The following is a 71,751-nucleotide window of genomic DNA, read 5'->3' as shown; positions in this document are numbered from 1 at the left end:
TACTGTCAGCCATAGGCTGTGAAAGGATTAATGTCCTGAAAAATAATGTTGTGTTGTTCGTTTGACCTTGTCAGTACTTGATTCCATCCCAATTCTTTCAGATTGCGGCAAATCAGCTTGACATACCACATGTTAGCTTCCAGATCCATAGGCTGGCAGATCAGCCAGGTGCTACCATGGGAACTTTAGTACTTTGTCTTCCCTTTGCACCAAGTATTCCCTTCCGGACGTCTACTATTCTCAAGCTGACCTTTAGTAGCTTTTCTCTTTTTCTAAATTGATTGTGCTAAGAACTGGAGGATGAGATATTGAACCTCCGGCCACTCTAAAATCCGAAGCACGGAGAGAACACACCCGCTCAGGATATGCCTTTTTTTTTCTTTTCTTGTATTGCATCTGCAGACAATTTGTACATGAGCGGAAGGTGTTGAGTGACTCGTGAAGGATGGAAAGAATGCACTTCCCTCTATAAGATGGTGATGCTATATAAATTTTTTGGTCTTGCAGGGCGTAGTTGTTGAAACATTAACCTCAAATCAATTTCACATGATATTTTTGTACGTAGAGGTCTTCACAATTGACGACAACCTTCAATGTGTATGATTTACACACAACTCTTGCGAGATGAGTAGGTCGCACATCTTCTAAGAAAAAAATAAAACATTTTATGAGCAAACAGGCCCACTGGGTGTCCCGCAACTAGGCCTTTTTTTAAAAGGACCCTACCAATATTTCTAGAGGTGTTGTTCGAGAACCGTTGCATCTGGATAACCTTGTGGTCACTCTCTCCCCCACTGCCCACCCGTGTTGCCGAGGTGCCTCCATGGATGGGGCCGCCATGATCCAAGCATCAGTCCATACGCTTTATTATGTTTCGATTGGAATATAGTCTCAATGCTGAAGAAGGTGAGGCACATGCATGCACTCTCATCGGATTAGAAACAATGCACCATTTTAACAGGGGGCAGGTTATTACGGAGTCTGACTGTGCTGACGTTGTTGAGGCTCTAAATATCACGGACATCAGCAGGTTAAAGCGGCGACCATCTATGAAGAAGCAAAACGAGCGAGAATGAAGTTTGATTCCTGTAGCATGAATGGCAGCATCTGTACCTCCGAATATCCGCCATGTAATTGAAAACCATTGTAAAACTGTCCTTGATGATATATAAAAGCTCCTTTTTTCCCCTCAATTTTTTTAGAAAAAACGATGACGCTTAATCTTGTATTTTTATCATTTTCTTTCGTTTTACTCTATCTTTTCTTAATTAAGGAAGCAAATTCTGAATTTAAAAAAAAAAGAATTGATGCCCCGCAGAAAAAAACTGCTTAGTTGATATAGTACTTGTGTGCATCAAATAATCAACATAAATAACCTTGAAAAAATCAATATAAATTTGTAAGAAATTTGATAAACTGTACGGCGCGTCCGGGCCTGACCAAATTTCTCCAAATTCAAGGCTACCAAGAGCCTAAATTCCCCAAAACGTCCAAACCCTACCTGTCCTGGCCAACCCTGCTCTCCATCCCGGCGTCTCCCCACCCCACCGTCCAGCCGCGTCGAGCGAGCGTGCCGGTGACGAAGCGAAGCTGCGACTGGTAACGGGCCGCGAGGAGCATCCGGCGAAGTATTGCCGCCGAATCTTCCGTCGCTAGTCGCCGGCCATGAAGAAGAAGAAGGAGGCTGCGGGGGCACGGAGTGAATCCAGTGGAATCACGCGGAAGCGGACACGGAGGAGCCACCAGGACGAGACCGCCGCCGATCTCATCAGCCGCCAACCGGACGCCATCCTCTGCACCATCATCTCTTTACTCCCCACCAAGGACGGCGGCCGCACGCCGGCTCTCAACCTCGAGGTCATCACCTCCCTCCCGGTCTTCCTTCGCCACGCCGTCCCGCCCTCCGCCGTCTCCAAGATAATATCCCAACACCCTGGCCCCGCCCACCGATTCTCCTTCCTCTTCCTCCGGGCCAGCGATCGGAGAGCTGGTTCGACTCCCGAGCCCTCTGCAACCTCGAGGAGCTCGATATCGGCTACGAGTACCTCTCTGGACGTAAGACGAGCTACCCGCTGCCGCAATCCGCGCTCCGCGCCTCCTCATCCACCCTCCTTGTTTGCAAGATCAGCTATTGTGATTTCCCTAAGATGATCACACCGTCCATGAATTTTCCCCTCCTCAAGGAGCTCTCCTTGAGGTACGTTTCCATCAGGGGGGATGTGTTCCATGGCTTGCTCTTAGGCTGCCATGCCTTGGAGAGCTTACACATGCTCCAAGTTCATGCTGTTGGTTGCCTCCGTGTTAGCTCACCAACTATTAGGAGCATTGGCTTCCGTGATAACTCTGGTGAAAAAGCAGAGCTGGTCATTGAGGATGCTCCTCGCCTTGAAAGGTTATTGTTACCGTATTGGCATCGGGATGATTGTGTGATTATCCAGGTTATTAGCGCACCTAAACTAGAGATATTGGGGCCTTTCTCACCGGTCTTCTACAAATTCTGGGTCTTCCAGGTAGAAGTAACAGCCATCATTCAGCATTCTTACATATAGATAATTATTTTTGATATTGGTTGCCTTATTCAGGGAATGGACCCAGTCAGCTCGGCAAACTCGATACGCACTGTGAAGGTTTTGGCCCTCGGGTGTTCTAATCATCAATTGAATGCAGTTCTTGACGTCCTCAGGTGGTTCCCCTGTTTGGAAAAGCTCTATGTCACTGTGAGTATTTTTCTTTGCTCGCTTTAACTATATTCTTTGATTGACATATTACCTATATAGTCTAGTTAGCAATGCTTTAACGTATGTATATTGTTTCCTGTTGTGCAGTCACGCGCACACGATAGTATGCTTGAGCAAAATGAGGATCAGCATGACCCACCATATCCAGTGGAGTGCCTTGAGACCCACCTAAAGGAAGTTGTGTTGAAGTTATTCATAGGCTATGAGCATCAAGTTAACTTTGCAAGGTTCTTTGTTTTGAATGCAAAAGTGCTAAACAAAATTGAATTTCAAGGATGTGAGGACTACAGCAATGAATTGGTGGCTCGTCAACACAGGCTGCTCCAATTCGAAAACAGAGCTTCTCGAGATGCTCGATTTGAATTCAGGAATATTTATTTTTGTATTGATGAACATGTCGAGAAGCATGTCCATGATTTGTCACTGGCCGACCCCTTCTCAGACAGCCATAGATAGGGTTGATGCCCGAAGATTACACCGCCTTCTGCATAAGCCTGTTCAATTTCTAGTCGAAAATACTAGATAGACGACACCACGCACGATGCATGCACGATTCACAATCAGATGGATGTGAAGCACTTTATTCTCTGATTCAATGGCTGGATGTGAAGCATCGTTCATGCATCGTCCAAAAACGTCGTGTGTATAGCAGCTCTCATTTCTAGTCTGAAGTTCCTCTTTAGTTCCGGTACTTAAGAAGTTACCCTGTTAAAACTGCAAAAGATTCTTTTGGATTCAAATAACAACAGTACACTGTAGAGAAATTCCAAAGGGGAGGGATGCAACATAATTATTGCCGATAACTGGTTCAGTTGTATACAGAAACGTCTGAAGTTATTTGCTTATCTGATTTGAGTTATTTTTTCATGTGTTTTCTGCTCAGCTTTGCTGTAACTCGCTCCCCCTCCCTTCTTAATAAAGTTCGGCCTCCGGCCCTTTGAAAGAAACTTTGGGAAGCTAGTAAGTAGGACAAGGGAAACTTTGTAGTTGGATTCGATGGGCTTTTGCAATGGTATAAACATATCAAATTCATATCCATTAGGTGTGGCTCTGTCACTCTATCCTCTTCTCCTCCGCTCTCTTGCGTCCGATCTGCTGCTCCTCGTGGAAACAGGCCAAAGGTAAACGACGACGCATGTTGATTGTTTTCTTTTTAGCCTGGATCCCCTGTGTTTTCTCTCCTTGGTTGGCCATGAAGATATGACTAGACGGCTTCCCTCATCTTTTGTTAAACACCCCCCCCCCCCCCCCCCCCCCCGTGTACTTGTGTTATTTCTCAAGTGTATCTTGTCACATATGGCCAAACTGGCGCCGCGAATTGCGTCTCTGCAAGCCAAGGTTGATGTTAGTTTCTTTTTTCTTCGTTCATCTTTTGTTAGGAGTAATTTGTTTCACCTAATCAGCAGGAAGAAAACTGCCCTGCCAATGACAACCCCCGCATCTCAACCGTCAAAGGGCCAGGATTTAACTCTGCTTCTGTTACAAGCTAGTCTCGTTAAAGCTTGCAGGATCATAAACTTGCTTCAGATGATTTGTGTTTTTTTAGGAAATGTCATCATGGCTGACTTTATTAATTGCAAAACTGGACACATCATCTACGAGCTTATTCACCAGTCAATCTAGAGGCTCGTCTATCCAGCTACTAGAAAATTTATTACAATAACAAAAGTTAGTTAGCACATGCGGCCCTTGATTAGCTGAACAGCAGTAGTGCTTAGAATTGACCTTCCCAATGAACACATTGATATCAACACATTCTGCAAAGATCACTGCTGCTGAATCACACCATCTATTTTGCCGGGTACAAAAATTGATCACGTTTAAGGAATCAGATTCCGCCTCCACACGTTGGAACCCCAAGTTGTTTGCCAGATTTAAACCATCTCTCATTGCCATTGCCTCTGTTGTCACCACATCTGCAGCATGGGTAACAAGTTTGCATTGTGCTGCTAAGAAAGTACCTCTTTCATCTCTGATTACCGCAGCCGTAGCACCCATGCCTTCATCCTCAGAATATGCTGCATCAACATTGAGCTTTACAAACTTGGGGTCTGTCATAGACCACCTTGGTTCAGTCAATTCATTTTTCCTCAAGAATGCTCTATGTTAATTGCTCGTAATGGCTAAAGCAGACGAGGGCCACCTTACCGGAGGCAGACAAGTTTCATTATGTCTGATCCGACGTCGTGCCCACCATAAGTACTACTTACTTCGCATCTAACAATGGCGTCAGTTGTAAAGGATTGTTTGGGAGCATAGGATGTGTTCCATTACCACCGATCCAGATGGGTCAATCAGAGCTGCAGTACTTCCGAATTCCGCTAAATTGTGTTGGCTAGTTGTACTTTGCTTCTGTCGTAATTGTCTATATTGTATATTCTGAGTTAATTGCATAAAACCACCATATTTGGGGCATCGTTTGCAGAAAACCACGAGGTCACTAATTTTTTGCAAAAATCACCGCGCTTCTAGTAATTCTTTTGCAAAAAACACTGATCGGAGTATTTGGATCGTTTGATTACTTTCTGACAAGTAGGCCCGATTGTAGGACGCTGATTTGGCAACAAATTGAGATACAACCCCCTAGATCTTAAAAAAGAAAGCAATCAACCCCCTCCCCCAGGCATCAGCTCATTGTGCTGCTCCTTCTTTCTCTCATTTTGCCGGTGGATGCCCGGGCATGCTCTCTGGCCTCGAGGGCATCGGACGCCACGAAGAACTCCTCGCCGAGTAGCAGCAGCTCCACCGCGCATCTTCTGTGCCGGCCGAACCACGAGCAGCACCAGCTCCACCTACTACTGCTGACGCCAAGCTTGACCAGCCCAAGCCTGACGACGACACCGCCCAACCGTTGTGCGCACCGGTCGCCGCCTCGCAGAGAGGGCTCGCCCTCGCGTGCGCCGACCTGCCGCACTGCACCTCGCCGGGAGGGCTCGTTCTCGCGTCCGCTCCTCCTACCGGTCACGGGAACCGCTAGACCGGCCGCGGCGGCGTCCGGCGCTCGTCCTACGGCGAGTCCCCCTGCCCTCCTCCTACCGGCCGTAGGGCTGCCAGACCGCCGATTGCGGCGTCGTCCTGCCCCCCCCCCCCCCCCCCCTCCTCGCGATGCTGATGGCCTATGGCGGCGGCTGCAGCTAGCCAAGGGGCAGCCATGGCGGGCAACAGGCGACCGGATCTGGTCCATCCATCGGCAGGGACGCCAGCTAGGGTCGAGGGGCATGCGGGCGGCGCCGGAACAGAGCCATGGCAGCGGCGCAAGAGATAAGAGAGAAGGGAAGGAGGGAGTCGGAGGGGAGAAGAGGCGCATAGAGGAGGGACTAGGTGGCGGGGGGAAGGGGGAGGGGGTTGATTGCTTTTATTTTTAAGATCTAAGGGTGTATATATAAATGTTTTGCCAGGTCGACAATTCGGCCCCACTTGTCAAAAAAGATTAAACGGCCTAGATCACTTGATTAGTGCTTTCTGCAAAAAGTTTACTGAACGTGCAGTGTTTTTTGCAAAAAATTAGTGACCTCGTAGTTTTCTGCAAACGATGCCCCAAATGTGATGGTTCTGTGCAGTTAACTCGTATATTCTTGAATGTTCGTTTTGTGGTGAAACTTTACGAATTTCTGGATGTACTCACTCATGTACTACAAACGCACCATCTTCAAGGTTTTTAGAGATTATGAAGAATATAAACCTACTGATCGAGAACATCCAATTGAATTTGAAGGATATAACAACTACAACAGTGTATCGGTGCCTTATCAACACAAGCTGCTATAAGTGCAGAACAGAGCTTCTCGAGATGCGCAGTTTAAATTCCTGAGATATATTTGTACTGGGCAGCATCTCGAAGAGCACATCCATGATTTGTCAGTGGCTGACCCCTTCATACAGCCGTAGACAGAGTTGATGCCTAAATATTGCACTGTCTTGTGCTCATTTTGCAGATGTTGTTCATGCCTGAAGATTATTGCATCCTTCTAGTCTAAAGTTAACTTATGAAGTCAAGTTACCCCTGGTGAAACTGCGAAAGATATTCTTTTTATTCAAATAATAGTGTACTATGGAGATATTCAAATGGGGAGGGATGCAAAAAAGTTACTACCAAAACTTGTAACCAGGAGGGAGCTGGTAACCCCATCTACCGAAACACCTCTTACCTTGTGAATTTATGGCTTTGTTCTGCCTAAGCTGGTCTAGAAACACATGCTTGTGTTGGAAACTTAGTTGTCCTTTCAGCTGTATACAGAAATATTGGAAGTTTAGATGCCGATTTTTTCCCCGCGTACTTATGCTTAGCAAAGGTCAACCTGTATGTTAGTAATTTTTGGGGTGCAGATTGAACTAATGATCCTGAACAGCCTGGGGGAGTGAACGCTACATGTGTGTGTATGTGGGGGGGGGAGGGTACGCTATATGTTCATCTCGGATGAGTTGCCGCCCCCAGGATCAGCCGGATGTTGATGACATGCAGCTGAGGTGTGCCATGCGGGCGGCCAAGCTTCGTGACATGGAGGTCACTACTGGTATGTCGGTCAACACTTCCAATTCCATTTTGCATTTTTTTAATGATGAAATTATCCATAATGCAAATCAGTTAGGAGTTTCACTAGGCAGTAATGATAGTGAAATCTCTAAATCCGTTAATGATATCCTGGATCTTGAAGCGGAACGCGCTTTAGAACTGATTCGAAACTTAGCAGCGGTCAAACCTATGAACGATTCCGACATAGATGCGTTGGGAGTCAGGGTTCTCGATAGTTTTTGTGCGGATCTTGCCCCATCCCTTCTTGAGACAGAGGAGGATGATAGTTCTATCTCCCTAATGGATTCTGCCCCTATTGATTCTCAAGCAGTTAGGTCCATGGAGCCCGGTTGTGTGGACCGGGTGGAGGATCAAAACAAGCCTAAACGCAAGTGGAAGTGAAAGATTTATCCAGTTTCGGTGGTGCGTAGAAGTGCTAGGAACCGTACTACTAAAAAATTCCATGATGAAATATGAGAGGAATCTTTTGGAATAGTAGAGGTCTGATAGACTTGGCTAAAAGAAGGTTTCTAGCGGATGCTTCTATCGAACATAAGTTGGATTTTTTCGCCCTCTCTGAAACTGGAAGGGACAATTTCACCCCACAGTTTCTAAGTACTTTATCGGGAGGTGTTGCTTTTGATTGGCATTGCCTACCTCCGAGAGGAAGATCCGGTGGGATCTTACTTGGGGTTAAATGTGAGTCATTGGAAGCCCGAAGTGTGGTTATGGGAGATTTCACTGTTAACTTTCGGGTTAGATCGAAGGCCGATGGGTTTAATTGGGCACTGGTGGCAGTATATGGCGCCACGCAGCCAGAACTCAAACCATAGTTTTTGGCGGATCTTGTCCGTATTTGTGGTTCTGAGCAGCTTCCAATTTTGATTGGGGGCGACTTTAACATTATTAGAAGGAGAGAGGAAAGGAACAATGATAACTTTGACGAAAGATGGTCGTTTATGTTTAATACCATTATTGAAAGCTTGGATCTGAGAGAGATAGAGCTTTCGGGTAGAAAATCCACTTGGACTAATACATTGCCAAACCGATGTTTGAGAGGCTGGATCGTGTCCTCGCGAGCGTCGAATGGGAGCAGAAATTTCCCCTGGTAACAGCCCAAGCGTTATCGCGCGTGATCTCCGACCACACCCGTTTGCTGGTTGACTTTGGTGAGGCAACACATGTGGGGAATAAAAACACCTTTTCTTTCGAATTGGCGTGGTTTGAAAGAGAAGGTTTCTTGGATTTGATAGCCAGGGAATGGGCTAAAGATGCAGGAGGGAGGACTTCTATTGAAAGATGGCAGAATAAGATAAGGCACTTAAGAAGTTTCTTACGTGGGTGGGCTAAGCATCTAAGTGGGATCTATAAGATTGAAAAGGAAAGGCTCCTTACACTTATTCAGTCCCTAGATTTAAATGCCGAGTCCACAATTCTAGAGACCACGGAGCTGGAAACTAAAGTGGATGCGGAGATGAGATTGAAAGAACTCCTGCGGGAGGAGGAATTGAAGTGGGCATTGCGAGCTAAGGTTCGCAAAGTTGTCCAAGGGGACGATAACACTCAATTCTTTCATATGATCGCCCATGGCAAGCACAGAAAGAAAAGAATTTTTCAGCTTGAGCAAGACGAGGGGACGATTTTAGGGCAAGAAAACCTTAAGTTATACATAACCAATTACTACAAGCAGCTGTTTGGGCCTCCGGAGGATAATTTCGTATCCTTGGATGAGTCGAGGGTTGAGGATGTTCCTCAACTTGCTGCGGATGAAAATGATATTTTGACCGCCCCATTTTCGGAGAAAGAGGTGTTTGAGGCTATTTCACAGATGAAGAATAATAAAGCTCCAGGGCCGGATGGTTTTCCGGCGGAGTTTTATACAAAGTGTTGGCATATTGTTAAAGGGGATTTGATACCGATGTTCCATGATTTATTCTCTGGGCAACTTCAATTCTTTCATTTGAATTTTGGAACGATAACTTTGCTTCCTAAGAAAACAGAGGCCATGAGAACTGAGCAGTTCAGGCCGATCTGTCTTCTTAATGTAAGTTTCAAAATTTTCACCAAGGTTGGGACCAATAGACTTATGCAGATTGTGCACTCTGTGGTGCAGCCGTCCCAAACTGCTTTCATGCCGGACAGAAACATCCTAGAAGGGGTTATGGTCCTACATGAAACGCTCCATGAAATTCACACGAAAAAACTAGACGGAGTTGTTTTCAAAGTGGATTTCGAGAAAGCGTGCGATAAAGTCAAATGGCCATTTCTTCAACAGGCCTTGCGTATGAAAGGTTTCAGTCAGGCCTGGAGACACCAGGTAGAATTTTTCACGCAAAAAAGGTGTGTTGTAATTAAAGTGAATGACGACATAGGTCACTACTTCCAAACATATAAGGGTCTGAGACAAGGAGATCCGATGTCACCTATTCTGATCAACATAGTAGTCGACATGTTAACAATTCTAATAGGAAGGGCTAAGGATACTGGTCAGATAGGTGGCCTGGTTCCTCATCTAGTTGATGGAGGTGTGTCTATCCTATAGTACGCCGATGATATTATCATCTTTATGGAGCATGACTTGGCAAAAGCACAAAACATGAAGCTGGTGCTATGCTTATTCGAACAATTGACCGGGTTAAAGATTAAATTCTATAAAAGTGAATTGTCCTGTTTTGGAAGAGCCAATGAGGAACAAGATGCTTACAAACAATTGTTCGGGTGCGAATTGGGGACTTTACCTTTCACGTGTTTGGGTATACCAATCCACCATCGTAAGCTCACAAACAGAGAATGGAAGTGCATTGAGGATCGATTTGAGAAGAAACTAAGCTGCTGGAAGGGCAAGCTGATGTCACACGGAGGCCGATTAATTCTCATTAATTCGGTTCTCACGAGTATGCCCATGTTTCTCTTGTCCTTTTTTGAGGTACCAGTTGGAGTTTGGAAAAGGCTTGACTTCTATCGATCATGTTTCTTCTAGCAGAGTGATGAACTAAAGCGAAAATACAGACTCGCTAAATGGGATATTATTTGTCGACTGAAAGACCAAGGGGGTCTAGGTATTGAAAATCTTGAGGTGAAGAACAGATGTCTTCTCAGCAAGTGGTTGTATAAGCTATCTGTAGAGATGGAGGCCACATGGTCGCAGATTCTGCGTAATAAGTACCTTCATTCCAAAACGTTGTCTCAGGTGACAGTGAGGCCGACGGACTCGCCTTTTTGGAAAGGACCGATGAGAGTTAAATTAGTTTTTTTCAATAGGGCAAAGTTTATAGTTGGAAACGGTACCACTACGAGATTCTGGGAGGATACATGGCTAGGGGAAACACCCCTCGCGCTTCAGTATCTTTCGCTTTATAGCATTGTTCAACGAAAAGACGCTTACGTTGCAACAGTACTTCAGTCCACTCCACTCAATATTCACTTCAGTAGGACCCTAGCCGGAAACCGTTGGGAAGTCTGGCTCCATCTCGTGAGAAGACTGATGGATGTTCAGCTTTCTCAACAGTCCGATCAGTTGTGCTGGAAGCTAACTAGGAATGGAGAGTTTACGGTTAAATCCATGTATCCGGATGTTATCAACTCTAGCTCTATTCCTAGTTTGAAACATGTTTGGAAAGTCAAAGTACTTTTGAAAATTAAAGTGTTTATGTGGTTTGTACATAAACAAGTCATTTTAACAAAGGACAACTTGGCAAAACGCAACTGGACATGATCTACAAGATGTAGTTTTTGTGATCGGGATGAATCCATCAAACACCTCTTTCTTGACTGCCCTTTGGCAAAACAATTGTGGCGGACGGTTCACCTAGCCTTTAATATTACTCCTCTGAATACTATCAACACGTTATTTGGGACGTGGCTTGACAGGATAGATTCCGAAACAGCGAGACACATTCGTATAGGAGTATGTGCTTTATTATGGGCAGTCTTGAACTGCAGAAATGATTTGGTCTTTAACAGAACAACAAACATTCATTTTTTGCAGGTTATCTTCTGAGCCACTGCGTTGATCCGTATGTGGTCGCTACTCACTCCGACGGAGGCTAGGAAGTGTATGGTTACCGGATCTATCCGATGGGAGATGGTAGCTCGGACTATTTTCAACCGGTTTGGATGTCGGTTATGTAATAGGATAGGCAATTAGTTTTCCTATCTTTTTTATGCCAGCCGGTTGTGGATTTACTTTTCTTTTTGTGCTCTTTGTGAGCATTTTTCGTTCTTTTGTTTGAGACATGATGACTTGTGTTGAACCTATTTGCTTATTAATAAGTATGTCCGTCTGCATCGTTCTGATGTAGAGGCCGGGGAGCTCCCCCTTTTTGAAAAAAAATCATGTGTCTCTCGACTGCCACTGGAACATGCTGCGGTTGCGTACTAGTTGGTCGTGTTAGTAATGTTTGAATTTACTGAAATGAAATTGGTCACAACCTTATACAAATTTACAAGTAATTGTAGTAACGTTCTTTTGGGCTAAGTGCCTCAGGTCTACTGCTTAACCTGTTTTCAACATTACTACAAGATAACTAGTAATTCTGAAACATCGTCTTTGTTGCTTGCAACATTACTACTGGTAGATAAGTGGTAATTCTAAAACATTACTATTCTTCATGTCTATTTTGTAGACCTACCATTCCGCACGTATCTTTTGTGGTGGTCAGCCGAGTCTATTTGGATCTTCGTGCATGCGGGGTATGTTCTGTATGGTCTGTATGGTAATGTGAGCAAAAGAAACAAAATGGATAGAGGGTATGCTTGGCTGGCAGCCAATATTTGGCAAGTAACAAGTGTTTCTCCTTGGACGGGCAGTACAATTTTGTTTCTGTAATCTCAAAGTAAGCAGGGTAATCGATGCGCAGAGGCAAATCCAGATTGATATTTTACTTTTACATTTTTTCTTTTTGGCTGTCATTTACCTATTCCTGTCTGGATCACAGTGCCTCCTAAAATAATTCAAGCATTAGAAAACTCATCCAATTTGCCGCATCTCAAAGAAAGCAAAATAATTTAGCATTCAGTTGTGAGATAAAAATTCAACACATAGAAAATGGGACATCATGGGACTACTTGATATATTCTTGCCGGTTGACTAACTGTTACAGAGAAGTCACGAGTTAACAAAATGTTCAAATTAATCCCTACAAGTCCATTTCACCACGGACTGGTGCATGGCGCAAGTCATTTCTGCATCTCAGCCACCAAAACGTAACTCCAGATACCCGCAAAGCAACCAATGCCATCAGCCAATCGCCCAAACCAATCTGTAACATTCATTCATGGAAAAACCATTAAATTTGTCTCACAGTTAGGTGTGACTCAGGCAGTAAGCATTAGCTTTATCATTGCGGAAATAATGTCGAAAGATCAAAGTTGAATCATCTCAACATTATTGGACAAAACCAATAATATAAATAGCGAACATCAATAAGAAGATAGTCGATCCGTAAATAACTGAATAAGAGCTTTTAGCTTCTATTGTCACCATATTCTCGAGTTTGAAGACAGTCTTTAACTTCTCTGGTTAACATATTCTCAAGTTTCTTGCTCCGGCTATGTAGAAGCAACTAGATGAGTTGTGTATAAATATCACCCTTGCACAATTATGATGGGCATACGAGGGTCCATGGAGTAGAAAACAGAAACGTCTGGTTTCTAGCTCATGGGCATATAATATTTGATACTTCCTTGGCCCAAAACAAAAGTCAGTTTTTTATAACTATGTACACCAAAACTAACAATTACCTTTGATGATAATATGATATAAAATATGATAAAAGGACATACCCAGTGCTAGAAGCTCTCCAAGACCATGGGCAAAGTCGTGGCCTTTGGTGGCTTCGGGGTGGTCTCACGGTGGGGGGGCGGCCCTGGCGGTGGGAGTCACGTTGATCGTGGGCGGATTGCGCGGCTCGGATGCGGGTAGGAAACCATGGCCGCTCGGGCGGCATGGCTGCGGGTGTTGGCGGACCAGGGTGGCGGCGGAGGAGTTGAAGCACCGGGGTACATCACCTACCCAGTCTGTGCACTAGTCGACGGTGACGGCGTCCGTGGATGTCGTGTTCCTCCTGCAGGCTCCGTCGTGGTGCTTCTGCTCCTTCCACCTTACTCCGGGTGAAAACTTGATCTACGGATCGGACGGTGGCGACGTTCGTGGTCGTGCCCTTCCTGGAGGCACCATCTTGGAGTCCTCGGTTCGGCGTGTCCGTCGCACATCCTCCCGGAGGATCGGCTCCTCGTGGTGCTGGTCTCTGTCGGCTCTAAGCGGATCCGCTTTGCTCATCTTTTAGGTGCTTTATAGTAGTTGAGATTCTGTGTCAGTGTCTGGCATTCGTGTATCTTGCCTTGGATGTGTGTGGCGTGTGTTTGTATCGGATGCTTCGATGATGTGTTGGTGCTTTATAACATAAAGCAGGGAGAAACCCTTTTTCATAGAAGCTCCAAGACCAAGTGGGGTCTGGGGAAGGATTATATGAAGAGAAAGTAAAATTTGTGTTGAATTCCAATTTTTAGTGATGAATCTAGTCATCTAATTTTCTTTATCATGTGTTTGGTAAAAAAAATAAGCATCCATGGTAACTAAAATAGAAGAAATCAGACTACACACACCATTCCATATGCGGGAGTTAGATTGAAAAACTGATCTATGTTGAGAAAATATTCAAGCACACCGTCCGTTCGACCGGTTTGTACCCCAAACCCAGTACGTGGCTTGGTTGGGGTCTCCGGCTTAAGATGTTAGGCTTGGTGCGATGTCTGTTTGGTATTAGGCTCGGACTATCGGCACCCCTTCATCAAGTGAATAGGAGTAGCGACAATTCTTGCTAAGATGGTGGCTTCAGACTACCTGATGTACTATTTTGTAAGGTCTTTGTGAATAATTAATAAATGACTGCATATATCGCTCAGATGCAGAGGCCGGGGGTAATCCTCCTTTTTTTTTTAAAAGACCCGGCGAAGAGTTGCATAATTGTCCATTGAAATATAATGACTGGCAGCAAATCAATAAATAGTAGTATACGAGGACATGTTCATCAAGTATTGTGACAGTATAAAAATAAGCACGTATACTATAGAAGGAAATAGAGGACTATTAAGGACGAAGTAAACTAGCAACAAGACAGTACGAGAGAAGGGAGAGCAAGCGAAAGATCACATATCCAGTTGAGGGGGGAGAGAACATAATTAAATAGCAGCGAAGGTAGCTGGGTGAAGGCATCACGAAGGAAATGGAATGCTGAGGAAGGGATGAAAAGCAAGGCATCTACTATATCACTAAGCTCCACTAGGTGTAAAACCCTCACAATCAATTGAGGTGTCCAATTAAAATTGAGTCATCCAATTCGGACCAACTCAACAATTTATCAAAGGTCTCATTCAATTCTTTTATACTATATACACTATACACTATGCTTCCTAATTTTGAAGTCCTCACAACTCATTGAGATCTTCCATTTAGAACTTGGTCGCCTGATTTTGATCGGGTCAATAATTTCTCAAGGATCTCTCTGATTTAATTATTTTAATTCATCATATTCCCTAATTTTGAAACTCTTTTATTCGATTAAGATATTCAATTTTGAATTTGGTTTACAATTTTGTTTGGGCCGACGATTTTTGAAATCAATCAACACCAACCACCTAGAAAAACATATTAATCCCGTGCACCCTCTTACCACCTAGAAAAAAAAAGCATCATCATGTGATGGTATTATAGAACCAATATGGTACATGTAGCCACCGACGCAGAAATTTAGCCACAAAAATATGAGTTCATTAACGCATAACATAGAATCACACCATAAAAGACCCACCAAATAAACGCATTATAAATAAACAGAAAACACATTCCATCGTCTCCCCCATCCGCCAAACTAAAATATTCCATCAGTTTCAAAATACAAGGGGTATTAGTTCTTTGGAAAGTCAATTTTTTTTAACTTTGACCAAGTTTAGAGCCAAAAATATCGACACCCACAATATTAAGCCAAAAAATTATGAAAATTCATTTCATTATGAATCTAATAACACCAATTTGATATTACGAATTTTGATATATTTCTTCGTAAATTTGATCAAACTTAAAGAGGTTAGACTTTTCAAAAAAGTAATACACCTTATATTTTAAAACGAAATAAGTAATTTTTTGTTCAGAATCCCAGCAACGGCAACGGCGCAGCAAAGCATGTCCAACCCTTCTAGTAGTTACAAAGCTCCCATGAAATCAAGCGCTGTGAGCGAGTGCGTATTCGACTTGATCTCCCATCGGCCTGTTCTCTCGTTTTTGCCTGCTTTCATACGATCGATCCGGTTTGACTCGAGCATGCATGCACGCTGGTCTATCTAGGTCGGTGCGTTCCCAGGATCCGTGCACAGGCCCAGCAAGCCCTAAGCTACAACACAGAGGTCAAGAAAAAAACACAACCCGCAGTCAACCACACACGCCTCCCCCCTGCTGTTGCGGCTCGCCTCCAACCGCCGCCCCCGTCCAAGCGCATGGCTATGGCCATAGCCGTGTAGGTGGCTTCATCGCCCAAGGCCATGAGGATGGCGATGGATGGATTTGGAGCCCGTAGTGGGACCTCCCTCCTTGCATCTTCATCTCAATTCCGTCTTTGTCTTTGCATACGCGGTGGTCCACGATGCCTCCAGTCCTCATGATTCACGGTGAGAGCCACAACCTCTACCGCATCGCCCCCATGGAAAGGTTGTTTATCCGGCAAGTCACCGTGACATTATAGTGTGTGTTGTCTCTTGCGTACGCCACCACTTCTAGGCCCTGCACATGTTTTTCTCTAGACTAAATAGGGATGCTTGCTTTTCTTGACTTCTAGGTCATGTTCATTTTTTCTCATATATTTGTTGTCTAGAATTTTATATTTCCTCTGTCCGGAAATACTTGTTATCAAAATGGATGAAAATAGATGTATCTACAACTAAAATACATCTAGATACATCCATTTCAATAACAAGTATTTCCAGACGGAGGAAGTATATATCAAAACCCCGTCTTGATTCCCTCTATTCCCGAAAGTGCTCTTGTGAGCTAGAGCTCACATGCATCCTTTGCTACAGTAAAACTGAAAAACATTTAAAAACTTCAAAAAAAATCTGATTTTTTTACAACAACATTGATGTCTTTTTCACATGCGTACAAAAATTCATGACAGAATGACATTCTTGCAGGTCTCGATAAAAAGCAAAAACCGATGCTCCAAATGCATCCAAAAACAGTTTTTTTCAGCATGATTTTGTCTTTTTTGCTGAGGCATCCACAAATGTCATTTCATCACGAAAATTGGCACACATGTGAAACACACATCAATGTTTGTTGCCAAAAAAATTCAGTTTTTTTTTACTTTCAAATATTTTTTTGATTTTTTTTGGAACATAAATATTTTTTTTCGATTTTACTGTAGCAAAGGGTGCATGTGAGCTCGAGCTCGCATACTCCATGTCCCAATAGCTGTGGGGTTTAGCGACTATTTTTTTTTCCATTTCCTTTTGCATTGCCTACATGTAAGGTAATGTAGTTCACATAGTTATCTGCACAAATGATTGGTTACCTATTCTAAAGAATTTCTAATCTGATGTATGCATTTCCTAACTATAGCATTTTTTCCCTCAGATTGGCACTAATCTTATCCCTTATATCTTATGTTTGTTCTCTGATAAACATGCAGGGAACCTTCTAAACAACAACCTATTGGTAGTTCTTCTATGTATCGTGGACTATATTACACTTTTATTTGTATATACAAGGCACACAATAGTGTTGGACTTCATAATGAGGAGAATTGTATCATTTTTATTTTGTCATTCCGATTCACTTAGATTTGCATACTCATTCTGTGCAGGGATGACCCATGAATCCTGACACACAAACCTGAAGGATTAATCTTCGTTATTTTTTGTCTATAATTTAATGTCCAGTCTAGATCTTTATATTGTAATAAGAAACAATATTTCTTATAGAAATACTGGATGCTTTACTACATCTCAGTACAAAATGAAACATTCCCTCCAGTGCTCGGAATGTTGCTTTTTGACGTAGGCATGGACTCCAAGTACAACTTTGACTTACAATATATGTATACAACCTAACACAACTATATCATAGAAGTACCCATCAAGAAAAAAATACGCATATGACTTTGAAGTATCTATTGTACCTGAAAATTCTTCATCTGATTGTGTTTTGTGATATTTTTACTTGAGTTTCTTTGTTTTCCATGATTCCAGGTTATTGCAAACGCAAGACAAGTTGGGTCCTTTAATGCTGAAAGATGATAAAATGTTCATTCTAAATGATACAATTAACTTCCTCTCTGATTGCCTAGAAAAAAAAATTCTACAGAAAAGACAATTGCTGTGTGTGTGTGTGTGTGTGTGTGTGTTTCTATATGTGAACTTTAATAATGCAAATTCACTCTGCTGAGTATATTTATATTCAACAAAAAAATGCATAAGTAGATGCCTATTTTTTTTGGAGAAGGGGACTACCCCAGCCTCTGCATCATGTGATACACACATCCATAACTAGATGCATGTGTAATATCAATCTCTATACCTCTGCCTGACAATTACATTATCCCACGATTTAGAGTTCTTTAGGGTGCTGGCTTACCCGAGGTATGGTGTCTTTTCTTAATTGCATCATGCCGCCTAGCAATAATGGTATTGTGTACTATTGTTAAGATCGCCGTCATAGAATGGTAGCAAGTTCTTTGGCTCACTTTCAATCAACCTCTTCATAGACTATTATACTCGGATTCCTATTCCACTTTTGTCTTATGCCATATGTATGTAGTTTTTGCTGATAATTGGCCATAATATTAACTAGTTTTATTGCCTATTGGACTAACATAATTAACTACTTAAGTTGAATCTTGAAAAGTCAGCCTTCTAAAATCCCCATATATAATTGCAAGTAATTTTTCTTACCTCATACACTACTACATGTTCTCAATTTGTTCAGACAACTTCTGTAAGTCACACTGCAACTATTGCTTGACTTCTGTTGTTCTACAGCTCAGTGCACAAGTAAATATGCAAATTTGTAAATTGGTCTACTTTGTTAATCCATAATGAACCATTTATATACTTGTCAGGCTACTTTCATTTTGTAGTCCTGGTTTAAAGTATTTTTTTGGTCTTCCTGTTATACTGTCAGTGATACACACATTTTTAACATATTGTATGATCCTTGCCTCTGGTGTATTTGTATTGCTTCTATGGTACATTTATTCCTACACAATTTACTTTGGAAATTATAGGTTCATGCTTAAATTTTTGGGAATTAACCATGTAGTAATAAGTTGTATACTTTGACACGACACTCATATACTATGTTCAACAGGTCGGTCCCATCAATTTAGCATCACCCTCATACAAAAGTAGAGCAATCACAAATGAAGTTACAAAATTGAATCACGTCTTGATCCCCCAGCGCAGCAAAGCGCGCGTCAGCTTCTAGTAAAGATACTAAGCTCCCTAGATTTGGAGCCTCCTGGTACATCGGGGGGCTCTGGGGACACTATGGTTGTACTAAGCTTCCTAGATTTGGAGCCTCCTGATATGTCGGGGGTGAAGGAAATATGCCCTAGAGGCAATAATAAAGTTGTTATTTATATTTCCTTATATCATGATAAATATTTATTATTCATGCTAGAATTGTATTAACCGGAAACTTAGTACATGTGTGAATACATAGACAAACAGAGTGTCCCTAGTATGGCTCTACTTGACTAGCTCGTTAATCAAAGATGGTTAAGTTTCCTGACCATAGACATGTGTTGCCATTTGGTGAACGGGATCACATCATTAGAGAATGATGTGATGGACAAGACCCATCCGTTAGCTTAGCATAATGATCGTTTAGTTTTATTGCTATGACTTTCTTCATGACTTATACATGTTCCTCTGACTATGAGATTATGCAACTCCCGAATACCGGAGGAACACCTTGCGTGCTATCAATCGTCACAACGTAACTAGGTGATTATAAAGATGCTCTACATGTGTCTCCCATGGTGTTCATTGAGTTGGCATAGATCGAGATTAGGGTTTGTCACTCCGTGTTTCGGAGAGGTATCTTTGGGCCCTCTCGGTAATACTCATCACTATAAGCCTTGCAAGCAATGTGACTAATGAGTTAGTTGCGGGATGATGCATTACGGAACGAGGAAAGAGACTTGCCGGTAACGAGATTTAACTAGGTATGATGATACCGACAATCAAATCTCGGGCAAGTAGCATACCGATGACAAAGGGAACAACGTATGTTGTTATGCGGTTTGACCTATAAAGATCTTCGTAGAATATGTAGGAGCCAATATGAGCATCCATGTTCCGCTATTCGTTGTTGACCGAAGATGTGTCTCAGTCATGTCTACATAGTTCTCGAACCCATAGGGTCCGCACGCTTTACGTTCAATGACGATTTGTATTATGAGTTATGTGATTTGATGAACCGAAGTTTGTTCGGAGTCCCGGATGAGATCACGGACATGACGAGGAGTCTCGAAATGGTCGAGACATAAAGATTGATATATTGGAAGGTTATGTTCGGACACCGGAATGGTTTCGGAAAAGTTTGGACATTTTCCGGAGTACCGGGGGGTTACCGGAACACCCCTCCTCGAGGAGTTAATGGGCCTTCATGGGCCCTAGTGGAGAGAGGAGGCGGTGGCCAGGTGGAGGCGGCCCCCCAAGCCCAAACCAAATTGTACTAGGGTTGGGGGGCCCTTTCCTTCTTCTCTTCCACCTCTTTCCCCTTCCCCCCTTCTCCGGAAAGGAAAGGAGGGGCCCGAATCCTACTTGGACCGAAGGTCCGAGTAGGACTCCCCCCTTGGTGCACCCCGTTGGGCCGACCACCTCTCCTCCCACCCTTTATATACGTGGGAGGGGGGGCACCCCAAAGGCACACCAAGTCTTCTCTTAGCCGTGTGCGGTGCCCCCTTGCACAGTTATCGTTGTAGTGCTTAGGCGAAGCCCTGCGCCGGTAACTTCATCATCACCGTCGCCACGCCGTCGTGCTGACGGAACTCTCCCTTGTCCTCAACTGGATCAAGAGCTCGAGGGACGTCATCGTGCTGAACGTGTGCTGGACACAAAGGTGCCGTACGTTTGGTGCTAGGATCGGTTGAATCGCGAAGATGTTCGACTACATCAACCGCGTTACTAAACGCTTCCGCTTTCGGTCTACGAGGGTATGTGGACACACTCTTCCCGCTCGTTGCTATGCATCTCCTAGATAGATCTTGCGTGATCGTAGGTAAATTTTTTGAAATACTGCGTTCCCGAACAGGGGGCTCTAGGGATGCTATGGTGGTACTAAGCTCTCTGGATTTGGAGCCTCATGGTGTGTCGTGGGCTCTGAGATGGTATGCCCCGCCTGTAAGGTTGTGTCTTTGGGTTCTCTAGGTTGGTCGGTTTTGAGAAGGTATTGGTTGGTTTTTTTGTCTTTCTTTCTTTTCCGTGTAACATGATACACAAATGAAAAATATACTAAGCTCCCTATATTTGGAGCTTCCTGGTATGTCGGGGAGCTCTAGGGACAATATGGTGGTACTAAGCTTCCTACATTTGGAGCCTCCTGATATGTCGGGGGTTTTGGGGACGCTATGGTGGTACTAAGCTCTCTTGATTTGGAGCCTCATGGTGTGTCATGGGCTCTGAGATGGTATGCCCCGCCTGTAAGGTTGTGTGTCTTTGGGTTCTCTAGGTTGGTCGGTTTTGAGAAGGTATTGGTTGGTTTTTTGTCTTTCTTTCTTTTCTGTGTAACATGATACACAAATAGAAAAAAACTGACATAACATAATTAAAACTCAAGCCAATGTAGATAAAACCAAAACTAAGCAACCAGCCACCATAACATGCTAGAGAAAAAATGTCCATTCAACGAGTAAAGAACGGCGGGGCGAAGCATGGGCTAGCCTCTGCTACCTTCTAAATAGTTGATCCCACTAATTCTACTACATTAACATGCACACACACTAGTAGAAAACAGGGCTTTGGTCACAGGGCAGTTTTCACATTAGTCCCGGTTCAGTCACGAACCGGGACTAATGTGAGCATTTATCCCGGTTCGTGCGGCTAAGGCATTAGTCCCGGTTCACCTGGGCCCTTTAGTCCCGGTTGGTGCCACGAACCGGGACTAAAGGGTGCGATGCCCATTAGTCCCGGTTGGTGGCACCAACCGGGACTAAAGGTTAAGGTTAGACCTTTAGTCCCGGTTGGTGCCACCAACCGGTACTAATGGGCTTTGAGGCATTAGTACCGGTTCATGGCACGAACCGGTACTAAAGGTCCCATTTTCAAACTCTACCCCCCCCCCCCCGTGGACCGCCTTTTCAGTTTTATAAAAAACAAAAGAAAATGATGGAAGTGTCAAAAAAATAAAATAAAATAAGTTTCCCATGTGATATGTAGTCTAGTTGTTGGGAAAATTAACAAATATGAATTTCGACTTTATTTGCAAAATCTCTCTGGAATTTCTTAAAATGGGCATAACTTTTGCATACGAACTCGGATGAAAACGTTTTATATATGAAAAATCATCTACTCGAAAAGTTACATCCGAATTTAACCGGGGAAACCCCGTTAAACATTTTCAAAATCCTCAAAAACCTAACAGAAAAAAAGATACGGGGCTTTTAAGATCTGGAGAGGCAAAAAAATTCAAAAAATTACAAATTGTGGTCAAACTGTGGTCAAACAATGGTCAAACTAATTATTCTAGAATATTAGTGTTACTAAATAATTATTTCAGTTGTTTTGAATTTTGGTCAAATCTGGTCAAACTATGGTCAAACTGTGGTCAAACAATGGTCAAACTAATTATTCCAGAAATATTAGTGTTACTAAATAATTATTGTTTTTTAAAACAATAGTTTCAAACTCAAACAGTGAAATGTGTCACTTCATGCTCAAGCTAAATTCCTGAGGGTTAATAGGATTGACATCTTACTATTGTCAGGAAAACAACATGTGCATACTTGGAAACGAGGGAGAATAGAACCCGGAAATTAAGCGTGCTCAGGCTGGAGTAGTGAGAGGATGGGTGACCGTCCGGGAAGTTAGATGATTTGAAATGATGAGGGGTGATTAGAGATTAGAGGATAAATTGAGCAGTGATGAAGGGTGGTGATTAGAGATTAGAGGTTAAAATAATTCAGAAATTTGAAAATAAAAAAAAATTAAAAAAAATTCGCAAAAAAAAATTTCAACAAAAAAATCATAAAATTTCCTTTAGTCCCGGTTGGTAACACCAACCGGGACTAAAGGTGGAGCTCCAGTCTGCGTCCACGTGGACGGCCTTTAGTCCCGATTCGTGTAAGAACCGGGACTAAAGGGGGGAGGCATTAGTAACGACCCTTTAGTCCCGGTTCAAAAACCGGGACTAAAGGCCCTTACCAACCGGGACAAAAGCCCCCTTTTCTACTAGTGTATGCACTTATGATTGGAACTCTAGCAAGCATCCGCAACTACTAAAGATCATTAAGGTAAAACCCAACCATAGCATTAAAGCATCAAGTCCTCTTTATTCCCATACGCAACAACCCCCTTACCCGGGTTTGTGTTTCAGTCACTCACGCAACCACTATAAGCGAATCATAAACGTATTGCAGCACCCTACAGCAGGGATCCCTCACGCTTGTGCGACCCGGAGGGCGCCATAGGACAGCACCAAAGTAAAACGTACAACTCATACCAATCTAGATCATCAATCAACCCAAAGACAAAAGATATCTACTCAAAACATCATAGGATGGCAACACATCATTGGATCATAATATGTGGCATAAAGCACTATGTTCAAGTAGGGATTACAGCGGGGTGCAGGAGAGTGGACCGCGTAAAAGAGATGAGGATGGTGATGATGATGGTGATGTTGATGAAGACGATCACCGCGGCGATGATTGCCCTCTCGGTGGCACTCCAGTGCCACCAAGAGAGAGGAGGAGAGGTTCTCCCCCTTGTGCTTCCTCCTCCATGGCCTCCCCCCTCTAGTCCTTGGCCTTCATGGTGATGATGGCCCCTCCGGGATCCTCCTCCATGGCCTCCGGTGATGATGGCCCCCTCCGGCAGGGTGCCGGAGAGGGCCTAGATTGATTTCTCGTGGCTACAGAAGCTTCTGGCGGAGGAACTCCCGATCTAGGTTAATTTTCCGAGGTTTCTGTATTTATAGGGATTTTTGGCGTCGGTCTCACGTCAAGGAGGTGCCCGAGCTGTCCACGAGGTAGGCCCACACGCCCAGGGGGGTGGGCGCGCCCCCCACCCTCGTGGGCAGCTCGGGACTCTTCTGGCCCAACTCCGATGCTCCGTAGTCTTCTTTTGGTCCATAAAAAATCATCAAAAAATTGGCACGTCAATTGGACTCCATTTGGAATTCCTTTTCTGCAAAACTCAAAAACAAGGAGAAAGCAGAAACTGGCACTGGGCTCTAGGTTAATAGGTTAGTCCCAAAAATCATATAAAATAGCATATAAATGCATATAAAACATCTAAGATGGATAATATAATAGCATGAATACTTCATAAATTATAGATACGTTGGAGACGTATCAGCTCCTGAGGCAATAGAGATGCCTGTTGTCCTTTGGCACGTGGCGAGATGCACAGGTGCTGAGCATTTTGTCCGAGGAGTTGAGGACTTTGGCGGAGCTGGAGCAGCTTGAGAAATTGGCCGTGAGGGCTTTGAAGAATCTGGTCGCGAGGGCATTGCTGAGGAACTTGGTCGTGAGGGCATTTGGAGTGAAGCACTTGGCTTATGAGCAGGCTTCTTTGTCATGGCCTTCTTTGGCTTGCTTGCAAAGGCTTCAGCAGTGGTAGCAGCAGCAGCAGAATCTTCATTAAATTTCCTCACTGCTTCCTTAGCTATTTTGGCTAGCTTGGCCTGGCGCTTGGCCCATTCATCAAGATAATCCTCACCACGCTTGAGCCAAGTGGGATCAGCTTCTTTTCCAGGTGCCAATGGAGGTCTTGGGCATGGAGGATTTAGAGCGAATTTCTTCATATACTTGGGAGTAACATATCTATACTCCCTCCATTCACGTGCCCATCTCCTCTCTATCCTTTGTATGCGCACCTTGCGCTGATTTTTGTCCTTCTTGCCAAACTTGGCCTCATCAGGCATGCAATAATCCTTGTATATGTCATCAGGAATCTCAAAAGCAGTATTGACCTCAGGCCTCTTTCCTCCCTTCTGTGGCTTCTTACCGTCAGCCATTTTCTTCAGCTGAGGAATTTGAGCAATGGAATTTTCTGAAGAGGTGTGCAACTTTTCTTCAAGGAACGCTGCAAATGAGATAAGTTGATGAGAACCTAGTGATTCAGCAGCGGACATGTGTACCTGTGAACAGAGTATAGTTGCGAGGAATTTGGAGAGGTCATATGCGTTCTCTGAAGGTTTTGCAATAAGAACAAGTTTGAGGAATTTGACCGAAGAGTCTTGAAGAATTTCACTAAGCGTTCTTTGACTTAGGTTCCAGAGTTGTACAGATTGAAAAATCCACACAATTGAGGAATCTTGAAGAAAAACGTTGCTTAGGGAAACAGATCAAGAACAGATGTTATGAGAGGTGTTCAGTGTGTGAAGATTTGAAGAATAAACACCTTTGAAGATTTTGTAGAAAACATTTGAATCAAAGAGGGCAGTAAAATTAACTTTTAATTACCCTTGACGAAGAACACGATGAACTGGGAAGTGTAGAAGTGAAGCTCGTCAGTTCAGATCTTCCACGCCCTAACTTGGCTGAGGAAGACAGCTATGGCGGCGGCGGAGTGAGGAAATCCGCAGCCGGCGCGAATACGACGACGAGGAGGTCGAGGCAGTGAAGCTCTTCCTCACCGGAGATGATGGAAGTAGCGGCGACGCTAGGGTTTGAGAAGCTCGAGCGGGAGTGAGGTCGAGTGGAGTAAAAAACGAAGTGAGGAAGGGAAGGGGTATTTATAGCCGAGGTGAAAAACTGTTCGCCCGAAGAAATTGGACGAACGTGCCCCTGACCCTTCTCATTCACTTGACATGTGTCACCCACGTACTGAGAGGTGGCGATCGTGTGAGATCGTGGGTGAATAGATAAGTATTATTGTGGAATGTGGAACGGTTTAGGCGGCAACAGCCGAAAATTCAGATAAGAAAAGTTTTAAATTTCCGTTCGCAAATTCTGCAGCTGAAAAGGACACAGTGAAGATTTTGAACGAGTTTCAAATAGAACGCACATGAAGAATTTGTGAATAGATTGGGTTGAGTTTAGCATAGAGGGAGAAGGGTCCGATCACATTCACTTAGTAGAAAAGGCAACATGAAGAAATAACAATAAGTGAATGTTGTAGAGGACATAAACTCACATATATATATATATAGTCAATGAAGAAAAACGGCGGAAATGGTGAAGACATTGCAAAGTTGAAGAAATTGAACAATTGAGGAATTTCAAAACAGAGGAAAAAACTCAAATTGAAGATTTTCAACTTTTGGTGGTGGCGTGACCCACCGTATAAGAATGATGATTTCAGACACCGCGTACAATTGTCGTAGGGCTCTGAGAATCAAATTCTTCGTTAATTTCTTCACACTTAGAGTGTTAGTCTTCATTGATTGAAGAAAAACGTTTCTTCATGTGTTGCACATCTAAGTCATCAATTTTGCATAAGTGTTAGGATGAGTGTCCTTTTCAAAGAACATTCGAAGATTCCAAGATACTTAGCTCACACCGCAACTTGCTAAATCTCTTCTCATCCAAGGGCTTTGTGAAGATATCGGCTAGCTGTTCTTCAGTCTTCACATGCTCAATAGAAATGTCGCCCTTCAACACATGATCACGAAGAAAATGATGACGAATCTGAATGTGCTTTGTCTTCGAGTGCTGAACTGGATTATGAGCAATCTTGATGGCACTCTCATTGTCACAGTAGAGTGGCACATTCTTCATGTTGACGCCGTAGTCCTTGAGAGTTTGCTTCATCCATAACAGTTGAGCACAACAAGAACCAGCTGCAATGTACTCAGCTTCGGCAGTAGACAGTGATACGCAGTTCTGTTTCTTCGAGGACCAACAGACCAAGGACCGTCCGAGGAAATGGCATATGCCTGATGTTGACTTGCGGTCCACACGATCACCGGCATAGTCAGAGTCTGAATATCCAATGAGATCAAAAGCCGAGCCCTTGGGGTACCATAATGCAAGTGTTGGTGTGTGAGCTAGATATCGAAGAATATGTTTCACAGCCTTATGGTGTGATTCCTTCGGTGTAGCTTGAAATCGGGCACACATGCAAACACTAAGCATAATGTCTGGCCTAGATGCACATAAGTACAATAAAGAACCAATCACGGAGCGGTATACCTTTTGATCGAAGTCAATACCATTTTCATCAGTGCATAGATGACCATTGGTGGGCATAGGAATTTTGACCCCTTTGCAATCTTGCATGCCGAATTTCCTCAGTACATCCTTGAGGTATTTCTCCTGAGATATGAATATGCCATTGCACTGTTGACGAATTTGAAGACCTAAGAAGAATTTCAATTCTCCCATCATAGACATTTGGTATTCTTCACTCATCATATAGGCAAATTCATCACTATAACATTGGTCAGTACAGCCAAAGATGATATCTGTTGGGGAGCGTAGCAGAATTTAAAAAATTTCTACGCATCACCAAGATCCATCTATGGAGTATACTAGCAATGAGGGGAAAGGAGTGCATCTACATACCCTTGTAGATCGCGAGCGGAAGCGTTCCAATGAACGGGGTTGATGGAGTCGTACTCGCCGTGATCCAAATCACCGATGACCGAGTGCCGAACGGACGGCACCTCCGTGTTCAACACACGTATGGAGCAGCGACGTCTCCTCCTTCTTGATCCAGCAAGGGGGAAGGAGAGGTTGATGGAGATCCAGCAGCACGACGGCGTGGTGGTGGAAGTAGCGGGGTCTCGGCAGGGCTTCGCCAAGCTTCTGCGAGAGGGAGAGGTGTTGCAGGGGGAGAGGGAGGCGCCAGGGGCTGTCATACTGCTGCCCCCCTCCCCCCACTATATATAGGCCCCCTGGGAGGGGGGGCGCTGGCCTGGATCCCATCTGCAGGGGGGGCGGCGGCCAGGGGGAAACTTACCCCCCAAGGCAAGTGGGGCGCCCCCACCCCTAGGGTTTCCAACCCTAGGCGCAGGGGGAAGCCCATGGGGGCGCCCCAGCCCACTAGGGGCTGGTTCCCTACCCACTTCAGCCCATGGGGCCCTCCGGGATAGGTGGCCCCACCCGGTGGACCCCCGGGACCCTTCCGGTGGTCCCAGTACAATACCGGTGACCCCCGAAAATTTCCCGGTGGCCGAAACTTGACTTCATATATATAATTCTTCACCTCCGGACCATTCCGGAACTCCTCGTGACGTCCGGGATCTCATCCGGGACTCCGAACAACTTTCGGGTTTCCGCATACTAATATCTCTACAACCCTAGCGTCACCGAACCTTAAGTGTGTAGACCCTACGGGTTCGGGAGACATGCAGACATGACCGAGACGCCTCTCCGGTCAATAGCCAACATCGGGATCTGGATACCCATGTTGGCTCCCACATGTTCCACGATGATCTCATCGGATGAACCACGATGTCGAGGATTCAATCAATCCCGTATACAATTCCCTTTGTCAATCGGTACGTTACTTGCCCGAGATTCGATCGTCGGTATCCCAATACCTTGTTCAATCTCGTTACCGGCAAGTCACTTTACTCGTACCGTAATGCATGATCCCGTGGCTAACTCCTTAGTCACATTGAGCTCATTATGATGATGCATTACCGAGTGGGCCCAGAGATACCTCTCCGTCATACGGAGTGACAAATCCCAGTCTCGATCCGTGCCAACCCAACAGACACTTTCGGAGATACCCGTAATGCACCTTTATAGTCACCCAGTTACGTTGTGACGTTTGGTACACCCAAAGCACTCCTACGGTATCCGGGAGTTGCACGATCTCATGGTCTAAGGAAATGATACTTGACATTGGAAAAGCTCTAGCAAACGAACTACACGATCTTTTATGCTATGCTTAGGATTGGGTCTTGTCCATCACATCATTCTCCTAATGATGTGATCCCGTTATCAACGACATCCAATGTCCATGGTCAGGAAACCGTAACCATCTATTGATCAACGAGCTAGTCAACTAGAGGCTTACTAGGGACATGGTGTTGTCTATGTATCCACACATGTATCTGAGTTTCCTATCAATACAATTCTAGCATGGATAATAAACGATTATCATGAACAAGGAAATATAATAATAACCAATTTATTATTGCCTCTAGGGCATATTTCCAACAGTCTCCCACTTGCACTAGAGTCAATAATCTAGTTCACATCACCATGTGATTAACACTCACAGGTCACATCACCATGTGACCAACATCCAAAGAGTTTACTAGAGTCAACAATCTAGTTCACATCACTATGTGATTAACACTCAATGAGTTCTGGTTTGATCATGTTATGCTTGTGAGAGAGGTTATTAGTCAACGGGTCTGAACCTTTCAGATCCGTGTGTGCTTTACGAATATCTATGTCATCTTGTGGATGCTACCACGCGCTACTTGGAGCCATTTCAAATAACTGCTCTACTATACGAATCCGGTTTACTACTCAGAGTCATCCGGATTAGTGTCAAAGTTCGCATCGACGTAACCCTTTACGACGAACTCCTTTTCACCTCCATAATCGAGAAAATTCCTTAGTCCACTAGATACTAAGGACAAGTTCGACCGCTGTCATGTGATCCGTTCCCGGATCACTATTGTACCCCTTGACCAACTCATGGCAAGGCACACTTCATGTGCGGTACACAGCATAGCATACTGTAGAGCCTACGTCTAAAGCATAGGGGACGACCTTCGTCCTTTCTCTCTCTTCTGCTGTGGTCAGGTCTTGAGTCTTACTCAATACTCACACCTTGCAACACAGCCAAGAACTCCTTCTTTGCTGATCTATTTTGAACTCTTTCAAAATCATGTCAAGGTGTGCGTTCTTTGAAAGTATCATCAGACGTCTTGATCTATCTCTATAGATCTTGATGCCCAATATGTAAGCAGCTTTATCCAGGTCTTCCTTTGAAAAACTCTTTTCAAACAACCCTTTATGCTTTCCAGAAATTTTACATCATTTCGGATCAACAATATGTCATTCACATATACTTATCAGAAATGTTGTAGTGCTCCCACTCACTTTATTGTAGATACAAGTTTCTAACAAACTTTGTACAAACCCAAAAACTTTGATCACTCCATCAAAGCGTATATTCTGACTCCGAGATGCTTGCTCTAGTCCATGGAAGGATCGCTGGAGCTAGCATACCTTTTAGCATCCTTAGGATCGACAAAACCTTTCTGATTGTATCACATACAACCTTTCCTTACGAAAACTGGTAAGGAAACTTGTTTTTGACATCCATCTGCTAGATTTCATAAATGCAGCTAATGCTAACATGATTCCGACGGACTTAAGCATCGCTACGGATGAGAAAATCTCATCGTAGTCAACTCCTTGAACTTGTGAAAATACTCTTTGCCACAAGTCGAGCTTCATAGACGGTAACATTACCGTCCATGTCCGTCTTCTTCTTAAAGATCCATTTATCTCAATGGCTTGCCGATCATCGGGCAAGTTCACCAAAGTCCATGCTTTGTTCTGATACATGGATTCTATCTCGGATTTCATGGTTTCTAACCATTTGTCAAAATATGGGCCCACCATCGCTTCTCCATAGCTCGTAGGTTCATTGTTGTCTAACAACATGATATCTAAGACAGGATTACCGTACCACTCAGGAGTAGTACATATCCTTGTCGACCTACGAGGTTTGGTAGTGACTTGATCCGAAGTTTCATGATCACTATCATAAGCTTCCACTTCAATTGGTGTAGGTGCCACAGGAACAACTTCCTGTGCCCTGCTACACACTAGTTGAAGTTATGGTTCAATAACCTCATCAAGTCTCCACCATCCTCCCACTCAATTCTTTCGAGAGAAACTTTTCCTCGAGAAAGGACTCGTTTCTAGAAGCAATTACTTTTGCTTCCAGATCTGAAATAGGAGGTATACCCAACTGTTTTGGGTTTTCTATGAAGATGCATTTATCCGCTTTGGGTTCGAGCTTATCAGCTTGAAACTCTTTCACATAAGCATCGCAGCCCCAATCTTTTAAGAAACGACAACTTAGGTTTCTCTAAACGGTGTCGTCTCAACGGAATTGCGTGGTGCCCCTTTTAAAGTGAATGCGGTTATCTCTAATGCCTAACCCATAAACGATAGTTGTAATTTGATAAGAGACATCATGGTATGCACCATATCCAATAGGGTGCAGTTATGATGTTCGGACACACCATCACACTGTGGTGTTCCAGGCGGTATTAATTGTGAAACACTTTCCACAATGTCTTAATTGTGTGCCAAACTCGTAACTCAGATATCTCTATGATCATATCATAGAGATTTTATCCTCTTGTCACGACGATCTTCAACTTCACTCTGAAATTACTTGAACCTTTCAATAATTTAGACTTGTGTTTCATCAAGTAAATATTCTCAGCATCTACTCAAATCATCTGTGAAGTAAGAACATAACGATATCCACTGCATGCCTCAGCACTCATTGGACTGCATACATCAAAATGTATTACTTCCAATAAGTTGCTCTCTTGTTCCATCTTACTGAAAACGAGGCCTTTCAGTCATCTTGCCCATGTGGTATGATTTGCATGTCTCAAGTGATTCAAAATCAAGTGAGTACAAACGATCCATTTGCATGGAGTTTCTTCATGCATATATACCAATAGACATGGTTCGCATGTCTCAATCTTTTCAAAAATGAGTGAGTCCAAAGATCCATCTACATGGAGCTTCTTCATGCGTTCTATACCAATATGACTCAATGGCAGTGCCACAAGTATGTGGAACTATCATTACTATTTTATATCTTTTGGCACGAACATGTGTATCACTACGATCGAGATTCATTTTAGGTGCAAGACCATTGAAGGTATTATTCAAATAAACAGAGTAACCATTATTCTCCTTAAATGAATAACCGTATTGCGATAAACATAATCCAATCATGCTCAACGCAAACACCAAATCTCGATGGTAGAGGGAGCATGCGATGCTTGATCACATCAACCTTGGAAACACTTCCAACACATATCGTCATCTCACCTTTAGCTAGTCTCCGTTTATTCCGCAGCTTTTATTTCGAGTTACTAACACTTAGCAACCGAACCGGTATCTAATACCCTGGTGCTGCTAGGAGTACTAGTAAAGTACACATTCATTTAATGTATATCCAATATACTTCTGTCGACCTTGCCTGCCTTCTCATCTACCAAGTATCTAGGGTAGTTCTGCTTCAGTGACCGTTCCCCTCATTACAGGAGCACTTAGTCTCGGGTTTGGGTTTAACTTTGGGATTCTTCGCTAGAGCAGCAAATGATTTGCTGTTTCATGAAGTATCCCTTCTTGCGCTTGCCCTTCTAGAAACTAGTGGTTTTACTAACCATCAACAATTGATGCTCCTTCTTGATTTCTACTTTCGCGGTGTCAAACATCGCGAGTTGCTCAAGGATCATCATATCTATCCCTGATATGTTATAGTTCATCACGAAGCTCTAATAGCTTGGTGGCAGTGACTATGGAGAACCATCACTATCTCATCTGGAAGATTAACTCCCACTCTATTCAAGCGATTGTGGTACTCAGACAATCTGAGCACATGCTCAACGATTGAGCTTTTCTCCCTCAGTTTGCAGGCTTAAGAAACTTGTCAGAGGTCTCATACCTCTTGACGTGGGCACTAGTCCGAAATCCCAATTTCAGTCTTCGGAACATCTCATATGTTCTGCGATGTTTCAAAAACCGTCTTTGGTGCCACAATTCTAAACCGTTAGCATTACGCACTGAACTATCATGTAGTCATCAAAACGTGTATGTCAGATGTTTCGCAACATCTACAGACGACGCTGAGGTTCAGCACACCGAGCGGTGCATTAAGGACATAAGCCTTCTGTGCAGCAATGAGGACAATCCTCAGTTTACGGACCCAGTCCGCATAATTGCTACTACCAACTTTCAACTAAATTTTCTCTAGGAACATATCTTAACCAGTAGAACTAAAGCGCAAGCTATGACATAATTTGCAAAGACCTTCTGACTATGATCATGATAATTAAGTTCATCTGATTAATGAACTCCCACTCAGATAGACATCCCTCTAGTCATCTAAGTGATACATGATCTGAGTCAAACTAGGCCGTGTCCGATCATCACGTGAGACAGACTAGTCATCATCGGTGAACATCTCCATGTTGATCGTATCTACTATACGACTCATGTTCGACCTTTCGATCTCTTGTGTTCCGAGGCCTGTACATGCTAGGCTCGTCAAGTCAACCTAAGTGTTTCGCATGTGTTCCGAGGCCATGTCTGTACATGCTAGGCTCGTCAACACCCGTTGTATTCGAACGTTAGAATCTATCACACCCGATCATCACGTGGTGCTTCGAAACAACGAACCTTCGCAACGGTGCACAGTTAGGGGGAACACGTCTCTTGAAATTTTAGTGAGGGATCATCTTATTTATGCTACCGTCGTTCTAAGCAAATAAGATGTAAACATGATATGGGGATATATTGGTAGGAAAAGACCATCGCTCGTCCCTGACCGTCACTCATAAGGAAGACAATCAATAAATAAATCATGCTCCGACTTCATCACATAACGGTTCACCATACGTGCATGCTACGGGAATCACAAACTTTAACACAAGTATTTCTCAAATTCACAACTACTCAACTAGCATGACTCTAACATCACCATCTTCATATCTCAAAACAATTATCAAGCACCAAACTTCTCATAGTATTCAACACACTCATAAGAAAAATAATTACTAATCTTGGATGCCTATCATAATTAAAGCAAATTAGCATGCTGTTTTGTAGGACTCTCAAAATAATATAAGTGAAGCATGAGAGAACAATAGTTTCTATAAAACAAATCCACCACCGTGCTCTAAAAGATATAAGTGAAGCACTAGAGCAAAAACTATATAGATCAAAAGATATAAGTGAAGCACATAGAGTATTCTAATAAATTCCGAATCATGTGTGTCTCTCTCAAAAGGTGTGTACAGCAAGGATGACTGTGGTAAACTAAAAAATCAAAGACTCAAATCATACAAGACGCTCCAAGCAAAACACATATCATGTGGTGAATAAAAATATAGCTCCAAGTAAAGTTACCGATGAACGAAGACGAAAGAGGGGATGCCTTCCGGGGCATCCCCAAGCTTTGGCTTTTTGGTGTCCTTAGATTATCTTGGGGTGCCTTGGGCATCCCCAAGCTTAGGCTCTTGCCACTCCTTATAACATAATCCATCAAATCTTTTACCCAAAACTTGAAAACTTCACAACACAAAACTCAACAGAAAATCTCATGAGCTCCGTTAGCGAAAGAAGACAAAACACCACTTCAAGGTACTGTATTGAAATCATTGTTTATTTATATTGGTGTTAAACCTACTGTATTCCAACTTTTCTATGGTTTATAAACTCTTTTACTAGCCATAGATTCATCAAAATAAGCAAATAACACACGAAAAACATAATCTGTCAAAAACAGAACAGTCTGTAGTAATCTGTAACTAACGCAAACTTCTGGAACTCAAAAACTTCTACCAAAATAGTACGACCTAGACAATTTGTTTATTGATCTACTGCAATTGGAATCAGTATTTTACCACGTTCTGGTGATTTTAAACAATTGTTTTCGTGAACAGAAAGCTTCTGGAATTTTCAGCAAGATCAAATAACTATCATCCAAGAAGATCCTATATGTTTAACTTGGCACAAACACTAATTAAAACATAAAAAAAAATCTAACCAGAGGCTAGATCACATATTTATTCCTAAACAGAAGCAAAAAGCAAAAAAATACAATAAAATTGGGTTGCTCCCAACAAGCGCTATCGTTTAACGCCCCTAGCTAGGCATAAAAGCAAGGATAGATGTAGGTATTGCCATCATTGTAGGCAATCCATAAGTAGCTCTCATAATAGATTCATAAGGTAATTTTATTTTCTTTCTAGGGAAGTGTTCCATTCCTTTCCCTAACGGAAATTGGAACCTAATATTCCCTTCCTTCATATCAATAATTGCACCAATCGTTCTAAGGAAAGGTCTACCAAGAATAATAGGACATGAAGGATTGCAATCTATATCAAGAACAATAAAATCTACGGGCACATAGTTCCTATTTGCAACAATAAGAACATCATTAATTCTTCCCATAGGTTTCTTAATAGTGGAATCCGCAAGGTGCAAGTTTAAAGAGCAATCATCAAATTCACGGAAACCTAACAAATCACACAAAGTTTTTGGAATCGTGGAAACACTAGCACCCAAATCACACAAAGCATAGCATTCATGATCTTTTATTTTAATTTTAGTAGTAGTTTCCCACTCATCATAAAGTTTTCTAGGGATAGAAACTTCCAACTCAAGTTTTTCTTCATAAGATTGCATTAAAGCATCAACGATATGTTTGGTAAAAGCTTTATTTTGGCTATAAGCATGAGGAGAATTTAGCACGGATTGCAACAAGGAAATACAATCTATCAAAGAGCAATCATCATAATTAAATTCCTTGAAATCCACAATAGTGGGTTCACTAATATCTAAAGTTTTAATCTCTTCAATCCCACTTTGACCAATTTTTTGCATCAAGATCTAAAAACTCCGAAATTTTGGGACGCCTTCTAGGTAAAGGTGACTCATCTCCAGTCCCATAATTATCAAGATTCATATTGCAAAACAAAGATTTAATAGGAGACACATCAAAACTTTTAGATCTTCATCTTTATTCTCACAAAAAAAATCCGGCTTAGCGGCCGTCTTATTAACTAAGGTGGCCTGCTTATCCGAAACTTCAGCTATAAATTTTTCGAGATGAGCAATCTGAGATTTCAAACCATAAAATTCTTTAGACATATCATCGAGCTCTTTATTCACATAACCCATAAAGATTTTTTGTTCCTTAAGCTCGTTCCTAAAGAAATTATTATGCTCAAATTGTAAAGTCATAAAACTCCCGACGTTGCTTTCGATCTCTTCTAACCTTTTAAGGTGAAGATCACCAAATCTAGGTAGAGCCATCGTGACAAGCAAGCAATCCAACACACAAGCAAACAAGAAGCAAGCGAAAAAGAGGCGAACGGAAAAGAGAGGGCGAATAAAACGGCAAGGGTGAAGTGGGGGAGAGGAAAACGAGAGGCAAATGGCAAATAATGTAATGCGAGGGATAAGAGTTTGTGATGGGTACTTGGTATGTCTTGACTTGACTTGGCGCGAATCTCCCCGGCAACGGCGCCAGAAATCCTTCTTGCTACCTCTTGAGCACTGCGTTGGTTTTCCCTTGAAGAGGAAAGGGTGATGCAGTAAAGTAGCGTAAGTATTTCCCTCAGTTTTTGAGAACCAAGGTATCAATCCAGTAGGAGATCACGCACAAGTCCCACACACCTACACAAACAAATAAGAACCTCGCAACCAACGCGATAAAGGGGTTGTCAATCCCTTCACGGTCACTTACGAGAGTGAGATCTGATAGATATGATAAGATAATATTTTTGGTATTTTTATGATAAAGATGCAAAGTAAAATAAACGGTAATAAAAATAGTTAAGTGTTGGAAGATTAATATGATGGAAAATAGACCCGGGGGCCATAGGTTTCACTAGTGGCTTCTCTCAAGAGCATAAGTATTATGGTGGGTAAACGAATTACTGTCGAGCAATTGATAGAATTGAGCATAGTTATGAGAATATCTAGGTATGATCATGTATATAGGCATCACGTCCGCGACAAGTAGATCGAAACGATTCTGCATCTACTACTATTACTCCACACATCGACCGCTATCCAGCATGCATCTAGAGTATTAAGTTCATAAGAATAGAGTAATGCTTTAAGTAAGATGACATGATGTAGAGGGATAAACTCATGCAATATGATATAGACCCCATCTTTTTATCCTCGATGGCAACAATACAATACGTGCCTTGCTGCCCCTGCTGTCACTGGGAAAGGACACCGCAAGATTGAACCCAAAGCTAAGCACTTCTCCCATTGCAAGAAAGATCAATCTAGTAGGCCAAACCAAACTGATAATTCGAAGAGACTTGCAAAGATAACCAATCATACATAAAAGAATTCAGAGGAGATTCAAATATTGTTCATAGATAATCTTGATCATAAACCCACAATTCATCGGATCTCGACAAACACACCGCAAAAGAAGATTACATCAAATAGATCTCCAAGAAGACCGAGGAGAACTTTGTATTGAGATCGAAAGAGAGAGAAGAAGCCATCTACCTAATAACTATGGACCCGAAGGTCTGAGGTAAACTACTCACACATCATCGGAGAGGCTATGGTGTTGATGTAGAAGCCCTCCGTGATCAATGCCCCCTCCGGCGGAGCGCCGAAAAAGGCCCCAAGATGGGATCTCACGGGCACAGAAGGTTGCGGCGGTGGAAATAGGGTTTTGGCTCCGTATATGATGTTTCCAGGGTATATGGGTATATATAGGAGGAAGAAGTACGTCGGTGGAGCAACGTGGGCCCCACGAGGGTGGAGGGCGCGCCTGGGGGGTAGGCGCCCCCTGCCTCGTGCTCTCCTCGTTGATTGCTTTACGTAGACTCCAAGTCCTCTGGATCACGTTTGTTCCGAAAATCACGTTCCTGAAGGTTTCATTCCGTTTGGACTCCGTTTGATATCCTTTTCCTTCGAAACACTGAAATAGGCAAAAAAATAGTAATTCGGGCTGGGCCTCCGGTTAATAGGTTAGTCCCAAAAATAATATAAAAGTGTATAGTAAAGCCCATTAAACATCCAAAACAGAATATAATATAGCATGGAACAATAAAAAATTATAGATACGTTGGAGACGTATCAAGCACCCCCAAGCTTAATTCCTGCTCGTCCTCGAGTAGGTAAATGATAAAAACAGAATTTTTGATGTGGAATGCTACTTAGCATAATTTTCAATGTAATTCTCTTATTTGTGGTATGAATATTCAGATCCGAAAGATTCAAGACAAAAGTTTAATATTGACATAAAAGTAATAATACTTCAAGCATACTAACTAAGCAATTATGTCTTCTCAAAATAACATGGCCAAAGAAAGTTATCCCGACAAAATCATATAGTCTGGCTATGCTCTATCTTCATCACACAAAGTATTTAATCATGCACAACCCCGATGACAAGCCAAGCAATTGTTTCATACTTTTGGTGTTCTCAAACTTTTTCAATCTTCACGCAATACATGAGCGTGAGCCATGGACATAGCACTATATGTGGAATAGAATGGTGGTTGTGGAGAAGACAAAAAAGGAGAAGATAGTCTCACATCAACTAGGCGTATCAACGGGCTATGGAGATTCCCATCAATAGATATCAATGTGAGTGAGTAGGGATTGCCATGCAACGGATGCACTAGAGCTATAAGTATATGAAAGCTCAACAAAAGAAACTAAGAAGGTGTGCATCCAACTCGCTTGCTCACGAAGACCTAGGGCATTTTGAGGAAGCCCATCCTTGGAATATACAAGCCAAGTTCTATAATAAAAAATTCCCACTAGTATATGAAAGTGATATCATAGGAGACTCTCTATCATGAAGATCATGGTGCTATTTTGAAGCACAAGTGTGGTAAAAGGATAGTAGCATTGTCCCTTCTCTCTTTTCTCTCATTTTTTTTCTTTGGGCCTTTTCTCTTTTTTATGGCCTCTTTTTTTTCTTCTCTTTTTTTTCGTCCGGAGTCTCATCCCGACTTGTGGGGGAATCATAGTCTCCATCATCCTTTCCTCACTTGGGACAATGCTTTAATAATGATGATCATCACACTTTTATTTACTTTACAAGTCAAGAATTACAACTCAAAACTTAGAACAAAACATGGAGGAACAAATTCTTCCTGAGTAGCGCTGATATGTTGAGCAAGTAATGAATTGCGCTCCTTCTGAAGATCTTCATAACTCACCCTTAGCTTTTCAAGATCTTGCTTTGTTTGAAGAAATTCATAAGAAAGCTTCTCATGATCAGATAAGAGAGTGTTATGATGACTTTGAAGGTTGTCAAACTTAGACTGAAGTCTCTGAAGATTTTCAGTCAAGGTTTTAGTGCGATCCATTTCTTCACCTAACATATCATCACTTTTTGTCTAGCATGCTTTGAACCTTTTCAAAAGCCTTTTGTTGTTTCACAGCAATCTTAGCAAGTTTAGAATAGCTAGGCTTGAGGTTTTCATCAGATTCATCCTCACTTGATTCAGAGGAGGGGTATTGGAGTACCTTGGCACCATTTGCCATGAAGCAATAGGTGGGAGCGTAGTCATCATTGACTTCATCAGCCTTGTTGGTGAAGCCATTTTCTTCAGAGTTGAAGATGGACTTGCTGACGAATGAAGTAGCGAGAGCTAGGCTCGCCACACCAGACTCGGACTCCTCAGATGCCTCCTCTTCCTCATGTTCCTCAGATTCAGCCTCAGAGTCCATTTCTTTGCCAATGAATGCCCGAGCCTTCTTGGAGCTGCTCTTCTTGTGCGATGAAGACTTTGAGGATTTTGATGATGAAGACTTTGAACATTTCTTCTTCTTATTTGCATCATCAGAACTGTAATCCTTGTATTTCTTCTTCTTTGATTCCTTTTCCCACTGAGGACAATCTTGAATGTAGTGACCAGGTTTCTTGCATTTGTGGCATAGCCTTTTCTTATAGTCACTAGATGAGGAATCATTACTCCTTGAGGATTTTCCAAAGCGACCACGTCTTGAGAACTTCTGAAATTTCTTCACGAGCAGTGCTAGCTCCTGACTCAGTTCTTCATGATCACCAAGGCTGCTACCAGAATCTTCATCTTCAGATTCAGAAACTGCCTTGGCCTTCAGGGCACGTGATCTGCCATAGCTCGAACCATAGAGATCTCTCTTCTCAGCAAGCTGGAACTCATGAGTGTTTAGCCTCTCGAGGATGTCAGCGGGATCAAGTGACTTGTAATCTCCACATTCTTGTATCATCAGTGCCAGAGTATCAAATGAGGAATCAAGCGATCTTAGCAATTTCTTCACCACCTCATGGTCGGTGATGTCACTGGCACCGAGTGCTTGAAGCTCATTTGAGATATCAATGAGGCGATCGAAGGTTTGTTGAACATTTTCATTGTCGAGTCTTTTGAAGCGGTTGAAGAGATTGCGAAGAACGTCAACTCGAGAGTCACGCTGAGTTGAGACTCCTCCATTGACTTTGGACAGCCTATCCCAAATAAGCTTAGCAGTTTCCAAAGCACTCACTCTTTCATACTGTCCTTTGCTCAGATGGCCACATATGATGTTCTTCGCTTGTGAATCGAGTTGCTTGAATCTCTTCACATCAGTAGCGTTCAGAGAAGGTGAGACTGAGGGAACACCATTTTCCACAACATACCAGAGATCGTTATCAATTGCCTCAAGATGCATTCGCATCTTATTCTTCTAGTAGGGGTAGTCCGTTCCATCGAAGGTAGGACACCCAGCAGAGACCTTGATAATACCTTCGGTCGACATAACTAAAACTCCAGGCGGTTAAACCAAAATCACACAGAACAAGGGAGTACCTTGCTCTGATACCAATTGAAAGTGCGTTATATCGACTAGAGGGGGGTGAATAGGCGATTTTTATGAATTCTTCACTAAGGAATTTGCGGGTGAGGAAATTCCTAAGCGAAGAACTACTTGCAGCGGAATAAGTACTCAGATGTAAACATAAGAGAACACAAGCATGGTCATCGTGATGAAATGAAGACAAGCACAGAGTACAGAAAGCGTAAACACAGGATAACATAGGATGAAGACAAACAGACTGAAGAAATTGAACTGAGAAATTGAGAAAGTTTTCAGTCAAAGTCTTCGAACAGATATGAACAGGCACACAACACAGTAATGAGGAAATGAAAGAGTTGAGGAAATAGAACCAGTAAGCTTGGTGAAGACAATGATTTGGTAGAACAGTTCCAACTGCTGTGTCAGTTGTACGTCTGGTTGGAGCGGCTAGGTATTTAAACCTGAGGACACACAGCCCCGGACACACAGTCCTCACCGTATTCTCCTTGAGCTAAGGTCACACAGACCTCGCCCAATCACTCGTGGTAAGTCATCAGGTGACTTCCAAACCTTCACAAACTCGGTCACTCGGCGATCTACAATTTCCTCTTGGATGCTCAGACCATGACGCCTAACCGTCTGGAAGAAGCACAGTCTTCAAATGTAACAAGCGTCGGATCTACGCAAGATCAATCTCTTCAGTGATGCTCAATCACTTTTGGTTTGTAGGTGTTTGGGTTTGGGTTTTCCTCACTTGATGATTTTCGCTCAAAGTCCTCGGAGGATGGGATGCTCTCAAATGACAAGTGTCAGTTTCTCTCGGAGCAGCCAACCAGCTAGTGGTTGTAGGGGGCGACTATTTATATCCTAGGGAGCAGCCCGACATGATAAGACATAAATGCCCTTCAATGATATGACCGTTAGGTGGGTAGATATTTTGGGACAGCTGGCGCGTAGCACAGCAACGGTCGGAAATTTGAGTATCAAATTCCTCAGGGCTATCATGTTCCTCACTGTGTAGGCAATCCGCACTAGCGAATTCCTAACTCCTCAGTCAGAACAAATCCTCAGAGACCAGAAGAACTTCGTCTCTGTCACTGAAGAAATTGACTGAGCTGTATGAGATTTCCAATGTCTTCACTGGAAGGGATTGGTAGGTGTAGGATTTTGAGTTGACCATCACATGGAAACTTTTCCTTAGTATTTCCTCGACCCCCTTTAACAGTACGGTGTTTCCTAAGACCCAAGAAAGAGAAAATGAAACTACGAAAACAAAAGTCTTCACGCTTCATGTTCCTCGAATGAATACCAAGTCTTCAAGATCACACCAATTTCTTCACTTTCAAAGTCTTCAGAAATCCAAAGTCTTCAGTCGAAGACATTCATTTTTAGAGGTCGACTTTCTCTATAAATATCAAGCTCCTCATAGACTTATAGACCTGTGCATACTCACAAACTCATTAGTCCCTTAACCTATAAGTCTTCAATACACCAAAATCACTAAGGGGCACTAGATGCACTTACACACACAGCTTGGAACCCTCCCCTTCTATGTCATCCACGACCAATTTTGGCTCCCCCTCTTGGTCAGATTCATTATTTCTACCTTCTCTACCCTCTCTTTCTTCTTTCCTGGATTACAGGAACTCATCATCTTCGCCTATCTCTCCAAACCCTAAACCTTCTCTCCATTCAACGCTCCAACGATTGAAGGATGAGAGCAACGATGGAATACATGGGCAAGAAAAACAACAACGCATCATGGGAGATTAGAAATCGCTCCATGCACTCTCTCTGTCACTTGAAACCCTAACAACGGTTTCAGGCCAACTCCACCAATATATTTTCCCAATGTCGAAGATGTAAATAGTGGGTATGCCAAATAGTGGCGGAAGCGTTTATGCGCTAAATTGTCCTATAACACACATGCCCCTCCAAACACTACAAAGTGCTATTTAAAACATTGCTCAATATTGAGCAATGCTGGTAAAATAATACTAGCCTTCTCACTTAACTCAATGTAGAATTATTCTTATTATTGATGTATGTGAAGGGGAATCGTTGATGTGGAGTTTCACTCGAGGAAGGAATACTTCATGTGCTAAGGACGACTATGCTAGAATACAAATAGAGGAATTTATTATGGTCGAGTCTACTGAAATGTTTTATAGGCGCTGTGTTTTTCCTGAGACAGCACATGACGAAAGAGTTGGGTTTGTTTTGCAGGCTGTTGACCACATGATTACATTGAAAATTGATCTTATACATACAATCTTATCAGGGCATATATGACTTACACATATGTGCTAGACTTGAAAACTCGCATGCCTGATTGTGGTTGGTGACATTGCTCAGGAATAATATGAATTTTTCGAGAACTGATGGTAATAATTAAAAAAAACTAAAAATAGAGTCCGTAAATATGTCCGTGCTCACTAGCCTCATTATGCATTGTGAACGATACCATGGAAAAACAAAGAAACTAGAGGATAGCCTATATAATTTCCAACAATCATAACTTCATTTCTCATTGTGTGTTGTTGGAGATAATTGCATCTATAGTCCTCGTACTCGTCGGCGACGTCCAACTCAGTCCTGAAACTTGCGTATTGCTTCAATACGGTCCCGGTACATGAAAATACGTGGTCAATACGATCCCGGAGGTTGAAACGCCAGTCCTGGCTCTACATATTGTATACGTACTGTGTATTCCGCCATATGCCATATCAGACTGGCCCCGCTCATCAGGTTGGACCCATATGTTAGTAGGATATTGAGAAACAAAAGAAAAAAAATGCACGCAGGCAGGTGGTTCGAACCCGCAACATGTGGGCCGTAGAAGCAAGCGCTAGCCACTAGACTGAGTGTATCCACACGACCTATGATGAGATGCAGACCCTATATATGTAGTCATTTTTATAAGAAATCTATTTATGTTTTAGAAGAAATATAATTAGGTATTCACAGTATTTCTTTGGGCTGTACGGGCCTGTTTCTTTTGTTTTATAGCTAAGGCCCAGCTATCTTCTGTGTGTTCTATTTTTTTGTTTGTGTTCATTTTTTTGCAGTCTCCTATTTGGCGTGAGCACAATTGCATACAGAAGTTTTGAAATTGCGAATATTTTTTAATTCATTATTTTTCCAAAGGCGGTCCACCTTTTTAAAAATTGGGCTGAACGTTTTTTGAATTCAAATTTTTTGATCGAATTGGGCTGACCATATTTTTGAAGTTACGAAAATTTTCTTAATTCATGAACTTTTAACAAATTCGTGAATAATTTTTGAAATGGCTTACATGTTTTTTGGAACTCGTGATCAAGTTTTTTTTGCAAAGGTGAACATTTTTGTTTAATTCTTGAATAGCTTTTGGAATTAAGAAACATTCTGTCTGTGATGAACAATTTTTTAATTCATCAATATTTTTTTGAATCAGTGAACATTTTTTTTTCAAAATTTATGAAATATATTTTTCTAAATCCCAACCATTTTCTTGAATATTTTCATAAATTCAAGTATTTTTTTGTATATACAAACTTTTACTTTTGAATCGTGAACATTTTTTGTATCAATGAACATAAAAGAATCAATTCATGAATTCAACATAAAAGAATCAATTCATGAATACTAAGTGTGTGTGTGTGCGATATGTGACGAGATGCATATATATTTAGTCTATTGTACAAGTTGTGAACATGTTTTTGGAGTTTTCTAAGTTGCGCTCCCTATATATATGTGAGGAGATGCACTCCCAAAATATTCACCATATTTTTGAAGTTGTGAACATTTTCTAAATTCATGAGCTCTTTACAAGTTAGTGAATTTTTTTTGAAATTGCGCACATGTTTTTTGAACTCGTCAACAAGTTTTATTTCATAGGCAAAATATTTCTTGAAAACCTTTTGAAAGTCAGATTTTTTTTTGTGACGAAATTTTTTGAATCCATCAATACATTTTTGAATCAGTGAACATTTTTTAAAATCTTCGAATTATATTTTTTAAATTCCCAAGCACTGTGTTGATTATTTTTTAAAATTTACATACATTTGTTGTAGACACAACGTTTTACTTTATAATCATGAACATTTTGTGAATCAATGAACGTTTTTAAAAATAAAAACTCATGAATATTTTAAAATTCACGTATAATTTTTTAAAGAAACAGTGATATGCTTATAATATATGGTGCATCCTCATGTCAAACAAGAACACGCACTTGGCCTGGTGGCCGGCTCGAGCAGTGGTTTGGGCAGAGCTAGTGGGTTCGAATCCCCCCTTTTCCTTTTTTTTCATTTTATTTCTCGGCCCACTGACATATGGGCCGCATACAGACGTGGCCTTCACTATAGAAATACGAGATATGCGGCGTGTAGAGTCAGGACTGACGTTTCAACCTCAGGGACCGTATTGATCACGCATTTTTATGTACCGGGACCGTATTGAAGCAATTCGCAAGTTTCAGGACTGAGTTGGACGTGGCCAGCAAGTACGAGGACTATAGATGCAATTATCTCTGTGTTGCTGCACAGTCATCAGAATGATTCTTCTTTCCTCTGTGTCATAAGAAGAAACATATAAAAAGAGAAAATGTGCGAAGAAAGAAGCATGTGGTGAGAGGCAGCAACAAAAGAATCAAAGAAATTATTTGCCGTCTGCAAAACAGCCCTCCGAAATCAGTTTAAGACGTGTTTCTTTTATACGTTCGGCTACTGGGCTCGAAATCATAAATTAGCACCCAACATGGGCTTTTATGTCCAGCCCAGTTCTGGGCCCTTGACGACTTCTTCTTCTCTGTTACACGGCCTGCTCTTCATTTCACCAGATCCCGCATCGCGTCAGTGACTAGGGCGAGATGAGCAGCCGCCGCCACCGCTCGCCGTCGGCGGCGCCGCTGGATGACGAAAACCTACTCCCCGAGATCCTCCTCCGCCTCCCGCCGCAGCCCTCCTCCCTCCCCCGCGCCTCACTCGTCTGCAAGCGCTGGCGCGGCCTCGTCTCCGACCCCGGCTTCCTCCGCCGCTTCCGGATCCACCACCGCCGCAGCCCTCCCCTCCTCGGTTGCTTCGTCGAAGAACCTCACGGTATCTCCTTCCTGCCTGCTCTCGAGGCCCCCAACCGTCTTCCTGCCTGCCGCCTCTCTTTCCAGTCCGGCTACAATAACCGCTTTAAGCTACTCAACTGCCGCCATGGCCTCGTGCTCATCGCCGACAAGACGCGGCACCACCAATTCCTCGTGTGGGACACCATCACCGGCGACCAGTACCACCTAGCCGTCCCCGCGCTGTTCGACACGGAAGAGGTGGTGCTGGTCAACGGGGCGATGCTTCGTGCTGCGGGAGACACCCATCACTTCCAGGTGGTCTGTGTAGCAACACGCAGACTCGATCTGCATCGTCGACAAGCAGCGCTCGCCTGCGTTTACTCGTCGGAGACCGGCGCTTGGGGTAACCTCATCTCGACGCCCATTCAGTCCGACCTCGACTCCCAGTCAAGCCTTCATCTCTACTTATTCGGCATCACAATTATGGAAGCGCCCGCAATGCTTCTCGGGGACTCTCTTTACTGGACTCTTACTGATGATTCATCAAGCATCCTTGAATTTGATCTTCTGAGGCAGAGTCTGGCTGTAATGCGGATGCCCAAGGATGTGTATAAGTATGAAGGTCACATCACGGTTATAAGGGCAGATAGTGGTGGGCTGGGTTTCCTCATGCTGACAGACTTCACCCTGCAATTATGGAAGCGGAAGATTGATTGCGATGGTGTTGCCTCATGGGGGCTGGAAAAAACTGTTGAACTGGACAAGCTACTTTCCCTTAATCCAGAGAAGGGCAGCATTATGATACTTGGGTTTGCTGAGGAAAACAAGATGGTGTTCCTGGGGACATTTATCGGCCTCTTTGCACTCCAGCTTCACTCATTGCAGTTCAAAAAGCTATCCGAAAGGACCGAAACCAAAAGCATATCTCATTGCCATCCAATTGAAAGTGTGTATACTGCAGGTAATAGCATGCCTTTCACAATTTGGCTATGAACAAAACAGGTTATTTTTTGGATAACTGGTTGATGGAATGTTGTTCACATCCTTTGGTACTAAGCTAACAATTCTAAGCAGCGTCATATCGGTTATTTATATTGCAGTGAGTTGGAGGAGAGTCTTGCTGTGAGTTGCAAGTCTATTGGCACCAGCATTTAAGAAAAGAAACTGAGTTCATTTCATATTTTCAGCCTAGATTCATTTACTAATATAATCTTAATCTGAATTGTCATGATCAATTCTGTTGATAGGATAGATTAGTATGAGCATATCTGTTGTGTGTGATATGGCGTGAAATGAGCTTAGAATAATTCTAGATAACTTCTCTTTTCTGATTAGCTAATAGTATGAGCATATCTGTTGTGTTTGATATGCTGTTTTGAGGGTTATTCCTCAAAGTTGACTAGAAGTGTGGTTTTGTCTACCCATTCCTAATGTTGTTTCAGCCCTAAGATTTTTTCTTCCTTTCTAAAATTACACCCATAGGCTTATCTGAATATCTCCTTGGTGCCTTCTCATATCTACTTGTTTTCTTTTGGAACATAATTGGTTATTTGACTTATTATCGTTCTAGAAACAGATGTTGGTGGTGAACATGGTCGAGCTGAACTTTTGAACAATGCATAAGGTGACTGGCTGATCAGATACACTATCATGATATATTGGTTGATCAGGTAAGCTTATCTTCTGCATGTAAGTTGAGGTGTCTGAAATGTTATTTTTGTTGTAAAAGAGGCTACTTCTACGAGTACCAAATGTAAAGAGAGGACTCCCAAGATTCTCTATACGAGCCTTTGCTAAACCGTTGCTCACCTGGCTACCTCCCGTCATGCTCTCATGGCAGTCTGCTTCCTGGATCTCTTCTGTACGTGTTGCTTCCTCATCCCTTCCCCAGCAGCTTTCCACCCCGTTCGTAATGTGCCTTTACCCAGCTACTGGATTTGCTCTTTAGCTTGCCCTCCCTTCTATCATACTGCATTGTTGCGAGTTTATTTCATCCTTAGTTCTCCAGTTCCTTCAAGCGCTTCTCTCCCTCTAGCTTCCCAGATGACAGTTGACTCGGGACCCTTTCCCATTCCTTACTGCTGTGTTCGTGCCACCTCATAGATGAGAATGCAATGCTAAGTAGTAGCAGAATTAAATACTTCCCTTTACTATGCCTTTTCAACATTTTCTGGTTGGTACATTGCCTTCGATTATTTTTTTGTGGTTATGGATCTATCAAGTCCTCTATTTTGATTTTTATGTTATCCCTCTACACAAGTAATTGATAACTAAAAAATCTCTTAGCATTTGGTTTCGAATTTCTTTGGTTATGCAGGCTTATAGCTATGCCATTTAACCTGGCTGCTCATTTGGGATTGTTATAATGCCTAGTGCTACATTTTACACTGTCACAATACACCAAGAGCATGTCCTCATTAGATCTTATACTACTATTTGTTGTTTTGCCTGCATTACTAATTTCTTATGGACAATTATGCTATTTAGCTGGTTTGCTTAAATATTTTCTCAACATATGTTAGTTTGTCTGTCTAACTGCGCACATGTAATTGGTCATTTGGCCATTAGCCTACAATGTAGCTTGTCTGATCCAAACAGATTATTACATGGTTTATGTGCAGTCTTTTTCTTCTGTTTTAGTTACCACAGGTGCTTAATAAATTTTATTGAACACATGATATAAAAATTACATGGCTAGATTCATCACCAAAAGTGCTTTCAACAAAATTGCACTTCGTCATGTTTTATATCATATTATCATCAAGAGTAATGGTTAAAGTTTTGACTTTTGTGTTGTGCATAGTCTTATAAAAATGGACTTCTACTTGGACCAAAGTAGTATCAACGTATATGCCCATCAGCTAAAAATCAAATGTTTCTGTTTACTATTACATGAGCCCCTCGTAGTAATATGCACATGCACATCATAACATAATGTTTCAAACTATCTCATAAGGTAGGCTGTTCAGTGTTTGACTCCAAGGCCACTGATCATGTAGCTTCTCCTTTAGTCAAAGCAAGAAACTTGAGGATATGTTAACAATAGAAGGCATACCAGTACAAATTTACACCCTCCGTCCCACAATAATTGTCTCAACCTTATTACAATTTTGTACTAAACTTAGTACAAAGTTGAGACACTTATTTTGAGACGGAGGGAGTACTTATTTATTTTCAACAAACCACTGTCTTATTGATGTTTGCAATTTCTATTGTTGGTTTTGTCAAGTAATGCTGAGAAGATTCAGCTTTGAGCTTTTGGCACTAGTTCCACAATGATAATTAAGGAATGCTAACTGCCTGAGTCATACCAAAGTTGTGAGATGACTAGGATGGGATGTCTCAGGCGATAGCCTAGTGCCAACCTCGTCAGCAACGATGATGGCGACGCCTTCGGGTGCCGCTTCCCTTCATGGAGGTGTCATTGGGGAGCTACCGTTGCCCGCTCTTTCCTGTGCTCCGGGCAAAAGCCTCAGATCCTTCTGTTGATCAGACGACGGTGGCATCTTCGATGTTGTCCCCCCCCCCCCCCCCCCCCCCCCCCCCCGGTGCGTTGTTTTGGAGCCATGGATCCGCAGCTGGTGACCTGATGTTTGGGTTTGGAGCAGTTGTTGGAGTGTTCGGTGGTGGCGGTGGAATGATCTGTGGCGGCGACCGGTGCCTTGGTCATCCTGGTGCTGATGGATGACCTATCTCTTGGGGTCTTATGACGGTGGTGAGATCTCGGTGTTTAGTGCCCTTTGAAGGCGCCTGAGGTATTGTTGCATTGCATAGTGCTCTGGTTCCTCTATTTGTCATGGTGGTTCCCACTCTTCTCGATCTGCCCAGTGGTGATGGGTGCTAAGTTCTTGGTGTTGGCTGCTTGTCATAGGTCGTTTCTGGTTGTTCTTCTGCTGTTCCCTGTCACTTGTGTATGTTGGGTGCTACCTGCTGTAGCTGCTGTGTTGTATCTCAATCTTGTTTTACGAAAGTGATAATCTTTTAGGCCGCCTTTTGCCCGCTGTAGCAGCTTCACTAAAAATTTACATATTGGGCTCGGTGTTTGGTTGATGACGTTGTTTGCTCTGCAGGTACCTGAAGTAGCCGTTTTGGTGGCTGAGATGCAGAAACGGCTTGTTTGCTGTAGGTTCTATGCACCATGTACTGATCAGCGCTGTAGTTGTCTTGTAGGAATTAATTTCAACATTTTGTTTGCTCATGACTATAATGTAATTTGAAAATTGTGTTAATTCACGCATGCCATGTATTTTCTGTAAAAGCTAGTCAATTGGCACGAAGACGTAGTGACTTTCTTGGATTAATTAGATCCATGATGTCTCATGTGTGTGTGAGCTGAATTTTTATCTGCTTCTCACAGTGTCAGTAATGAATGTTCAGTTATTCTGCTTTCTTTCTTCAGACATGTGGAATCAGATGCGTTTTGTTATGATTGAACTATTTTAGAGTCATTGTGATCCAGACTGGAAGAGGTAAATGAAAGGAAAAATATGGATTAGCTTCTGCACATTGATAACCGCATGTATTTTTGAGATTCTGGGATAAAAGTTGCAGTGCCCGTCCCAGCTGAAACCCTTGTTACTGGCGAAATTTTGGTTGACAATCCTCTCCTCTGAGCATCCTTTTGTAAGGACAGGTAAGTCTGAAACATTCAGAGTAGTTAACTTTCAGCTCTGATGCATATTCAGAGCTGACAATACAAATTATGTACCAAACCAATTGATTGTTTATGTGCATGCACAACTCGTTTAATTACTTACATCCAAGAGATATCTTAAGCAGAAGCATGGAGCATCCAATTTGTACATTAAGCCGTTACCTATTGGGTCGACGTTACCCATTGGGAGATTGGTCCGGCACAAAATTTCAAGTCCCTAGTGGACTATATTCTGAAATTCGGCTGTAGCTTCATATGTATCTCTATATAGTGGAGCCACAATATCTCTATGAACTATGAAGATGAATGGATTTTGCATCATGGTGTCAGATGTGTTTGGTAGAGAATCTACAATCCCTTGCATTTGCGGGAGTATTACATATTCGGTGTGATCCATACCTCTGAAGGAACATGCACTCTCCAATTTTTAGGCACCCCTTCAAAGGAAAAAGCATGCTCGAAGACCCCTGTTTCCATGTCATATGACCTTACACCTCCCCATCCACGACAACGGGCAACTAAATCAAACGTCGCTGTCATCCAGGGAGATGAGAAATAGACGCATTTCGGTCTCAAACCAGGGAATTTCTTTGAGGGTAAGCACGCCGAGTGATTCAGTCCAACAAATATTGTGTGCTCCACCAAGTTGTCGGGCGATACCTTCTTGCATCCTTCGGGATGAACCTTGCCAATTAGAAATCTAACACGATCCACACGCTTTGCAGAAATGGCCCGGACTTGCAAGAGATCACCCCATGGCGTGGACACCAAGTGCCTGGTAAGAACACTTGAATAGGTCCTATGCGCAATGATCGCCTCCTTTGTGGGTCCACTCGATCCATCAAGATGATATTTCTCTACTATTCCATGGTACGTCACAGTGTAAAACCTCCCATTGTGGTATGCGCAGCCCGCATATCGATCTAGTTCCCTTGTAGTTGTAGCTATATTTGAGATCACCTGCCACCTGCCCTCTCCCGCCCTAACAAAAGAGAGCCAATTGCTAGTATCATAATGAATGATCATGACAATGTAGTCACCACCTTTGGATGGAGGTAGAACCATGTTGCCAGATATTTCGCATCGTCATAGAATTTATCGTCAAAAAGGCGATAACCTTCTATGTATCCTTGACTATCATATACTGCCTCCACAAATGAGAAATCGGTGATCGGCGGTAGGGACCATGTCCGAGGTGACGGGGTTGAAGAGAAGTAGATTGGAGAGTTGGTTCACCAAAATCAGCCATCCATGGGAAGCTCCGGCACATGCAACGAAACAACCCTTGGGAAAATCGACATCGTAAGACCTGTTGACGTCCACGAGAAGGCGGAACTTGCATGTCGCGGCCGAGCTGCAGTTTTTCTTGTTGGTTTGGCTCTCCTCCTCCACGAGATGGGTCCAAGACATGACCCACGGTCTGCAAGAAGATGGGACGCCGGCGGCCGCCGCGGCCCGGCGCCATGATGCGCAGACTGACGCGAAAGCGAGGGATTCCAGGAGCTGGAGGCGTTGGAGGATTCCGAGGAGGAGATCCGTCGGGAGGTCCGACCAACTGGACCTTGCGTAAGAGCCTGCCATTGTTGTAAACAAAATATTCTTCGTATTATGTGCTTGCCTGCAGGTTTTTTTTTTTTTTGAGGCAAGCTTGCCTGCAGGTTATGTATATATAGCAAGACAAACAAACAATCCGATACCATCATTGACAAAGGGGCCGGGCTCAGACAATGAACCTGTTGTGATGACGAGGGCACCAACTCGTGGGCTCTGCGTTCCCATCATTGACAAGGGGCCGGGCCGCATCAGCGAAGCCGAGTTGCGAGATGACCAGCTGCCGCCGCCGCCGCCGCTCGCTGACCCCGGCAGCGCTCGACGACGACGACCTGCTCTTGGAGATCCTCCTACGCCTCCCGCCGCAGCCCTCCTCCCTGCCCCGTGCCTCGCTCGTCTGCAAGCGCTGGCGCAGCCTCGCCTCCGACCCCGGCTTCCTCCGTTGCTTCCGGATCCACCACCGCCGCAGCCCTCCCCTCCTCGGTTGCTTCGTGGAGGGAGTCCACGGCGTCTCCTTCCTACCTACAATGGAGGCCCCCAATCGTGTCCCTCCCAGGCGCCTCTCTTTCCAGCCCGCCAACGAAGACCACTTCAGGCTACTCAACTGCCGCCATGGCCTCGTTCTCATCTACAACCGGACACGGCGCCGGCTCCTTGTGTGGGACCCCATCACCGGCGACCAGCACCACGTAGCCATCCCCGTGGTGTTCCATAACTTCCTTTTGAAGACGACCGAGGTCAGCGGGGCGGTGCTTCGTGCTGGGAAAGACGTCCAACACTTCAAGGTGGTTTGTGTGGCAACATGCTACGACGACGTACAAGCAGCTCTAGCCTACGTTTACTACTCAGAGACCAGCTCATGGGGTGAGCTCATCTCAACACCGATTCCACGGTTGACCATATTTGACACCAGAATTTCTTGGGATCAGCCTGCTGTGCTGGTTGGGGATGCCCTTTACTGGTTGCTTACCGGGGGTTCAGAGGGAATTCTTGAATTTGATTTTGAGAAAAACAGCTTAGCTGTGATACAGTATCCTGTGGATGTGTATCGGGATCAGTTGACAGTTATAAGGACATATAGTGGCGCCCTGGGTTTCCTCCACGTATCGAACTTCACCGCGCGGTTATGGGAGAGGAAGCCCGATTACGATGGTGTTCCTTCATGGGAGCTTGGAAGAACCATTGAACTGGACAAACTACTTTCCCTGCATCCAATGAAATTGTACCCAATAATACGAGGCTTTGCCGAGGACAACAATGTGGTGTTCCTGGGGACGGCAATGGGCGACATCTTTTCGGTCCAGCTTCAGTCATTACAGTTCAATAATCTACCCCAAACCGATGTCAGATCATACGTCCATCCATTTGAAAGTGTTTATACCGGAGGTAATAGCATGCCTTACAGTGGGTATATTTAAAACAAGTCATTTTTTATAATTAGTTTATAGAATGTTGTTTATATCCTTTGTATAAAGATTGAACTAAATGCCATTGTTGTCTGCCTATTTACATATGCAGGACTTTGTATATGATGTGCTAGTGCAAAGTTGCAAGACATTTCTCTCTTTAGATGGGATACATGACAATTGCAAGTTGAAGACAACTAAACCTAGACTGGAATAACTAACTGACAAATAGATAGCTCCATACGCTCATTTGAAAGTTTAAAGCTAAATATATTGTTGTCATTTGATAGTTATCTCCGTTGATCTTTTGATAATAGTAAATTAATAACAATTTTGCTTTAATTTCTATGAAACAATCTCATTTATCACGTGGAGGGGAGTCCTAAGGCTAGTATCAACTATCAAGTCCATTTGGTTTGGGATTTTATAATACATGGAGTTCATTCATATTTTTCGGACACACATATATAAAAATAATCTCAATCTGAAATGTCATGATCACTTCTGTTGCTAGGAAGTAGGATTAGTATGGACATATATACTTACTTTTGGATATGGCATGAAACAAGTTTAAGAATAGTTCTAGCTAAATTCTCTCTTCTGATTAGCTAATAGTCAGAGTGTGCTACTTGTTCTTCATTTTTAGGGTATTAATGAATACAAAGTCTTTTGAGGGATATACTTTGAATTTGACAATAGGTTTGGTTTTGTGTATCTATTACTAATGTTGTACCAACCCTGAGTTTTTTTTCTCTAAAATACAACCGTAGGTTTAGCTGCATATTTTTTAGATCAAAACCTGCCTGGTTCTATACTTATGTTTTCCAATAAAACCCCAGCTTAAAGTTTAGCTGAATATCTCTTTGATGCCTTCTCATATATAGCTGGCTTTCTATAGAAATTTCACCAGTTGTTTGACTTCTTATCGTTTCAAAAACAGATATTGGCGGTGAACGTGATAGAGCTAAACTTTTTTAGCAATACGCAAGGTCTGGATAGATATGCATAAGATGACTTTGACGAGGTAAGCTTATCTTTTGCATGTAAGTTGAGGCATCTGAAATGTTTAAAAAATTGATTTGGTTTTCTTCATTTCTCAAGTACAAAATATCAATAGCGGACCCCAAGATTCTATCTATGACCCTTCATAAAACTTGCTCATATGGTTGTCTCCAATCGTGTTTTCATAGCCGTCTGCGTCTTGGGTTCTTTTCTGTAGTGCAAGCCTTTTCCCTATAGCTTCTCAGACGGCTCGATGACTTGGGGCCCTTCCCAATTCCCTATTTTTGTATATGTTCGTGACTACTCATATATGAGAATGTTGTCATACTAACTTGATGTGATTTGCAAATATTTGTCAGTCTTATTTACTGGTTGCCATGGATATGATTTTTTTGTGTGGTTATGGGTCTATCAAGTCATAGTGTGATTTGCATTGTTCCTCAACACAAGTAACTCATTGATAACTAACAACACATGCACATAGGGCTTTGAATTTCTTTTACTTAGCCCAGGGCTTATAGCTATGCATTTTCACTTTGTGCTTCATATGGGACCATTGTAATACGTAGTGCTACATTTTGGATTTTCATATATAATGCTTGAGGAGCATGTGCTGATCAGATATTATAGTACTATTTATCATTTTACTTCTAGTTATTAAACTTTTATGGACATTATGGTATTCCTAGGCGGTTCACTTAATGATTTTCTCATCATATATCAGTTTGCCCGTCCAACCCTCACATATGTAATGGGTCGTTGTGGCAATTTTCCTATATTATAGCTTGTCTTATCCAAACTAAATGTGGTAGTGGTTTCTGTCCGGTGTAATTCCATTTTTAGTCTTAAATTGACCTCTAGTCTTACAACCAATTTAAACCACTCCACTTTTAAAATGATATTGTAGCCATAAAATTATTGGGAATTATATGCCAAGGGAAATGATGAAACAAGTACTTCAGTAGGAGTTTATCTGAAAGAAAGACATCTGCAACCTCTCTTAGGATGATCTTGTCATGGACAAGAACATAACTCTTGTGAAAGATCCCAGCAGGACCTTACATTTGCCGTTGCCGCATTCGGGGCGGCGACTAGTTTCTTCTATTGCAGTTACCATAGATGATTAATTAATAATTTATATTGCAAACATGCTAAAAAATACATAACTAGATTCAACACAAATTGCAGCCTTTGATTTTTTATGTGGTTATAGATCTATCAAGTTTGAATGTTGTCGCTCTACACAAACAATTGATAGCTGAAAATTAATTAGTATTTTGTTACAAATTCCTTTGGTTATATGAGCTTATAGCTATTCCATTAAACATTGTTGCTGATCTGGGATCATTATAATACCCAGTGCTACCAAAAAAGGCTTCCACCCTGTTTTATATATAATCCAGTGCTACATTTTAGATTGTCATAGTACTAGAAGAGCATGTCCTCATCATATCTTAATACCTTAGCCGGTTTGCGTGAAGTCCGATTTCTTCAATTTTGGTGGATAATTGTGCTCAAGTCACTATTTGTTTTCTTGCAGTTTAAATTTTAGTGGACAATCTTTCTATTCCTAGTCGGTTTGCTTAAATATTTTCTCAACGTATATATCTACTGGTCAATGGTTTGTGTGCGGTCTAATTTCTTCTATGTTAGTTACCATATATGCTTCATAATTTGTATTGGGCGCGTGATACAAGATTACATGATTAAATCCACAAGAAAATTTACTTTCAACACAACTGCAGTTCTTGTTTAATATTCCATACCTCAAATTATCATTACTTGACATTATGTTCCTTATGTGGTGCAAAGGTTTTAAGATTGACTTCTATTTTGGACCAATGGAGTATCAACATTATAACATATATGCCTATGAGCTAGAAACCTGATGTTTTGTTTTCTACACCATGAGCCCATGATATACTCATGATAAAAAATAATAGTTCAAATGATCTAATAAGCTCAATTGTTTAGTATTCACCTCTAACAACAACTTTAGCAGATCAGTTGCCATACTGGCCAATCGCCATAATAACTGCCAATATTGCGATTCTGGCAAAAAAATCACTCTAACAGAGTCGCCATACCCGTCAGATCGTCATAATTTATGAAGCGCCCTCCATATCCGGCCTCGCAGCCTCCATATTTGGGGCACAGATGAAGTGCACTCCATAATTCCTTGATATGGTGGGAACATTGCAAGAGGGAAATTTCATGGTAGGTGAGAATTGAGTCCTCACCTACTAGGAAGTAGGTAGCAAATGGATGCCATGTGAAAAGGGAAAACATGGAGGTTGAAATGGACCCCACGTGGAAAGGGGAAATATGGAGGCTGAGATATGGTGACTCTGGGTTTGCACGTCACCTGGGCAACCTCCAAATCCATATGGAGCCCCCATATGGCGACTTTGCTAGAGTTTCTCTAAGGGAATTATTTAAACCACTGATCATGTAACTTCCACCAAGAACACAGAGCATAAAAATTCAGAATATGTTAGCAACAGAACTTGAAAGGCATGCCGCCACCCATTGATTGTCTTCATATTGATGTTTTCTGTTAGTTTTTTCCAATAACGCTGAGATGATTCAACTTTGAGCTATTGGCGCAACTTCCACAATGGTTAAGCTTATGTCTACTGTCTAGTTCTTACAAAATTGTAAATTATGAGACGAATTTAGTGGCTTTTCCATGAACTGATATTTGGTTTAACTCATGGCATTTGTTGCTCCGCAGGTATCTGGACGAGAGGTGCAGAAATAGCTTGTTTGCTGTAGGCTCTTACATGTTGTGTAGCATGCACCAGTCAGCGCTCAGTGATGAACTGGACTTGTAGGAAATAATCACTTATTTTGTTGAGCCAACTGGCAAGGACTAGCTTCAGTTGATCAGTACTCCCTCCGTTCCACAATACATGCCTTCCATTTGTCAAAATCCAGATGTATCTAGACATGTTTTAATATATAGGTACATTCATTTTTGGACAAATGGAAGTCAAGTATTTTGGAACGGAGGGAGTACCTTTCAGTTGGTCTTGCTTGCACCGTGTGCGCTTGTTTATATTTTCTTCCTATATACTTGATGTCCCCTTTGTGTGTGTATGACTAATGAATGTTGAAATACCTTTGATATGTGGGGAACTGGATGTGTTTGCTGATGTCTGAATTCTTCTGCGAGTGAAGCATACATAATATCAACAAACCGCCCCTGCGCATCGATGACTGCCTATACTTACTGTAGAACTGGCACGCCAAAGTGGAACACGCCTTGTCTCTTGTTGCATTTCACACACACATGCCGCATGTGCAAATAGCAAATAATCTTTAGAACAAGTGATTCCTCTGTGGAAAAAAACATAGGAGTATATTCTATGGTTCATGCAGACTGAGAGACCCACTCCTCCATCCATCAGTGTTAAGATCCAGTATTGAAACAAAACGGAGCAAAACATCTCCAGGACTCTTTCATGGAGCAATATTGCCCTTCTCTTTCTCTGAGGTGTAGCCAAGGCTATCATGAGTTTTGCTAAGATTCGGTTTAAATCCTTTTACGAGTTACTACCTCCGTTTCTACATCTAAGACGATTTGACGGTTTAAATTAAACGAATGGGAGATCTTATATTTGAAAACAGCGGGTGTAGCTTATAGAGAAAAATAAAATAAAAACATACAAGCTTGTTTGGTTGTTGTTAATTTCGATCCAGTCGGGTATGCCAAATTAGCCTCCCTGCAAAAAACAAAACATGCATACAGAGCAAAGGGTATTGTAAATTAGCGTCCTTAATATATCCCCGTTCCAAAATATATGTCGTCACGACCCCCGCGACCTCCTCTCGCGACCAACTCCTCCCGCGACCCCCGCTTCGCCTCCCCCGGCGGTGACGGGGGAACCCTAGCCACGCCGCCGCGGCCCCTCCCCACCTCGTCCCACCTCCTCGCCGCCGCCTGAGGCAGCCGCCGGGCAAGCCCGGGGCGGCAAGGATGATGGCGGCGGGGCCTCGGTTGTCCTACTTCTGTGTGGGGAACCTCGGATCTGGAGTGACGGCTTCATTGGCAAGGCACGGCGGGCTAGATGTCGTGTGGGTGGTGGATCTGGTGTCCCGGCCGCGTGGGCGGCGGGATCCGGTGGTCGTTGGCGGCTTCCGTGGCGGCCGGTGCGCGCGATCTGGCGCCTCCCCTCCTCCCCTGTTCGGCGTGCGGGCCAGCCTGGTCGGTCCGCGCTTCCTCTTGGTCACCGGTTCGGTACATGAGGCACTGGTGGTGGCGAAGATCTTGTTCGGGTGAAATCCCTGACCGACCATGACCGGTAGCGCCGATGGCGGCGCTGAGGGCGCCGTTCCCCTCCTTGGAGGCGTCGGTATGGACTGATCTCCTCACTTCACCTTTCCCTAGGTCTCTCGGGCGAAAGCCCTAACTTTGTTGGGCGGCGGCGGCGCTCACGGCGCCGTTCCCTTCTTGAAGGCGCCGCTTTGGGAACCTTGGGGTTGGGTGGCGCTTGTGGGTGGTGGGTGACGGCGGTGGTGCGGCCCTATCCTAGCATGGATTTACGTCCGTTGCTTGGAGATGGACTCGCGTAGGTCGAGGTCGTCGGCTGGCGTCAATGGCGGAGGACCTGCCAAGGCTCGCGTAGGTGGAGGTCGTCGTTTGGCGTCGTGGTGGCGTCGATGGTGGAGGACCTGCCAAGGTTGTCACCTCAATCTGCTCTGAAGATGGACCAGCGGAAGACAGCGGCGACGACACATGTGAGTGCGTCGGACCGGTTTAAGCCCCGGACCTGGCAGATGGCTCGGTCGGGGCCTCCGGCTTTAGATGTTAGGCATAGGTGAGATGTCTGGGTATGTGGCCCAGCTTGCACCCCTTCGTCATTTGGATAGGAGTAGCGACAGATGTTGCCAAGATGACGGGTTATTGTTGTTCTACTTTATAAGGTTCTCAAGAATAATTAATAAAATAACCGCATGCATCTCACAAATGCAGAGGCCGGAAGACATCCTCCTTTTCTAAAAAATTATATGTCGTTGGTTGGTTTTAGTAGGCTAAACTAGAGCCTACTAGAATTGACATATATTTTGGAACAAAGGTAGTACTTTTTTTAGGGAAAGTCTCCTTGCATTGCATGTCAGCAGAACAGCAACCCTACAAAACTTGATTCAATGCCCCATCGTGTGTATTTTTTAAAGCCCCATCGTGTGTATGGTATGTATACACGACTGGACCCATCGTGGTGTTCAAAAGAAAAGAAAAAAGACTGCACCCATTGTGGGCTTGCGTCCACATCATTGAGAAGGGGCCGGGCCGCATCAGCGAGGGCGAGTCGCCAGATGACGAGCCGCCGCCACCGCTCGCCGTCCCCGGCGGCGCTGGACGACGACGACCTGCTCTTCGAGATCCTCCTTCGCCTCCCACCGCAGCCCTCCTCCCTCCCACGCGCCTCCCTCGTCAACAAGCGCTGGCGCCGCCTCGCCTCCGACCCCGGTTTCCTCCACCGCTTCCGCATCCACCACCGCCGCAGCGCTCCCATCCTCGGTTGCTTCGTGGAGCGAGCCCACGGCATCTCCTTCGAACCAACTCTGGAGGCCCCCAATCGTGTCCCGCCGGGGCGCTTCTCCTTACGGTTCGAGGAAGGCGACCGTTTCGGGCTCCTCGACTGCCGCCATGATCTCGTGCTCGTCCACAACCAGACACGGTGCAAGTTCCTTGTGTGGGACCCCATCACCTGCGAGCAGCACCATCTAGCCATCCCGGCGGGTTTCGATTCGGAAACGAACGAGATCAGCGGGGCGGTGCTTCGTGCCGGGGGAGACGTCCAACACTTCGAGGTGGTCTTTGTACGCTACGACGACATACGACATGGACAAGCAGCGGTCGCCTGCGTTTACTCGTCAGAGATGAGCTTATGGAGTGACCTCATCTCAACACCCCTTCCATGGTTGAGCCCATTTGACAACACAATTTCTACGGCTCACCCTGCTGTGCTGGCTGGGGATGCCCTTTACTGGTTTGTTACCGCGGGTTCGGATGAAATTCTTGAATTTGATCTCTGGAAGCACAAGTTAGCGGTGATACAGCTTCCCGTTCATGTGTATGAAGAACACTTCACGTTTAGAAGGACAGATAGTGGTGTGTTGGGCTTCCTCCATGTATCCAGCTTAACCGCACAGTTATGGCAGAGGAAGACTGATTGCGAAGGTGTTGCTTCATGGGAGCTTGGAAGAACCATTGAACTCGACAAATTACTTTCCATGAATTCAGAGAACAGATGGTACTCAATGATATGCTTTGCTCAGGACAATAATGTGGTGTTCCTGTTGACAGTGGTCGGCCTCTTCGCGGTCCAGCTTCAGACATTGGAGTTCAAAAAACTACCCCAAACCAACATCGGATCATACTGCCTTCCATTTGAAAGTGTCTACAACGCAGGTAATAGCATATGCCTTACAATGTGGATATAATAAATATGAGTTATTTTTATAATTGGTTGATCAAATGTTGTTCATATCCTTCGGTACTAAGCCGACAAAGTAGTGTGCTATGAATTACTCATTTGCCTGAATGATGATCTCTCCAAGATGAACATATTGTTCTATGACGTTTGGTGACGATGCTTCAGTGGAGGCCATCTCTATTCATACACGACCAGATTATTTTTTGTAATGGTTGTAAGCTAGTTCTTATGTAGTTAGGTGCAAGCTCCCTGTCCTATGCATCTAACCAGTGCTCGTGTGAGTTCTAAGTTGAATGCTCGTGGCAAGCAATATGATTTCCCGGACACGGACCGCAACATCGAACTTTGCCAAATCCACCCCAGAATTAAAGAGTGCCAATGGAGGTCACTTTAGAAGTAGCGGAAAGAGGGATCTTCATGGACTCCTAAGGGATGGAGAAAGCTGAACTGATATTCTTGGGTTTACATTGTTCTACTGTGTCAGTGGTTTATATGATTGAAGCATGCGGGGGGGGGGGGGGGGGGGGGGGGGGTGGGGTGGGTTGGGGGCTGTATCTTTGTCAAAAAATTATGTAGCAATGTTGTTTTTATCTCCATTGTATTACATGGCAGATTGTCTATATGTCTCCCTCTTATTAGTTAGTACATGAATGACCAATACAATCGAAAAAAATAGTTCACACGTCATCATCAAGATCCTTCCCACTGGGCTACGTATTGCTGTGTATACAATAAAATAGTTAACACCAAGGTTAGCAAGTTATTTGTATAAAGATTGAATTAAATGTCATTGTTGCTTACCTATTAAAATATGCAAGAACTGTGTATGGTTGTGCTAGTGCTAAGTCACACTGCAGGTTTTTCTTGAGAAGGGATGCATAATAGGTGGAAGTTGAAGACAACTACATGAAAAACTAGGATGTCAAATATATAGCTCAATCTTGGTGTTCTGTCTCATTGGTTGTTTGATTCTTATCCTTTTTGAAACAGACATTGGGGGTGAACATGGTGGAGCTGACCTTTTTCACAATGCATAAGATGACTGCCTGGTCAAATGTGCTATTATGATGTATTGGCTGATCAGGTAAGTTTATTTTCTGCATGTAATTGTAATTGAGGTATCTGAATTTTTTTTTGTTGTAAAAGATATTGTTTTCCTTTTTACTCTTTCTGAAGTACCAAATGGAAAGTGAGGATTCCAAGATTCTCTATTTTGACCCTTTGCTAAGTTGTTACTCACCCGGAGACCTCCCATCATGCTGTCATGTTACTGTGCCTCTTATGTATGCCTTGCTTCCCATCCCTTCGTATTCCATTTCCTTCGTGATGCCTTCACCCAGCTACTTTTGCATATGTTATCTCCCCTCTCAACTGAACATGTGATCTTTCGCTTGCTCTCCCTTCTCTTGCACTGTCTTGTTGCCAGTTTACTTCCTCCTTAATACTCCTCTAGTTCCTTCTATAGTACAAGTGCTTATTTTTATACTGTCACAATACTCGATGAGCATGTCCTCGTATACTACTATTTATTAATTTGCTTTCAGTCATTAAACTTTTATGGACAACTATGCAACTCTTAGCCGGTTTGCTTGAATATTTTCTCAACATAAATCAGTTTTTCAATCTAACTCCCGCATATCCAATGGTTTTTGTGTAGTCTGATTTCTTCTATTTTAGTTACCGTGGATGCTTAATTTTTTTTTACCAAACACATGATGAAGAAAATTAGATGGCTAGATTCATCACAAAAAATTGACTTTCAACACAAATTTAGTTTTTCCTCATATAATCCTCCCCAAGGCCCCACTTGGTGTTGCAGCTTCTAGCACTGGGTATGTCCTTTTTTCATATTTTATATCCTATTATCATCAAAGGTAATTGTTAGTTTTGGTGTACAGAGTTATAAAAAACTGACTTTGTTTTGGGCCAAGGGAGTATCAATAATGTATGCCCATGAGCTAAAAACCAGACGTTTCTGTTTTCTACTCCATGGACCCTCGTATGCCCATCATAATTGTGCAAGGGTGGTATTTACACAACTCATCTAGTTGCTTCTACATAACCAGAGCAAGAAACTTGAGAATATGTTAACAAGAGAAGTTAAAGTCTGTCTTCAAACATGAGAATATGGTGACAAACTGACAATAGAAGCTAAAAGCTGTCTTCTTATTCAGTTTTTTACGAACCGACTATCTTCTTATTTATGTTTGCTATTTCTATTATTGGTTTTGTCCAGTAATGCTGAGATGATTCAACCTTGATCGTTCAACATTATTCCCTTTCCCCAATGATAAAGCTAATGCTTACTGCCTGGGTCGCACCTAATTGTGAGACAAATTTAACGGCTTTTCCATGAATGAATGTTACAGATTGGTTTGGGCGATTGGCGGATGGCAGTGGTTGCTCTGCGCATATCTAGAGTTATATTTTTGTGGCTGAGATGCAGAAATGACTTGCGCCATGCACCGGTCCGTGGTGAAGTGGATTTGTAGGGATTAATTTCAATTTTTTTGTGGATTTGTAGGCATTGTTAACAAATTTATTAGTATATCAATCTCCCTCAGCACCAAGGGTTTCTAAGATTTAGACAATCGTACAACTGGAACCACACAAAGTCCCTTACCTTGGGGCACCAATGGAGGGCCAGCCCTCCTCTGTCTGTATCGCGTGTTGAGGAAACTGCACGAGGACGTATTAGTCCAGATTTCGTTCATTATTGGCTAATTAAATAGATAACAACGCCAAGGGGCGCAATCAACAAGAAGTAGACAAAACCGAGGGGCTTCAGAGGGAGGCAAACGAAGAAAGGGGTATATGATCAAAGGCGAGCGAACTGGAGGGGTTAAAATTAATTCTGAAACATCTTTGTTGCTTGCAACATTACTACAAGATAACTAGTAACCTGTCTTCTGCGCCATGCACCAGTCCGTGGTGAAGTGGATTTGTAGGGATTAATTTCAAAATTCTGTTAACTCGTGACTTTTCTGTATTAGTTAGTCAACCGGCAAGAATTGATAAACTAGTCCCATGATCCATTTTGTGTGTTGAACTTTTATCTCACAACTGAATTTTAAAATTTTCTGCTTTCTGATGAGTTTTGTAATGCTTGAATTATTTTATGAGTCCCTGTGATCCAGACAGGAATAGGTAAATGAAAGCCAAAAAGAAATAGAAAAAGTGAAAGATGAATGTGGATTTGCCTATTACTTGCCAAAAATTGTCAGTTGACAGAAACAAAATTGTACTGCCCGTCCAAGGAGAAACACTTGTTACTTGCCAAATATTGGCTGCCAGCCAAGCACACCCTCTATCCATTTTGTTTCTTTTGCTCATGTTACCATACAGAACATACCCTGCATGCACGAAGATCCGAATAGAGTCGGCTGACCACTACAAAAGATACATGCCGAATGGTAGGCCTACAAAACAGACATGTAGAATAGTAATGTTTTAGAATTACCACTTATCTACCGGTAGTAATGTTGCAAGCAACAAAGAAGTTTCAGAATTACTAGTTATCTTGTAGTAATGTCGAAAACAGGTTTAGAAGTAGTAGACTTGCAACACTTAGCCCAATAGAACGTTACTACAATTACTTGCGAATTTGTACAAGGTTGCAATCAATTTGATTTGAGTAAATTCAAACTTTACTAACAAGATCAACTAATAGGCAACCGCAGCATGTTCCAGCGGCAGTCGAGAGACACATGGCGAAATGGTGAATATGTGCGCGGAAAAAAATCGGCATCTAAACTTCTAATATTTCTATATACGCAGATGAAAAGACAATTAAATTTCCAACACAAGCATGTGTTTATAGGCCAACTTAGGCAGAACAAAGCCAAAAGACAAGGACGGAGCCCCCCCCCCCCGGGTCGTCTCCTCCGAGGCGACTCGGGGGCCAACCCTAGCCGTCGTCACCTCGTCCCCCCGCCCCCTCCCTCCCTCCGCCACCGCCAGAGGTGGCCATCGGCGCGGCCGCTCGGCACCCATGAAGGTGGCGGTGGGGACCTCGGCGGCTCCACCCTGCGTGGAGAGCCTCGGCTTCCAGAGCGGCGGGCCCCGGGCGGTGGCCAGCGGCCTGACCTGTGCGGTGGGCGGCGCCGCAGGGTGCAGGTGGGCTTTCTTCCTGGTCGCGTGGGCGGCGTGGAGGTGGCAGGCGTCGGCGGCTGCAGCGGCTTCCCGTAGGTTGGCTGTACCTTGGAGAATCGTCGTCCTCAACCTCGATCTGCTCTGATATGCGCCGCCCCCTGTCCCTGGTGGCTCCGGTCGCCATTTCCGGATGTCGGGTGTGCAGATCTGGTGGTTGGGTGCGGATCCGGGGGAAACCCCGGGCCGGCGCGGCGGCCACACTAAAGACGTCGCCTTTGGGCGCCGTTTCCCTTGCTGAAGGCTCCGGTGGGCTTCCTGTACCTCCCACCCCAGCAAGTAGCTCAGGTGAAAGCCTCAGTTCCTCGATTCATGGCGACGACGGCACCTGGGTAGTGTGACCCTTCTTGAAGGCGTCGTCAGGGAAGTGCTCAAGTGGTGGTGGAGTTGGTGGTGGTTCGACAGTGGATTGTTTTGGTCTGATCTCATCTTTGGCAGCTTGCTCGGGTACAGGTGTGGAGGGCTTCAGCCGCTGATGCGAGGGGATCGGGATCCCATTCTTGGTGCCAGTGATATGCCATGGGCTATGGAGACTCATATCCTTGACCGATGCATGGTTCTGTATCCTCTTGGCCTTCTCCGGGGTTTTCGGCGCCTTTGTTTCGTCAACTCTCGTCTGGTGCTCTGCCTTGCAGCTGCCGGCGACGGTGATTGGGTGTTCGACTCCCCGTTTCATGAAGGATATAACGATTCAACAGTGTATCGGCGCCTCTCCTTTCGCAGCTTGGGAACTTTGATATGGGTTCTAGGGTGAACCACTCTGCAGGCCGCCGGTGCGGCACCCGTCGATCCCGGGTGAAAGGGTAGAGGCCCTTTGCGGCGGCGGAGTCAGGTCATGTGTTGCCCCTGTTTCCCTCTGGTGGCAGTTAGTGACACAAAACATGCATGGTGGTGCCTTCCTCCCGTAGCTAACCATGGTTTTGGCATAGCGTCGTTCGATGGCATTGTTTTTTTGCCTTCGAGTTGTTCTACTGAGCACAATGTATCTTTATTTCCGCTCTTTGTTTTCTTGTTGTAAGTGGCAGTCCTGTAATCCTGGCCGGTTGATGGCTTTGTTAATTCAAAGCCGGGCTCTTCTTGAGCCATCGTACCAAAAAAAAAAGAACAAAGCCATAAATAAATTCACAAGGTAAGAGGTGTTTCTAGATGGGGTTACCAGCTCCCTCCTGGTTACAACGTTTGGTAGTTACTTTTTTGCCTCCCTCCCCATTTGAATATCTCCACAGTGCACTATTATTTGAATAAAAAAAACATCTTTCGCAGTTTCACCAGGGGTAACTTGACTTCATAAGCTACCGGAATTACAGAGGAATTTTAGACTAGAACGATGCAGTCTTCAGGCATGAATAACGTCTGCAAAATGAGCAAAAGACAGTGCAATATTTAGGCATCAACCCTGTCTATGGCTGTCTGAAGGGGTCGGCCACTGACAAATCATGGATGTGCTCTTCAAGATGCTGCCCAGTACAAATATATCTGCTGAATTTAAACTGCATCTCCAGAAGCTCTGTTCTGCACTGATAGCAGCTTGTGTTGATAAGGCGCCAATACACTGTTGAGTCGTTATATCCTTCAAATTCAGTTGGATGTTCTCGATCAGTAGCTTTATACTCTTCATAATCTCTAAAAACTTTCAAGATGGTGCGTTTGTACTTTGTAGTACATGAGTGAGCACATTAAAAAATTCGTAAAGTTTCACCAGAAAGCGAACATTCAAGAATATACAACATATACACACATTGTGACAGAAGCAAAATACTACTAGAAGACACGATTTAGCGGAATTCATTAGTACTGCAGCTATGATTGACCCATCTGCATCAGCAGTAATGGAACACATACTATTGTTCCCAAACGATCCTTTACAACTGATGCCATTGCTAGATGTAAATTGTAGTGGTGGGTTGCTGGTACTTACAGTGGACATGACATCGGATCACACATAATGAAACTTGTCCGCCTCCGGTAAGATGGCCCTTGTCTGCTTTAGCCATTACGAGCAATTACCATAAAGCATTCTTGAGGAAAAATGAATTGACTGAACCAAGGTGGTCTAGGCCAGACCCCAAATTTGTACAGCTCATTTTGAGGATGAAGGCATGGGTGCTACAGCTGCGGTAATCAGAGATGAAAGAGGTACTTTCTTAACAGCACAATGCACACTTGTTACTCATGCTGCAGATGTGGTGACAACAGAGGCAATGGCAAACAACTTGGGGTTCCAATGTGTGGAGGCAGAATCTGATTCCCAAAACGTGATCAATTTTTGTACAGGGAAAAATAGATGGTGGGATGCAGCAGCAGTGATCTTTCCAAAATGTGTTGATATCGGTGTTTTCAATGGGAAGGTCAATGTTAAGCATTATTATGGTTCAGCTAATCCAGCGGCGATGTGCTAGCTAGCTTTCCTTACTGTAACAAATTATCTAGTAGCTGGATAGACGCGCCTCCAGATTGACTGGTGAATAAGCTCGTAGATGATGTATCCATGTTTTGCAGTTAATAAAGGCAGCAATGATGACATTACCTCAAAAACATAAAAAAAGGACAAATCATCTGAAACAAGTTTATGATCTTGGCAGCTGTAACGAGACTAGCTTGTAATGGAAGCAGAGTTAAATTTTGGCCCTTTGACGATTGAGATGCGGGGGTCCTCATTGGCAGGCCAGTTTTGTTCCAGATGATTAGGTGAAACAAAGTACTCCTAACAAAATATGAACAAAGAAAAAAGAAACTAACATCAACCCTGGCTTTCAGATACGCAATTCGCGGCGCCAGTTTGGCCATATGTGAGAAGATACACTTGAGAAACAACACAAGGAAGTACACAGGGGGTGATTAGGATGAGGGAAGCCGTCTGGTCATATCTTCATGGCCAACCAAGGAGAGAAAACATCGGGGTCCAGGCTTATAAGAAAGCGATAAACATGCGTCGCCGTTTACCTTTGGCCCATTTCCACAAGGAGCAGCAGATCGGACTCAAGAGAGTGGAGGAGAAGAGGATAGAGAGCCACACCTAATGGATATGAATTGGATTTTTTTTTTTGAAAAGGAGGATAACCTCCGGCCTCTGCATCGAGCGATGCACACAACCATTGATATGAATTGGACATGTTTATATAATTGCAAAAGCCCATCGAATAACCCGACTAATCTTCTAGACCGGTGATGGCCCCACTCCACACCTACTGTCTAGTCGAAATGTTATCTTGGATTCCTGATTGATGCTACCAGTTTCCCAAAGTTCCCCTTGTCCTACTTACTAGTTTCCCAAAGTTCCCTTCAAAGGGCCGGAGGTCGAACTTTATTAAGAAGGGAGGGGAAGCGAGTTACAGCAAAAGCGGAGCAGAAACACACACACACACACACACACACACACACACATAGGGCTGGGCACCCAGACCACAGACAACAGGCAGGCTTCAATCTCCACCTTGATAGAATTTACAGAAACGTTCCCTTCCTAGTTACAGAAGCATACGGGCCTAACCAACCTTTCCTAAGCATCGAACAAATGTCACACGTACGCGAAAAATCAAATCAGCAAATAACTTCAGACGTTTCTGTATAGAACTGAAAAGACAATTAAGCTTCCAATACAGGCCAGTTAATGGCAATACTTTTGTTTCATCCCTCCCCTTTGGAATTTCTCTACAGTGTACTGTTATTTGAATCCAAAAGCATCTTTTGCAGTTTTAACAGGGTAACTTATGTACCGGAACTACAGAGGAACTTCAGACTAGAAATTGAACATGCTTATGCAGAAGGCAGTGCAATCTTCGGGCATCAACCCTATCTATGGCTGTCTGAGAAGGGGTCGGCCAGTGACAAATTATGGACATGCTTCTCGACATGTTCATCAATACAAAAATAAATATTTCTGAATTCAAAATGAGCATCTCGAGAAGCTCTGTTTTCGACTTGGAGCAGCCTGTGTTGACGAGCCACCATTTCATTGTTGTAGTCCCCACATCCTTGAAATTCAATTTTGTTTAGCACTTTTGCATTCAAAACAAAGAACCTGGCAAAGTTAACTTGTTGCTCATAGCCTATGAATAACTTGAACACCACTTCCTTTAGGTGGGTCTCAAGGCACTCCACTGGATATGGTGGGTCATACTGATCCTCATTTTGCTCAAGCATGCTACCGTGTGAGTGAGACTGCATAACAGAAAAAATAGGCATATGTTAAAGGGTTGTTAAATAGACTAGTTAATATGTCAATCAAAGCATAAAGTTAAAGTGAGCAAAGAGAATACTCACAGTGACATAGAGCTTTTCCAAACAGGGGAACATCCTGAGGATGTCAAGAACTGCATTCAATTGATGATTAGAACACCCAAGGGCCAAAACCTTCACGGTGCATATCGAGTTTGCCAAGCTGACTGGGTTCATTTCCTGAATAAGACAACCAATATAAATAATAATAATCTATAATCTATATGTAAGAATGCTGATGATGGATGTTGCTGCTACCTGCAAGTCCAGGAGTTTGCAGAAGTCTGGTGATAATGGCCCCAATATCACCAGTTTAGGTGCGCTAATAACCTGGATAGTCACACAATCATCCCGGTGACAATATGGTAACAATAACCTTTCAAGGCGAGGAGCATCCTCGATGACCAGCTCTGCTTTTTCACCAGAGTTATCACGGAAGCCAATGCTCCTAATAGTTGGCGAACTAACACGGAGGCAACCAGCAGCCTGAACTTGGAGCATGTATAAGCTCTCCAAGGCATGGCAGCCGGAGAGCAAGCCATGGAATACATCCCCCCTGATGGAAACGTACCTCAAGGAGAGCTCCTTGAGGAGGGGAAAATTCATGGACGGTGCGATTATCTTAGGGAAATCACAATAGCTGATCTTGGCAACGAGTAGGGTGGATGAGGAGGAGCGGAGCACGGATTGCGGCAGCGGGTAGCTGGTCTTACGTGCAGAGAGGTACTCATAGCCGATATCGAGCTCCTCGAGGTTGCAGAGGGCTCGGGAGTCGAACCAGCTCTCCACCTGAGCGTAGAGATCGCCGGCCCGGAGGAAGAGGAAGGAGAATCGGCGGGCGGGGCCAGGGTGTAGGGAGATTATCTTGGACACGGCGGAGGGCGGGACGGCGTGGCGAAGGAAGACCGGGAGGGACGTGATGACCTCGAGGTTGAGAGGTGCGGAGCGCCAGAGGTGGCGCCATCGGCGGGAGAGGGCCGGCGTGCGGCCGCCGTCCTTGGTGGGGAGTAAAGAGATGATAGTGCAGAGGATGGCGTCCGGTTGGCGGCTGATGAGATCGGCGGCGGTCACGTCCCCACTCCGTGCCCGCTTCCGCGTGATTCCACTGGATTTACTCCGTTCTCCCGCAGCCTCCTTCTTCTTCATGGCCGGCGAATACCGACGGACGATTCGGTGGCAATACTTTGCCAGACGATCCTCGCGGGCCGTTACCACTCGCAGCTTCGCTCCGACACCGGCACGCTCGCTCGACGCGGCTGGGCGGTGGGGTGGGGATCGAGACGCAGGGTTGGCTGCCGCCCACGCGACGGGGAGGCTCAGGGTTTGGGCCCTCTGGGGGCCCGGTCAGGTAGGGTTTGGGCGTTTGGGGAATTGAGAGACTCGGTAGCTTTGAATTTGGAGAAGTTAGTCAGTTGCGGTACAGCTTATCAAATTTCGCATTAATTTGATGATGGAAAACTCTTAAAATCACCCGACTGATTTCTTTCTCTCGTAAACCGCCTCCTGTGCACTCCACGTGGCCCTCCCACCACTCCTCCAACCGGACTCCAACCTTATCTTTTTATGAAAGCTCTCCTCCACACGTTTGTCTCTTTGATCTCTGCAGCGACAAAGCTTCCCTTTTCTCGTTCTTCACGCATGGCAAGAGGAGAGGCTCCCACGGCGACACCACCACAGCAGTTGGGAGATGGAGAGGGGTTGCCGCCGGCCACCACCTGAACCACCCTCAGAGGGGCAACGCAGCAATTCTCCATCCAACCCCTGCAGCCCAGCTCTGTTCTCGCCGCGAGCGCCTCCCCTCTCTGTCCATCAAGGTTTTGGTTACCGGTCGAAATTTCAAGATTTTCCATGGTTACCGCGTATTTTCGTACCCCTCGGTAAACCGCCGAGCAAAAAATACCATTTTTTTTGAAATTTTTGAATTTAAACACTCGATTTACAGTAAAGTACGCAGGATCTAATTAATGCCATGAGAGTTGGTTCTGGCATGTTGGTATCAACCTAGTTCCTATTTTGAGAGGCCTCTGGTTCGAATATTCGTTCATTCACTTATTTGAATTCAAAATTCAACTATAAAATTCGCTAGAAATATTCTCGGTATTTCTCAGTAACCGTGGTAACCACATTTATCCGCCCCCCTCGGTAAAATTGCCTCATTCGATAACCAAAACCTTGCTGTCCATGACCTCTCCATCCCGGTCAACAGAGCTGCTGCTGCTACGAGGCCGTCGGTACTGCAGCCGTGGGCGGTGATGCAAGGCGGCGGCGCTCGCCGCACATGCTGGTTTTTCACATGGTGTGGGCCGCGAGGGTCCTGCAGCCGTTGATGTTGTCGCAAGATGGTGCCCGCTTGCTGCAGATGCTGCAATGGGAGGCCGAGGCGAGGAGTTGCGCGACATCAACGAGCTCAACGCGCGGCGGTGCTGTGCTGCAGGCTGGCCGGCGGGCTGCAGCAGCTGGCGAAGCAGGGAGGGACTCGTCGGCGTTGCGCTGAAGCATTGCCGGGACTGCCGAAGCTGCAATGAAGCGTCGCGGGGTCGTCGGAGTTCACCGGGGTTGCAATGAAGCGTCACCGGAGCTGCAATGAAGCCTCGCCGGAGTTGCAATGAATCGCTGCCGGAGCCGTTGAAGCTTCTCCGGAGTTGCAATGAAGCATCGTCGGCGCTGCAATGGAAGGCCGTCAATACTGCACGCTGCTGCCATGGGGCTGCTGTGTAGTGCTGCTGTGGGACTGTGGGAGCGCCTGATCGTGCGGCAGGGAGCTTCTTATCCAACGTCTCTCCAGGCGACTTAATTTTGGCTAAAATCAGCCGGCTGATTGGTAGCAGCGGCCACTTTGATGATGCACACAACTACTAAGCCATTATTTTTTCGGCGGGGCCAATATAAATTCAGAATCTGCTTCCTTAAAGAATTAGCTCCAGGTCTAATCTGGAGACGAAGATACGTCCTGCCTTTCCTCCCTCATCTCCTCCCGAGTCGCCCCCGCGCAGCGAGGGGGGGAGGGGGGCTAGGCCGCCGCTGTCAGGTCCCCCCACCTGCCCTCCCCCTCCCTCGCCGCCGCCATGGGGCTCGGCCGGGCAAAGCCCGACTGGAGGCGGCGGTAGGGATTCTCTTGTCCCCCCTCGAGCTGGGGTCGGCGCGACGCGGCTCTGTCTGGTGTGGGCGCAGCGTGGACTCTGGGCGTCGCGGCGCAGCGGCGCACAGGTGCTGGCGGGTGTTGGCGTGCTGTCATGCTTGGAGTGGCGGGCTGGTTGGAGGCGTGTGCAGGGTGCCAGTGGTGGCGGATGGTCTCGGCCAGATCTGCCCACGGCCGCCCCTTGCGGCGAGGGCCATGGGCGGCGCGGGT

The 71,751-nt window shown here is 43.9% G+C and overlaps 4 protein-coding genes across 5 annotated transcripts; 3 read left to right on the top strand and 1 right to left on the bottom strand.

Moving 5' to 3' along the window:
• The first annotated feature begins 44,740 nt into the window (after positions 1-44,740).
• LOC123143361 (uncharacterized) lies at positions 44,741-49,377 on the top strand. 2 transcript variants are annotated; one of them, XM_044562275.1, is made up of 3 exons: positions 44,741-45,940; positions 46,556-46,649; positions 49,050-49,377. In XM_044562275.1, the coding sequence occupies exons 1-2, from the start codon at positions 44,791-44,793 to the stop codon at positions 46,600-46,602; spliced, it is 1,197 nt and encodes a 398-aa protein (XP_044418210.1). In that variant the 5' UTR covers positions 44,741-44,790; the 3' UTR covers positions 46,603-46,649; positions 49,050-49,377. The 2 variants fall into 2 exon arrangements, with proteins under 2 accessions (XP_044418210.1, XP_044418209.1); XM_044562274.1 differs by having other exon boundaries at positions 46,550-46,649.
• A 1,975-nt stretch (positions 49,378-51,352) lies between these two features.
• LOC123143359 (putative F-box protein At3g16210) lies at positions 51,353-56,719 on the top strand. Its single transcript, XM_044562273.1, has 3 exons — positions 51,353-52,570; positions 53,531-53,614; positions 56,327-56,719. Exons 1-2 carry the CDS (start codon positions 51,457-51,459, stop codon positions 53,566-53,568), a joined length of 1,152 nt encoding a protein of 383 aa, XP_044418208.1. The 5' UTR covers positions 51,353-51,456; the 3' UTR covers positions 53,569-53,614; positions 56,327-56,719.
• Positions 56,720-58,841: 2,122 nt separating this feature from the next.
• Positions 58,842-62,886, top strand: LOC123143358 (uncharacterized). The gene is made up of 3 exons (XM_044562272.1): positions 58,842-60,010; positions 61,026-61,119; positions 62,405-62,886. Exons 1-2 carry the CDS (start codon positions 58,912-58,914, stop codon positions 61,070-61,072), a joined length of 1,146 nt encoding a protein of 381 aa, XP_044418207.1. The 5' UTR covers positions 58,842-58,911; the 3' UTR covers positions 61,073-61,119; positions 62,405-62,886.
• A 4,883-nt stretch (positions 62,887-67,769) lies between these two features.
• LOC123140964 (putative F-box/LRR-repeat protein At5g02700) lies at positions 67,770-69,773 on the bottom strand. The gene is made up of 3 exons (XM_044560221.1): positions 68,661-69,773; positions 68,448-68,582; positions 67,770-68,345 (listed from the first exon to the last, which is right to left on the bottom strand). The coding sequence occupies exons 1-3, from the start codon at positions 69,546-69,548 to the stop codon at positions 67,977-67,979; spliced, it is 1,392 nt and encodes a 463-aa protein (XP_044416156.1). The 5' UTR covers positions 69,549-69,773; the 3' UTR covers positions 67,770-67,976.
• Positions 69,774-71,751: the final 1,978 nt, after the last annotated feature.

Source organism: Triticum aestivum, chromosome 6D (genome assembly GCF_018294505.1).
Source record: "Triticum aestivum cultivar Chinese Spring chromosome 6D, IWGSC CS RefSeq v2.1, whole genome shotgun sequence".
In the NCBI taxonomy this organism is placed as follows: Eukaryota; Viridiplantae; Streptophyta; class Magnoliopsida; order Poales; family Poaceae; genus Triticum; species Triticum aestivum.
This window is presented reverse-complemented; position numbering and strand designations above follow the sequence as displayed.

What these genes read in the sequence shown, in the direction of transcription:
- LOC123143361 (XM_044562274.1), top strand. Translation starts at nt 44,791, where the DNA reads ATGAGCAGCCGCCGCCACCGCTCGCCGTCGGCGGCGCCGCTGGATGAC. An exon ending in TGAAAGTGTGTATACTGCAG is followed by an intron (nt 45,941 to 46,549) that starts GTAATAGCATGC and finishes TTATCGTTCTAG; the next exon opens with AAACAGATGTTGGTGGTGAA.
- LOC123143358 (XM_044562272.1), top strand. Translation starts at nt 58,912, where the DNA reads ATGACGAGCCGCCGCCACCGCTCGCCGTCCCCGGCGGCGCTGGACGAC. An exon ending in TGAAAGTGTCTACAACGCAG is followed by an intron (nt 60,011 to 61,025) that starts GTAATAGCATAT and finishes TTTTTGAAACAG; the next exon opens with ACATTGGGGGTGAACATGGT.
- LOC123140964 (XM_044560221.1), bottom strand. Translation starts at nt 69,548, where the DNA reads ATGAAGAAGAAGGAGGCTGCGGGAGAACGGAGTAAATCCAGTGGAATC. An exon ending in GCAAACTCCTGGACTTGCAG is followed by an intron (nt 68,583 to 68,660) that starts GTAGCAGCAACA and finishes TGTCTTATTCAG; the next exon opens with GAAATGAACCCAGTCAGCTT. An exon ending in TGGAAAAGCTCTATGTCACT is followed by an intron (nt 68,346 to 68,447) that starts GTGAGTATTCTC and finishes TCTGTTATGCAG; the next exon opens with TCTCACTCACACGGTAGCAT.
- LOC123143359 (XM_044562273.1), top strand. Translation starts at nt 51,457, where the DNA reads ATGACCAGCTGCCGCCGCCGCCGCCGCTCGCTGACCCCGGCAGCGCTC. An exon ending in TGAAAGTGTTTATACCGGAG is followed by an intron (nt 52,571 to 53,530) that starts GTAATAGCATGC and finishes TTTCAAAAACAG; the next exon opens with ATATTGGCGGTGAACGTGAT.